The 72,089-nt window shown below is 45.7% G+C and overlaps 1 long non-coding RNA gene across 4 annotated transcripts; it reads right to left on the bottom strand.

Moving 5' to 3' along the window:
- Window positions 1-32,417: 32,417 nt before the first annotated feature.
- LOC140637693 (uncharacterized) lies at window positions 32,418-56,933 on the bottom strand. Of its 4 annotated transcripts, XR_012034758.1 has the most exons (6): window positions 56,608-56,933; window positions 40,003-40,174; window positions 38,246-38,403; window positions 36,652-36,976; window positions 35,645-35,885; window positions 32,418-32,666 (listed from the first exon to the last, which is right to left on the bottom strand). It is a non-coding gene; the product is annotated as an uncharacterized lncRNA (long non-coding RNA). The 4 variants fall into 4 exon arrangements; XR_012034757.1 differs by lacking the exon at window positions 38,246-38,403; XR_012034760.1 differs by lacking the exon at window positions 38,246-38,403 and having other exon boundaries at window positions 35,645-35,797.
- Window positions 56,934-72,089: the final 15,156 nt, after the last annotated feature.

Below are 72,089 nucleotides of genomic sequence, written 5' to 3'. Positions count from 1 at the left end.
CACCTTCCCTGTGTGTCTTCTTTGCCCTTTGGGACTAGATGGGGCAGGGAGAGAACACCTCCTGGGAGTCTCCCTGGAGCTGCAGGACTCACCTTGTTCTCCTTGTATCTTAGCCATTTGCTAAGCCCTGTGTTGAAATCTACCTTTTATGTGCCTCTCGGGCTCACCGAGCTCCTGTGCTGTCCAACAGAATTATCATGCATGCCTCATAGGTAATTTTAAATGGTCTGGTAACCACATTTTAAAAGTAAAAAGAGAGAGGTAGAATTAATTTTAATGATCTATTTTATTTAACCTGATACATCCAAATATCATCTCAACATGGCCCATTGTCCACATTTCAAGTACTCCATAGTGAGATGGGGCTAGCTGCTACCGTGTGAGACAGCTCGGCTTTAGATAGTAGATTTGCAAGGGCTTAGATGCATGCTGGTCACTTTAGTGCCCCAGATTCTAGGGATGATGTTTCTCAAATTCCCTGACTACTTGCTTCAGGATCAACCGGCTCTCCCTCAGCTCCCTGAATGATGAGACATGCTGGTGCATGGTCACAGCCCACGTCCATGAATCTAAAGCCCTAGAAATGAGGTATGGGGATCTGCATTTTAAACGAGTGACTCAAGAGAGTCTTCTCTACAATCCTTGAAAGCAGGGATTGAGAACCACAGATGAGTTTGAGAACTGTACACCATTTCAGCCGTTGGTTGATATGTTGGAGTTCTTGCATGGCTCTTTTCTATGTTTTTAAAAATTCATTTATGATAGTCACAGAGAGAGAGAGAGAGAGGCAGAGACACAGGCAGAGGGAGAAGCAGGCTCCATGCACCGGGAGCCCGACGTGGGATTCGATCCCGGGTCTCCAGGATCGCGCCCTGGGCCAAAGGCAGGCGCCAAACTGCTGCGCCACCCAGGGATCCCATGCATGGCTCTTTTCTAGATGTTGGACTTCGAGGGTCAGACATGAGGTGACTTGTCCAGTTTCCGTTAATGGAGATGATAATATTTTCCCAGCTTATCTCAAGAGAGGATTATGAGGATTATCTGAGACAGTCAGATATGAAAGCTCTTTGCATCTTAAAAGGACTCCATAGAAGTTAGTTTTTATGGGATTGCCAACTCCCAGCAGCCAATTAGAAATACACAAGTAGAGGTATGGCACTTGCTGTTTGCATACCTTAGGTGAGAGCCCTGTTGAAAGATTAAAGGAGGAGAAGGAGGGGCAGTGGGTGGCATTTTGTGTGCCAGCTCTCCCTAAAGGGTCTTTCCAGAAGTCTCTGGGAGGGTCCCATCTCTTGTACTCTTTGGCCCCCGTTGGCCCCCGTAGCCAGCGGCTGCTGCTTTGTGTCCTTTGATAATATGCCAGGTCCCCTCTGGCACCGAATGGCCTCCCTTGATCCCAGAGGCCCCGCCACCTGTGACGGTGGTCCTCACCATGGAGACAAGAGACACCGAGCTGCTGCCTGGGTGACAAGCACAGTGCCGAGCAGCGCGTAGCGGGGCTGGCAGGCTGCCAGTTCCTGGTTCTCTCTGTTTTGTGTTCCTCACTCATAACTGTTTATTGTGACAGGTAAACACTTGTTTTGAAAGCTTGCAGGCATACTATTAAAACACAAGTGTTCTTGACACAGTCAAGCTGGGCTGTAAAATGTTTATCTTTTTGAATGACAAACGCTGGCGTCTCTTCTTCCTTCTTTCTCTCCTCTCTTCTCCTTTTCCCTGCTTGACCTGTTCCCTTCCGTACTACCAAAGGAGTGGTCACCGGCCACATGTCTGGGGAGAGGGTGGAAGAGAAAGGGACAAAGTGAGAGGAGATATCCAATTACTTGTCCTGATTCCAGGTATCTGGGGTGGGTGTAAGTGTAACTCATAATTCAATCCATAGGTTGTCAAAAGCTTTTGTGAACATTCACTGAAAAATAAAGTAAAAAAATAGATTTTACTATAATAAAGTTTTCTAAAATTTTATTTTATTTTTAAAGATTTTATTTATTTATTCATGAGAGACACAGAGAGAGACAGAGACCTAGGCAGAGGGAGAAGCAGGCTCCTCACAGGGAGCCCGATGTGGGACTCCATCCCAGGATCCCAGGATCATGCCCTGAGCTGAAGGCAGACGCTCAACTGCTGAGGCGTCCCTTAAGTTTTTTTTTTTTTTTTAATAACTTACCGTTTTGAAATAATGCTAGATTCATAGGAGGTTGCAAATGATTATATAGGGAGGTTCTGTGTATCCTTCACCCAGTTTCTCCCAGTGGTGACATCTTGCTGGACAACATCACAACTAGGAACCTGACATTAGAACAATCAACAAGTTGGGACACCTGGTTGGCTCAGCGGTTGGGTGTCTGCCTTCAGCTCAGGCCGTAATCCCGGGGTCCTGGGATCGAATCCCACGTCAGGCTCCCTGCATGGAGCCTGCTTCTCCCTCTGCCTGTGTCTCTGCCTCTCTCCGTGTCTCTCATGAATAAATAAACAAAATCTTAAAAAAAAAAAAAAACAATCAACAGGCCTTACTCAGATTTCACCTATTTTATATGCACTTGGTGTGTGAGTGTGTGTGTGGGTAAAGGGGTTCTCAAGAGTGGCCCATCTTGGAAAGGAAGAGGACATGATGGAAGCCCCTTTCATCCACAAATGGATTTTTGAAGGATGAACCTTCAGTGGGTCTTTCTTATTGAATTGGTTCCTTTTCTGCAAAGTACCCCACTTTGCTGTTTCCCATAAGCTGTATATTTTAGGTGTCCTGTTCTTTTGGGGGCTTGTTTTCTGCTTTCACAGTGACAGCTGGTTTGCACAATGAACTAATCTGCACAAACGTGTGAGTAGGAGCTAATGGTTTGAGGTGGTATGTTTTTCTGATAATCATTAATGGGAACCTCCTACCTTTCTCCTGAAGGAGTGAATGGTTGGACTTCAAGTAGCACCAAAGGCCACTGGGGACATATTTGAAGCAGGTAAGTCTTAATGAGACTCTCATTCTCCTTTATATAGAGCCAAGTGGTCCATTGTCTCGCAGTCATCACTGATTTTAGCTTTAATTTCTGCAGATTGATTTAATCTTACTTCTTCACGACAGCTCTTGAAATACGAGCAGACAGTTCCAAAGCCCCATTCACATCCCTGTTTCTCGAGATTAAGTATTTCCTCACTAGTTCCTCATGGTGAGAATCTTGTCATTCTCCTTGGTTCCTGCTTCTCTTAATCAATGTCCCTCTGATACTGGTGCCCTAAATTGAAGATAATGATCCTGTGGGTGTAAAAGGTTTGGATGTAAACATTTTGGGTGTAAACAGGCCATGGCCTTTCTTGGTCTGGATGATCTTTGTTCTACACAAGCCCTGCTGGCAGCTGCCTCGTGCAGTGATTTACATTTGGCTTGCACCACTAATGCCCATGTGTATGCACTTTATGTATAACCATGTTAAATTTTATCTTGGAAGATGCCACCCCCTGCTCCAATCTTTTGAAATGATTTTCCATGATCTTTAATGGAATTGCATTATGGGAGTTCATTGTGGTAATAATTTCAGAAGTCTTCAGTAAACAGTAATGTCACAGGACAGAGTATACCAGTATTTCCCTTATGTAGTAGAGCAGTGCATCTTTGTGTGTATGTAGTTGAAAATTGAGTTTATTTTTGGCGTGGGGGCCAGAAGTAGAGAGAATCTCCAGCATGCTTGATGCCCAGCATGGAGCTGGATGTGGGCTCAATCCCACAACCTGACATCATGACTTGACCCAAAATCAGGAGTCGGATGCTCAACCAGTTAAGCCACCCAGGTGCTCCGAGTCCATTTTTTTTTTGAAACTTAAAACAGTGGAAATGTATAATCTCATAGTTCTGGAGTCTAGAAATCTGAAACGAAGATGTTAGCAAGCCAGCACTCTTTCTGAAAGGTCTAGACTTTTTTTTTTTTTTTTTTTAATCTTCCTTATCTTTCTCTTAGCTTCTGGTGTTGCCACCAGTCCTTGGTGTTCCTTGGTTTATAGATGAATTACTCCAATCTTTGTCTCCTTTGTCACATGGCCTTCCCCCTGTGTGCTTGTTTGTCTCTGAATCTCTCCTCCTCTCTTCCCTGCAAAAGATATATCTTAACCCCTTTAAATCCCACAATGTGATTACCTTATTTGGTAATTGGGTATTGTAGATGGACTTAGTTAAGATGAAGGCTTACTGCAGAGGGATGGGCCACTATTACAGGTGTTCTTATTCATAAAGACAAAGAGTTCACAATTTTGTGAAAACAAACTTAAATACCCTTCCAAAAAATAAAGCAAATTTCCAGAAATTTAGGTTCTATTGAAAGTAAATCTTAAAAAATTGATTTTGAAATAATTACAGAGTCATAGGAAGTTGCAAAACATAGTACAGAGAGGTCCTGCGTATCTGCCCTCATTTCCCTGTGGTGGTAACATCTCACCTGACTGCAGCACGACGTTGAGACCCAAATTGACATTGGAATGATCTGCAGGTCTTATTCGGATTTCACTCATTTTGCATGCACTCGTTTGCATACATGTGTGTAAAGCCAAATGCTTTGAGCACTTGAGCTCAGGCTTGATGTGGACACCTTTTAGATGTGAGCTTTGCCTGAGTTGATGGCATCAGAGCATCATGATCCAAGAATGGGACTGGCTGTGGATGCCTCCCAAGTGCTTTGCCTGTTCCCTCATCTGTAAAATGACTGTGATTACGTTGACCTGCACTTTTCACAGAGTTAAGATCATGAGCAGATGAGTACTTCATAAAATGTGAAGCTCCATATACAATTAGTCCTTATTATTAGAATATTAATCTCTTAAAAGACACAAGCTCGGAGCTCCTCAGAGGTTCAGTTGGTGAAGTGTCTGACTCTTGATTTCTGCTCAGGTCATGATCTCAGGGTCATGGGATTGAGCCCGGTGTTGGGCTCTGCACTGGGCATGGAGCCTGCTTAAGATTCTCTCTCTCTCTCTCTTAAAAAAATAAAAAAATAAAAAAATAAAAAAAGGCTCAGGCTCTATTCACATCCAACATAATCCATTATACTTGTATTTCATGTAAGTAAGCTAATCACATTTGACACTACTGAAAGCTGTGCCGTTTTCAGCCTCGTTTCCTTTCACGTGCAAAAACATTCATCTGCTAATTAAAATAAAACATCCAAAGGACCAGAAAACAAAAGTGCCCTGTTAACAGAAAAGAGTAAAACAAAGAAAATTCAAGCAAAGTGGAGTGCTGAAACTCATTGAGGTGGATGAAGCCTTTGTGGTGGAGCCGTTCTCAGAGCAATTGAACTGGAATATTAAGTCATATTCAATGGCCACTCCAGGTACGAGAAGATAGGAAGGAGTCATTCTTTCCAATATTGTGTTTTGAATTCTTTGGTATCAGCCCTTCTAGGAGAGACAGGAGAAGTAAGAAATAGGTTAGAAGTGGCTGCTGATGCAGGGCCTGCTCTCAAGAATGGAGACAAGTGGGGCACCTAGGTGACTCAGTGGTTGAACGTCTGCCTCAGGGCATGATCCCGGAGTCCTAGGATAGAGTCCCACATCAGGATCCCTGCAGGGAGCCTGCTTCTCCCTGTGCCTGTGTCTCTGCCTTCTCTCTGTGTCTCTCATGACTAAGTAAATAAAATTAAAAAAAAAAAAAAAAGAAAGAATGGAGACAAGTGTGCATGGGCCATCCTCATAATGGAGGAAAGAGGCTCCAGTCAGGGTCCAAGGCAGGCCTTTCAGAGGTTCTGACACACTGAGACATGACTGGACTCCGAGGGACATCCACAGTGGAATTACTTGAATAAGGAATTTATACAATGGTCCAGACTACATTCAAACTTGAGTATCTTCTGAGAAATGTGACAACTTCAGAGGCCGCAAATATAAAGAGCTTCAAAAAAAGGTTTAGATGAATTAGTAATAGATCTACTGTGTTTTATGAAGGAGAAGTTAGAGATGTTCACAGGACTATCTTTGAGGTTGACATCAAGAACACCCATGCCCTCCCATAGTACGTCTCTGGGGGACCCTGTCAAACAGGGAGACCTGGATGGGAGGCACAGTATGCAGATTATGGAAAAATTGGAGAGGACTTATGATGCTCTTAAGTTTTAGTATTTCAAATTGGGTCAGAGTTGAGAACAATAAAAAATCTGTTGATCTATGGATTTCTGTATGGTGGGGCATGCTTCCTTCTCCCGAGGCCTTTCCTAGTGGAGCCACACAGGACGTGCTTAATTCCTCCAGGGAGGAGTTGTGAGAACACGTGTGGAATGCTCTCCATGGGGAGCATGGAACATGAGGTTCTTCCCATGGAGAACCTCAGTAGACTAAGCATCAGGGTTTTTGCTGGAAGCTGGCCATGTGGATGCCCTCTGCGTGGAAGCTACCAAAATTCCAGGTGCCCAACAGAGCCGGGGTTTAACATAAAGCACATGATAGGAATAGTTTTGGCACAGCGAGCCATCCTCACCAGTTACAAAATGGTGAGAATCCTTCCTGATTCGAGGCTCCCAGATGCCAGTCAGCAGATGACCTTGCAAGGAGGCCTTTCTAAAGAAAGCAATCTCAAGCCCTGTATAGCCTCTCAATCTCTGTGGCACTTTGTACTAAGTCTGTGCTGTTTTTGGACACTCAGCAAACCTGCTCTTTGCCTGAGGTGATCTGAGCAGAAGGAAAACCGTGAGACCTCCCTTGGGGCCGGGGGCTAGATGTGTTGTGCAGCCTATTGTTGGCTAGGCTCCTTGCCCTCCTGAGCTCCACTGCGATGGGATGAGGCAACCCAGGACCCCCTGATCTGATTATCCAAACCAACCTGCTGATTTCATGGTTGCTCTTCTTCTGCTTCCGGGATGTGGTCAGGGGCGCAGGTTGCAGAGCTTTCTTCTGGGGATCCACCAACATCTGAGGGGGCCTCCTGTCTCTCAACCATATTCTCTTTTCTCTGGATAGAGATTTCTTCTTTTTCTTCTTCTTCTTCTTCTTCTTCTTCTTCTTCTTCTTCTTCTTCTTCTTCTTCTTTTAAAGATTTTATTTATTTATTCATGAGAGAGAGAGACAGAGACAGAGACAGAGGGAGAAGCAGGCTCCATGCAGGCAGCCTGATGCAGGACTCAATCCCAGGACTCCAGGGTCATGCCCTGGGCCAAAGGCAGGCACTAAATTGCTAAGCCACCCAGGGATCCCCATCTTCTTTTTTTAAAAACAAGGAGCATCAATGGCTGAGATGATAAGGGGAGGAGAATTAGGGAGTGTGTTCTCTTTACCGTCCTCCCTTTTCTCTCATCGCCTCTCCAACATTGGGCATCATGAGAGCTCCAGGTGGATCATGCGGGGCAGAAAGTATTTATGGAAGATGATTGGAAGGAAAAGAATATTATCCACTACCAGGGTTTCTCTTCTCTCTGTCATCCCTGGAACCTCCCCTCCCATGCCTGAGGCTTTCCAGAATACATTTTGAAACCCACTGCACTCATTCCTTTGTCTTCCTGAAGAGGATGATGGTAAGGAACACAACTTCTCTTAAAAGCTCACAGCAGGAAATCAGCAAATGGCATTGTGTGCTCAAGAAAAAAGCAAACCAAACCCCCAAATCCCTCTGTTCAGAGGGCAGACCTGGCCTCGCCCTGGGGAGGCCACCCCCAGAGTTCAGTGTCCTGTATCTTTCCATTAGGGCAGCAGAAACTTAAGTGAGTTAAAGCAGCTCCCAGACAAGGGGGCTGAATTGGCTCCTCACATCCCACATGTGACTCCCCCTGTAGCACATCTGTGACTTTGACAAGTAAAACCACTGGAATTTGGCCCCAGTTTAGTGAATACCCAGGTGCACCGTGATGCTGTTTTGACATACATAGTGGTTGGGTTTGGGAGAAACGCCTGGAACTCTAATTCGGCTTTAGAATATCGTCTGAATCCAGCTAACTGCGTGTTAGCTCTGATCATGATAAAATATGATTTGGTGTGATTGGCAGGGACCTTAGACATCTGATGAATCTTGAACTTCACAATTCAAAAGCAAATCCTCTCTCAACCTGAGGAAATACGAAGTTCCGGAAGCATGGGCGCTTGGAGTTTTTTCCCATGTTTTAGATCAAATGTTGATTCTTCATTAAATGATATTTTCCCCAGTGCTTAAGCTCAGTATCTCCATTTTTAAGGGAGCCCGCAGCAAGGGTAAATTGCATAATAGTTGCTGAGAAACCGAACAGCTGTGATTAATTCAAGTTGGTTTGTTCAGGTACAGCATATTCATCATCTGCATCAGGAGTTGGTGTATCTCTTAGAAATATTTCAGCAAGGATAAAATGAGCTCCTCTTTCCTTGGGTGGAGCCAAGATGCTGTCAGTGATTTAGAAGTGATAAGAATAAATCAAGCCTTTATAATCTAGTTTAGATAGAGTCGAGGAGCAGGATACCCTATTTGAGGTATCTGGACCTTTTGGATTTGATAAACGCCAGAGCTGGTATTTATTATACAGTCATATGGGTCAGATACTACTCGGAGCAGCCGATGAGAACATTGACACTCAAGATGTTGAGTGCCATCCCGAGGTCACAATGCGAGTGTCATTCCCGTAGGCTGTGTGCTGGACATGATCATACACTGCCTTCCTACGCCATCTCACTCCGTGTAACAGAGGTCGGGTTCCAGGGCAACCACAAGAGCTGCTAAATCAAAGTAGGACCATAATGTGAGTGGCTCTGGGCTATAACTGACCGGCTGATCCCCATGGTATTGCAACTTAGGAGCCAAATAAAGGCCATCACAGGTCCAGGGGGAGTTTGGCGGCAGCCCTCTGTGTATCTCCTCGAAGCCACCTCCCTCTCCACCCTTGGGCATAATTCTGTCTGTTTGAAAGCTGCCCTTGTCTGAGAGAGTGGGAACCACAGCTTATTGACACCAGCAAGTGGTCAGGATGCACTCATCCGTGTCCCCCTTTCTGCCCATGACAGTGCTTGGCACACCTCTGTGATCAGATTATTGGGCTTACTCTGAGCTGTTCATATGCTCGCATGATTTATGTGCATATGTATGTACGTATGCATGCACGTATGCCTGTGTGTTATCATTTGGAGAAACACCATCCTAGCAATGGGACCAAAGAATATAACAAAAAAAAGAGCAGTCTTTGTAAAAACTATTTTTAATTGAAGCACAATTAACATATAGCGTTGTATTAGTTTCAGGTGTACAACATCGAGTCACTAATTCCATGCAGTTAGGAAAGAAGAGTCTTTATGGCAATTCGTGGCATTGCAACAATGGTCCGCGGTGGTCCCAGCAATATGCTGATTCTTCCCACGCTGTGGGCAGACCTCTCCCCCCACTTGAGATTCCTGAACAATTTCAAAGAACTAATTTGAATTTCAGTATGAACTTCAGTCCCAAGGGGTACCTACAATTTCCAAAGCCATGATTACAACTCCCTCTTTTTCTTTCACTCAAGAAAGCACGTAGGATAGCTAAAAGTTTTAAATTTATTACAAATCAATGATCTGCAGCCAAACTCACAGTTCATCAGGACACACCAGCACGTTAGACAGTTCCCATGGAGATCTGCTGGTTTAGAGCACAGAGCCTAAGGGATCTGAGGTCCCAAGATCTAGTTCTCTGTTCTAGCTGTTGACTTGACATGAGTCGCTGGGCCTGAGGTTCCTTTTCCGTAAAATGAGATGGTTGGACCATTGAGCTAAAGGAGTCTAGGACTCTGATAAGGACCAGAATGACAGTATGTCATCCACATCTATGCGTGCACTGCCATTTTCCGCTTGCTGTAGAGGGTATATCTCACTGTCGAGGATCCTGTTTATTCTCCATCATTGTAGATTATCAGCCTGGCATTGATGCACTTAAGCCAGCAGGTGCCCTGGTAAGTGTTGGCCTGATGTTCAGACTGTAGGTGAATTCTTTCCCTTTTTGGGGGGATCAGTCCTACCAAGGACCTAGCACACTGGAGCCTGCCAAAGGGATGGTGAGGCCATGATTGTAGATAATCCTAATGCCTTTAAACAAAGGCAGATTCATCCTCCCTTCCCCAACTGATGGGGCAATGTCATGGCCAAAGCTACAAGGCCGTAGCAAAAGCGAATTATGCCTCAGCAATTCTGCCCACATGCTGGGTTAATTGCCTTTGCAGACCTCTGTTGGATGCAGAGCAAAAAAGAGAAAAAAAATGATTTAGACTTTTAGTAATCTCTTGGGGGTGAAGCCTTCAGCCACTTAAAGGGAATAAAAAAATTCTAGAAATTTAGGTCTCTTTTCAAATTCTTCCCAGGCTTGTTCCATCTATCATCCGGGCTGAAACTGCTCTTATGATATATTGTACGTGGAGACTACACTACATCATCGGAGTTCTGACATTGCCACGGTTCTGTAGTAGGTTATAATGCAACGTAACAAATTACAATGGTGGACATTGACAAATTCAGTTTTGGGGGAGTTTAAATTAATTTTGAGCTGCTTCAAGTTGGTTTAGAAAGTAATTTTTAAATAAATCAGAGGTAGACGGGCAGGGGCGGGGGGGGGGGGGCGGTTGCTGGGCACAGGGGGAGAGAGCTCCAAAGACTAACATATACATAGGAAGTTCAGGGCCAGATCTGGCTTTCCTCTTTGACAGGAGTGGGTTCCTCAGTTGGACCCAGACCTTGCCTTCTATCCTGAGAACAGAGCCAGCAGAGAGGGAAGGGACTGCTGACCTTACAGACAGAGGTGTGAACGCCAAGTGACTGAGTGTTCTCTAGGATCCTCTGGGCAGCATTCCCCATCCTACTTCCTGGAGACAAGATCAGGTTTCTTGAAATGCAAAAGACCAAATTATATGCAGGGTATCTGAAATAGTACATGATGCTAAAAATACATTACAGATCACAGAGGTGGTGTAATTAAGTGGAAAGAACACAGAATATGGAATCAGGAAACCCTTGTTCTATTTCCATGCCCCACACAGACTTACTGTGTGAACCCTCGGGTCTCTGTGGGCCTCGGTGTCTTCATCGTCTAAAGAGGAGGAATAAATCATGTGTCCTACATGCTTCACGAGACTCAGAAAGATGCAGAAATGCGTGTGAAGCCCTTTGCCCTTTTGAAACTATAAAGAGAGTGAGATATTAATATTGGCTTTGATGTTGTTACCATAATTTTTGGTGTATTTTAGAAGACAAAGCATTCTGGTTGGATCAGGACCATGCCAAATATGTATCTATATTCCTCAGACTTTGTTGAATGAGCAATCGTGGGGACAGCAACTGGGCATTTTGTGAGGAAAGGAGCTGAAATGGAATCCAGTGGAGCATTCTAATGGATAACTGAATGGATTCCATGGACCCTAAAAAGGGAAAGATTGTCCACCATCTTGGAGAGACTCTGCTCCTTTTACAACGACAGAGGCAAAGGGAATCCAAGTCAGTAAAGCTTTTTTTTTTTTTTTTCATCCCCACAAAGAAATGCTCATTTCTCAGTGCATGGGGGAATCAATTAGCCACAGTGCCGTGTTCAGGTAGACTTTAGATTAGCTCGAGACCACTCCACTATAGATAATTAACCTTCGTACCCAAATTAGCAGTGAAATAAGCCAGTTATTAGTTTTCATAATGAACAAAATTGAGTATTTTGGAAAGTTAAACCCCTAGAGCTTAAATTAAAATAAGCATCTGGGAGAAATCCCTAAAGTATACTTCAATTCATTAATACTACAAATTCCACACTAGATTGAACTGACAATGTGCCTTCTCTAAAGGAAATTGAGTCTCTCAAATAATCATCTGGATTGACCTCAGAGAGTGCTTCGACTCAACGCCCAGAATCTCAAAGACTGGCTGAATAAGTGAGTTGACGTCCTTTTCTTGCTAGGAGGCAAGAAGCAGGCAGAGAAGACGAGATCCTCTGTGTGGAACTAAAACAAACAAATGGTTTTATTAAAGATCTCAGAGAAAATTGTCTTGACTCCAGCCTGGAGGATTGGCTCCCATTGACTTGACTTTTACTTCGAGAGCCAGCGTGCCATGGATCATTGAGCTAAGAGTCAGAAGGACTGGTGCTCTCTCTTACTGGCCATGTGACTTGGGAAAAACCATTGAACTTCTCCACATCTCAATTTCTTCCTTGGTCAACTGGGAATGATACTGGCTGCCTTGCCATATCACAGTTTAGAGGATCAGCACGCCAGACTCTGAACGCAGAGGGGTGTTAGAAACATGAATGCATTCTTCCCTTTTAGCTGGAAATAACTTCATCTTACCCATCCCTGTCCTCCTAGGAAAATGACATGTCAAAATAATCAAGGACTTAGATATTAATAAATATTTATTAAAAGTATTTGCTGAATATTTCACATAGATTATCTCTTTTAATCCTTACAAAATCCTATCAGTTTGATGATTATGCTCATTGCCTGCCAAAGATCACTCAGCAATCAAGGGACAAGAGCGAGATCTGGGCATAGGCTGTCGCACTCTGGAGGCATGAGTCTCACCACGGTGCTGGGGATCCATGTCCTGCGAAGATGGGCCTCACCCAAATCCACAATGCCTGGAGGATTCTCAATACTGGTGAAAGTTCCATAAAATTGCCAACCACATTGGCAAACCCAGAAGGTCATCACCAGCATAGAATCCTTTGGAGAAGGGCAAATACCATAATCAAACACATCCCCTCATTTCCTTTGTAAGGCAATCCTGTTACATGACTATTATTGCCTTCATTTTATATATAAGGACATGGAGGCTTGCGAAAATTGAATAACCTGTCCCAGATGATGCAGCTAGAAGAGGTGGGGCCTTTTGCAAACACACGGCCTATGCTGTCTTCCTGGCCCATTGGCCTCCTAGGGAAGGACTGTGGTTATCATCCTAAGCTTGCCCTGGTGAGGTTTTTTTCCCTGAAACCATGTCATAAGGGAAGGCTCTTCAATTTTATGTAGGGGCAAGGACAATTTTCCTTATCCTAAGTCCCTATTTGGATTATCAAGACTGAAATTCCTCCTTCTGGTGTCTTTTGGAATGTACAGGAATGTGATCCCATGGAATGTGAATGGTGGAGCAGAGTAACATAACATCCAGCATTTCTATAGTGCTAGTATTTTCTCTTCCAAGTGCCCTAGACCACAAAATACTCAATATTATCTCTCAGATTTTTAAACAGAATAATGCTCAATGTATAAATAGGCATCCCCATCTGCCTCAGGCTTAGGAGACCCGCATTGGGATGGGAAAGTTCTAGGGTAGCCTTGGCCCAGACATGGCAGCCGGGAGCCAGAGGAGCCATTCCACCATTCTGCTCACCATTTGAAGTCACATCAGCCATTCCTGATGAGGGCAGAACTGAGCTGAACAGTTTGTGAGGTTGGGCTCGGGGTTGGTAACTACGTGTGTGGCATTGGGCTTTCAGGGAAGCCACTGGCTGAGGGTTTCTTTGCTTGGGCAGAGGCTTATTCATGCAGGAGGCAGACCAGCATAAACAAGGAAGGAACAAAGTTAGCAAACTTTTCTGGGGGCTACACAGTGCATTAATACCAGACAGTGGAAGGAACATGCAGACGGTGGAAAATAATCAAAGCGAGGTTGCAATGGAGATGAAGATAAATTCAGAGGGATTTTTCACACACATGAAGAGCCTGGAGTTGAGTAAGGGAGACATGGTGGCCTCAAAGAGGAGACAGGATAATTTATTGAGAGGGGAGGAAAACAATGCAACAGAAATTCAATGAATATTTGCCTAAGTATTCAAAAGGAAGCTGTAAGCAGATGCTTGGATTGAACACACATCCCCAAGGGAGAAAACACTATAGAAAGAAATCAAGACCAAATCGGAAAAAGATGATGAAGAAATTAGAAATTCTAAAGACAAACAGAACGTGGACGGCCATGGAATCCGTATGAGCTTCCAGGGTCCGGCAAGGAGAGAGACAAATCCTCCCCCTGGCCCCCGGGCCTGGCCCCTGGTCCTTCAGGTGGGATTGAGGCGTAGGTATCACTTAGCTCCAGTCTGAGGGTTTCAAGTCAGGGCCAGACAGGAGCCAGGGACTGGGGAGGGGAGTTAGAGCCACACCCAGGCTGGAAGTACAGCAGAACCACATAAAGAACTGGGTGTTATGCTGTATGTTGGCAAAGTGAACACCAATAAAAAATAAATTTATTATAAAAAAAAAAAAAGAACAGGGAGAGAAGCACAGGGCAAATCAGAGATCACAAAACCAAGGGCTCATCGGAGAGAGTGTGACCTTCTAGATGTTAGGGATATACCAAGATTCACTACAAAGGCCCAATCAGAACCCATGTATGATCAGAATCTGTGGCCCATTTCTGTGTTGCTGAGGAACACTTAGAGAAACTACTAGATTGAAACACACAGTCCGAGCTCAAATGGTTGGCAGGGTAGAAATGAAAGCTGAAGTCTGTACAAAGCCACTTCTCCTAGCCTCTCAAACTGTAGGAGTTTTGTTTCTGTTGCGCAGGCCCCTGAGTCCTCACTGTGACTGATTTACAAGGGTAAATCAGGGTTCTAGAATCTCATGGGGATAACTAGGTGGACAAAGTCAGTAGGGAACATTTGAAAGTCCCTATAAATATTTTCTGAAGAAAGGAAGGGGTGCCTGGGTTGCTCAGTTGTTTGGGTGTTTGACTCTTGGTTTTGGTTCAGGTCATGATCTCAGGGTCCTGGGATCAAGCCCCACATCAGACTCTGGTGCTCAGGGTGGAGTCTGCCTGTCTCTCTCCCTCTGCTTACCCCCTCTGCATAAATAAAAATAGAATCTTTTAAAAAAAAAAAGAAAAGAAAAAATGGCTTACCCAAATATAGAGAATATGAATTGAATTTTATATGCTTTCATTTAGTAATATTGCACCAATTTTCATTTATCATTCTTTCGTGCCCTGGAAACTTTTTAGAGCCCCCCTTCTTTGCAGTCTTAAATGGATTTGTTTTGCTCTGCTGCGGTTAATGTACGTGCTAAAGGCACTTACTGCAAGTGGGATCCTGCATCCAAATTCGGTGTGTTTCTGATTTTGCTGTGGTGAGTTCTCTCTGCTTGGATCTCACTTGGAGTCCCTGAGTGACCTGGATGCTTGAGGTAGTCAAAATTCCGTGTAACCTTGTTAGCCTTGCAAACCTTTATACATTTTCCTCAAAACTTTGCTTCTCATATGTGGGTTTGCATGGTAATTTGGAGCCAAAACAGAGGCTGGCAGACCTTCCACACCCATCAGCTCACTGCCCTCCACCAGACAGCACTTTTTTAAAATATTTTTTTAAAGATTTTTTATTTATTTATTCATGAGAGACACAGAGAGAGGCAGAGAGAGGCAGAGACACAGGCAGAGGGAGAAGCAGGCTCCCTGCAAGGAGCCCGTTGCAGGACTCCATCCCAGGACGCGGGGATCACACCCTGAACCAAAGGCAGACACTCAACCACTGAGCCACCCAGGTGCCCCCAGACAGCATTTCTGAACCCTGGGCTTATTTCCTCTCTGTTTTATGTGTGTCTCACTCCGAGTATTGCTTGTGCTCCACACCTTCCATACCATCTTATTCACCACAGTTTTGTTTCGACTTTCAATGCCCTCATTTTGAAAGTCCCCCCTGGTGCAAGACACGACAGCACAGTGTTCCCAAGCATGAGCCTTTGCAACAGGCAGACCTGGTTTTGGATTCTGGCTCTGTGTTTCAATGGACATTTGTCTTAGCATCCAGTATCTGATGTGCTGTATTAGTTACCAACTGTTGCTGTAACAAATTGGCACAAAGTTAATGGCTTAAAACAATGCAAATTTATTATGTCCTCATTCTGGAGTTCAGGAGTACAAACCAAGTCTCTCTCCCTGGGTGAAATATGTTTGCAGGGGCTGTGTTCCTTCCTGCAGGCCCTGGGGGAAAATATGTTTCTTGCTTTCTCCAGGTTTTAGAGGTCACCTACATACCTTGGCCTGTGACCTGTTCCTTCATGTTCAAGGCCAGCAATGGCTGGTTGAGTCTTTTTCACGCTCCATCACTCTGACACTGACCTTTCCATATGCCTCTTCCACGTATAAGGACCTTTGTGATTACACAGGATCCATTTGGATAATCCAGGGTTATCTTCTTGTTTCAAGGTCAACCTTGAACATTGATTAGCAACCTTGACTCCATATGCTTCCTTAATTTCTCTTTGCCTTGTAACCTTAACCTAATATATTCATAGTTTCTGTGGACATCTTTGGGGCAGAAGACATTCTGCTTTCCACACCTGCCTGCGTTTCAGATACCTGGTTATGGACAAAGACCCCCTCCCACTCCAAGGGCTGACAGTGCTGGACACTCAGTTTTTCAGGCTTGGGTTTGTGATGTAGGTTCAGTTGATCAGAGGTGCCCACATTGGGCTTGAACTTAGGGCACTTAAGAACAAGGGAGAAAACTTTTGAGTCAACGATGGGGAACTTTTCCTGGCTGCATCAACTCAAGACTGGTGCTTCTGCCTCTCAATATTTCTATGGGTCTCCTGATGCAACCCTCCCACCCAAAATTATTTTTTCAGTATTTAGTAATATCAGACTCATCTTTCATTAACTGTTTTTTTTATATCTTTTTAAGAAATCCCTTTCCTGCTAACCCACAGTTGCCATTTGTTGCTTATAGATATGGCCCCCAAATGACAGAAATCTGCCAGCTGTGTGTCCTTGAGCAAGACACTGAACTTCTTTGCCCTCAGGTTTTTGTTTTTGCTTTTTTAAGATTTAATTAATTTATTTGAGAGAGAGAGCACAAGAAGGGGGAGCAGCAGAAGAAGAGGGAGAAGCAGGCTCTCATGGACCTTGAGATGAAGGCAGATGCTCAACAGGTTGAGCCACCCAGGTGCCCCCCTGGCCTCAGTTTTTTTTTTCTCATGAGTTTTGGGGACCGTAAATGAGTTAAGATGTAAATATTGTGATACAGAGCTTGGCTGTACCCTGAAAAACTCAATAAATTGTAGGGAAAGGGGGAGAATGGCATAATTACTATGTCCTGTGTGGAGGAATTAAAATCTCACAATGGTGGATGGTATACAGAAGTAAATTGGCGCATGGAAGCAGGAACAAAGCATTTCATTTCTAAGTCTTCATACTTAGAAGATGTTTTGGGGAGCGCAAAGTGCCGTTCAGAGGTTATATATAAGCCCATGCTATAAAGACAATCGATTGAGACACAGTTGTAGAAAAGATAAAGCTAAGTCGGTTGAGACATAACAAAAAAGGTCAAACAAACAGGTGATTATCACGGTGACAAAGAGTCTACAGAGAACTAGCAGGACTTCTGTGTCTTTGGGGACCACAGAGCAGATAATTTGGAGAACCAGCCCCAAAGAAGCCAAGCTTTGCAAGCACCGAGTGCCATCTTGATACTAAATGCTTCACATCCTCGGAAGTGACCCAGCTATGAGTTGTTGGCTATGCCTGATGCAGAAGGTTCCAATCACATGACGTCAAGAAGTCTCCTTTGAGATGGCATCTCTTACAATTGCTGGCTGGCCATGGAAACGAGTTCCATTGGTTGATCACTTAACACCACCACCACCTCCACTCCTCTAAGCACAAAGCAGGAGTAGAAATGCAAACGGTGGCTAATATTTATTGGGTTACTTACCATGTACCGACTCTGGGCTCCAGACTCCACCCATATTGTCTTACCATGGTTCTCCCAGGTAGACCTTTTGGAAGCAGATGCTCAGAGGAAGGAAGGAATGTGGAAAGTTTACTAGGAGTAACATCTAAGAATCTAAGATGAAAGGAAGCAGGATTGGTCAGGGGGAGCTGTCGGGCTCTCTGCCAGTCCAGTGGGGAGTTCTAGAGCACAGGGTCCCATTTGGGGAATCCTTTGTGGGGTGGAAATGGCCTGGCCCAAGTCCCACTGCCTGATGCAACCACCGAGCAGCAGATTCCTTGAGAATAGTATGACCACAGCCCACTAAACTGAGGTGTACCCCCAAAGGATTAAAAACTGGAGGTGTCAGCTACACATCTGTGCTCCTCGCTGGTTCTCTGAGTCTGCCAGGTGAGGCCGAGGAAGCAGGGACCAGTTAAGGAATGTGCCTGCAGGGCCCAATGGGGAGTAACAGAACCGGAAGGCCAAACACCCCCCTCCACATCCCTAACCACCTGTCCCGCACAGAGGCCTCTCTCAAAAACCTTACAGAGGTCTCACAGAGATTAAATGAGATGAGGCATTTGAAATTTCTTTGAACAGAATAAAGGTCCATAAATGTTCAAAGGATTTGACAAATGGATATTAACGAACAATAGGCAATATCCCATTTATTAATTTTCCTCAATTTTCCCTGCCTGCTATTTGAGACATTTTGCTCCAGTTCCCAGAGAGGCATGAAGGAAGACTTTTTACGGCATATGAAGAGTATTAATAATTTGGTATGGTCTTAATTCATTTCATGATTCAGTTCTGCCAAACCTACAGAGACTGCTTCCAGCCTAGTAATTATGAAAGGTGCCTCCAAATCAGTTCTGACTTGATCTTACACTATTTGATCATTTTATTATTCCACTTTATTATTCGGTTTGATTTGGTTCTGTTAAGAAACCTAAGGCTACGTAAACCGTATATTTTATATCTTTAAAAGTTCTGTTGAGATAAATTCTTCTATAAAAAGGCTCTAATGATAAATCAATGTCATTTATTTTTAAATCTGAGGATATTGCTCCAAGAGCAGAAGTCTTCGATACTACTTACTCCTGTAGCACAGGCCGATACTACATATACAGCAGGTGTGACTCCATTTGAGTGATTTTTTTCCCCTTTTAACCAATAAATAAATTAATCACACTCTTAAAGGTTACTCTGTGCCAATGTCGAATGCACTACGATATGATTTTATTTTATAGTTTAATGATTTTGATGGAAGTGAAGAAGCCAGGAGGGAACTTAAGATTCATGGTGGTGGGGAACATTCAGGGAATAACTAGAAAGTGAGTGAATGCAAAGCTTTGGAGTCATACAGAGCCTAGGTTCGAATCCTAAGCATGTTCCTTTCTAGCTAGAACAGTGAAACACATGGGAGTTAGTTATGTGCTTCTTGGTTGACCAGTAACCTGAGATGAATAATCCTTTCTTTCAGGGCTCTGGGGAGAATTTAAGACTGTGGTGCATATGAATAGAATCTTCCTTACCCTTCTGTTGCCAAGCACAGTGCCCTGCTGTGATGGTTTGAATGTTTATGTTCCCCCCAAATTCTTTAGTTGAAATCCTAACTGCCCCCAAAATGGTGGTATTAGGTGGGCCTTTGGGGGGTGCTTAGGTGGTAAGGGTGAAGCCCTCCTGAATGGGAGGAATCCCCTTTAAAAAAAAGGTTCCAGAGAGATTCTTAGCCCCTTCCTGCATGTGAAGAGACAGCAAGAAGGCGCTGGCTGTGAACCGGGAAGAGGGCCTTCACCCAACCATACTGTGCCTTGATCCTGGACTTGTAGCCTCCAGAACTGTGAGCAATAACTTTCTGTTGTTTATAAGCCACACAGTCTGTGGTATTTTGACTAAGACTCCAGCACATGGTAGCTTTCAACAAAGGACAGTTTGCAAAATCCTCCTCACTCCATTCCACCCTCCCTTTCCCTGTTCCTATGGAATGAAATGTTTTAGCAGAATTGACAGGTTGTGATGCTGACCCTGAGTGAGTCTCCCTGGAAAATCATTTTGGTCCCTTTGGATGGGATATAAATCCTACCAATCACTTTGGTGCTTTTTCTTGATTTGATGGCTTGTGTTAGTATTATCTGGAAGCATGTCATTTGAAGTACATACACTCTTAGCGAGCATGTGCCTGGTGCTGGGCCTTACCTTAGTGCTTTCCATGTAATCCTCACAATGGTAACACACTTGTTTGCTTGAGATGTAGGTGCAATTACCATGATTTCCATTTTACAAAAGAAGGAATTGGAACACAGATAATATCTTTAATTGCTACCAGAGGTACAGATGGGATTTACGCTGGGCCACCCGGTGCTGGGACTCTCCCTGCTAACCACTATCCTCTCCAGCCTTTGATGAGCAGAGATACCACTAGAGGTATGTTGCAGAAATTAAAGTCAAACCACTGGCCTGAACGGTCAAATAATTTTTTTTTAAACAACCTCACTAAATCATCTGATTCTATTGGAGATGGGTAGTTCTTTTTATTCTAAAGCGAGTGATACCTTTGTCTTGGAGCACACAATCACACACACACACATACACACACACATCTTTATTGTCATACAGCCCTGGTTCATCTGGGGGTTGTGTGTGAACCACTTATCCTACCTGTCATGCATTCTTCCAACAAGCAGGTCCTGTGTTCATCCTGTGTACAACATATGATTCTAAGTACCATAAGGCACAGGGGTAGGTAAGAGCTATTCCTTGCTCTTCGGAAGGTTAACAACAAACTAATAAATCATTTGATCAGTTTTACATTTTGATATCTTTCTCTCAGCCTGATAAGTGTCTGTCTCATCTAGCATTTAACAAATTAAGTCTTTTCAGTTCAAAATGGCAGGAGACATGCCCCTTAGGTCAAGTCACCATTTGAGTGATGTAATTCTAGCGAATGAGTTTAAGCAAATGGCCGGCCAGTTAAACTCCAATCAGTGATCAGGTTGGGTGGTTGCAGTTGAATAGGGAGAGGGAAAGGCGGAGGGGTAGATGTTTATGAAATGTTTACAAAAGCGCTCCGACAAGCAGGCAAACTTGCTTTTTGATTTGCTCTGGGTTTGAACGAGCCTTTGTTCTGATAACAAAAGAAGTCTTGATATCATTATGGGAAGAAAGGCTCAGTGGATTGAATTCTGTATGTATTTGGCTACCTGCTCAAGCCCCTGTCCTCCCGGGAATATGCCACTGATGCTTGATAGCATCCTGACAATAAGAGTCCTTTTTTATTAATCAGCATTTTCAAAGCCTCTTTGATTCTCAGAACACCCCCACAGAGATATCATGTCCTTTATATGGTAAACAGGCAACTGACACTCAAGGCGGAAGCAAATGTCTCAAGGTAGTGCTCTTAGGGAAGTGGTGGAGTCACAGTTCAAATCCAAGCTTCCAGACTCTTGCCCTCCTCTGGCCTTTCTTTGCCCTCCTCTGATACAAGGTTAACTCATGAACCAGATCTCTGTTTTCAATCTTCATAAACTAAAAGCTATTGAATGGGGTCCAGAGCAGATAGCTCTCATCAGGAATGGCAAATACATGTTTCCATGCTGCCCTCTTAGTATGGTGGTCTGGGCAGCCACCACTAACTGGAGCTGAGTCCCTGAGCTTATTCCTGAAAGTGTTCAAGCAGAGACTGATGTCCACTAGTCACTTAATGTCATAGGAGGCCTTTTGTGCATTGAATCAGGAGCTCAGGAACAGTGGTTCTCAGGCATGGTTGTACCACAGAATCTTCTGGTGGCCTACAGAAAGGTGTTCATTTATTAATTTTTAATTGAGATTATTGAGGTCCAGCCAAGACCTGTGCAGCCCAGGAAGCCATCATTTATAAATTGTCCTGAGCTGATTTGGATGCAGTAGGTCCATAAGTCATTGCTTGGGAACTGGACCAAATGACCTCTAAGGTCACCTCTGAATTTGAAATCTGAATTTCATGACTTACCACAGCCCAGCACTGGGGATTTGATACATCATGCATATAGCATCAAGGGCATGGAGTTTCTAAATCACACTGAAGACAATTAGCCAGAACAGGTGAAAGCACCAACTAGCCTGCCATCCGCATATTAGTGGCAAATTAGACTCCCCACGTTAGCTGTGTTCTTGGCGATAGTAGTGTTACAAGCCCTAATGTATTGTATTTTATACTTTGGAGAGCTGGAAGAGAGTACTAATTACATGCAAGTTTCCCAAGATTTCAGCTGGGAGTATTTCACATGAAAGTTAATTGTTCTTTTGGGGTTTTACCACTGGTTTATCCAATTAACACAGAGTTTGCCCATATATCATGGTTTTGCTTACAGAAGGGAAACTCTTATTATTCATTTGGTTAAAATGGGGCCAGTTCTAAGGGTATTTTGAAATCAGCTTGATTGCTTCTGGAACACATGCACAACCGTGTTCACCTGCTGCCTTCTGAGCTGGAATGAGGTTTGTTCTGCAGGAGGACAGTAGAAGTTGCTGGTGAAATGCAGTGATTAAGAAAAAAAGAGGCCAAGCTTATTTGCTTCCAAGGTTTTCCCCTTCCTGTCATCTCTATAAACCTGGAAATGGCCTTAGATCAAGTGCAGGAATGGAACAAGCAAGCTTTCCATTGATATTATGCATTATTCAGTTCACAGGTCTTTGAGTACTGGTATTTTTCCCTATTGGCCCTTATGAATTTGGCCTATACTCTTGGGCGAATTCCAGACAATGGTGTATGACTTTTTTTTAATGGGCCCTGTTGTTTCCCAGAGAGAGCAGTGGGTACGGTTGGTGTGGCCTTGCCGTTAGGCTTACCAGTCTTACCATCTCTGCTTGGCCCTAGTCGAAGCTATGCATCTGCACCAGTTCTTGTCCTCTTTGGAATCTCTGGAGATTCAACATGGTTTTGGCATCGGGAAGAGTTGCAAGTCAGAAGCCCATGGGATCAGGATTTGGGATCTGTCCACTCAAGCACAGTCTGAGTACAGAATCAGGAATAATATTCAGGGTGATTGCCAGAAGGGAAAGCACAGTGACAAGGAGGGATCACCAAGAACTGTGGGTCAGGGAGGGGACAGGACCAAACATTGAGAAGTGGAGGATGAGTGCTTTTGGTGTCTCATGACACAAATATATGATTGTTGGGGCACCTGGGGGGCTCAGTCACTTGAGTGTCTGAGTCTTGATCTCAGTTCCAGGCTTGATCTCAGGGTCATGAGTTCAAGCTCAGGTCCCTCATTGGGCTCATTTTCTTAAGTGGAGCCTACTTCAAAAAAAAAAAAGAAGAATATATGGTTGTTTGTGCAGAGTCAGCTAGTTCTTGTGGGATAGAGGCTGTTTTTTTTATTGGGTGGGTATCACTCAGCACTCAGGTTCACTCTTCTGAGGAAGCGTCAACTTCATTGCCAACTTGACTCATATTTGTCTGTCTACACCTCATAGCCCTAAATATCTGCGACTCTGAAGGTTGGGGTATCAGTGAATGAGTGGAGATCCTGAATGTTGTGGTGATAATTAAGTCCTTGTTATTCAGCACCAAATCCCCTGACACCAGTACGCGGCCGTACCCTGTTCCCTTGCTGCCAGCACCATGCTGGGCTCTGCCAGCAGGGGGCGCTGTGGGGAGGGGAGCTTGGACACCTGCCCAAGAAGCCATGAGATCTGCTTGCTTCTCCTTGCTTCCCCCTTGTTCCTGTCAGTAACATGCCTTTCTAAGGAATTACTAAGGAAGTAGTACCCTCCTGGGGCTCTACTGGAGCCTGGGGGAACCCTACTGAGAGTTGACATCAATATATGAACTTTGAGAAGGAGCCTTTCTGCTCAAGAGCATAGCGCCAGCTACTGGAATTCCTCTGGTACTTTTGCCAACAAACACTTCCTTATGGGCCCCACATGCCTCTGGGATCCTGGGGTCAACCGGCAGGCGTTGGGGCTTACAGGCAGGGCCGCATAAACATGGTCCTTCGCTTGTTGGTAAGTGCTATCATTCAGCGAGGAAAGCCATTAACTTGGGGTTGGCTTTAACCCTTCTTTATCCCGCTGGCTCCATCTGTGAACCGTCCCCAAGCAATCCTTCTTTTTAAGATTTTATTTATTTATTCATGAAAGAGACAGAGAGACAGAGACAAGGGCAGATTGTGAAGCAGGTTCCCTGGGGGAAGCCCAATGTAGGACTCAATCCCAAGACCCTGAAATCATGACCTGAGCCAAAGGCAGACACTGCACTGCTAAGCCACTCTGGCATCCCCGTCACTAAGCAATCCTAACACAGACAAAAAAATATGTTCATCCCTGTCCATTAATAGCCACCTGCACCCCCACCATTCTGCTATGGTGACATTACTGCGAACGACCTTCTCAGGTTGAGCTGACCACGTTTTCTCTTGGGTCTTCAGGGTCCCTTGTACTCGGCCTCCAAATGAGCCCCCATTACACCTGGTGACATTTATGTTTCTAGTTTTGACTCCGCAGTCATGCTTCCTGGCCGTCGCTCTGCCTCTGTCCATATGATGGGAGGGAGAGTACAGCTGTCTGCATCTCTTTGTGACTTGCTTTTTGCTCAGAGCATAAACAATCTTTTGTGGTTCATTCCTCTAGGCCCTGCTCAGTGTCTGGTTCGTGGTGAGTCAGTTCCCTGAGAGATTCGATGCAATGAAGCAGAAGTTGACCTGCTCTGAGGTTGAGGGAGGGAGACATGGGGCTCGCTCAGCCTTAGATGATGATGTAGGAAAACTTCTCTTTGATACTCAGTCTCATCCAGGTTCCGTTGTGAGTCTTGATTAATGACCTTTTGGTTTAGGACTTTATAGCAGGAGTGGTAAGGAGGAGCCACCCAGAGTTCCTTGCAAAGAGGTACTGCTTAACTATTTTGAGATGAGAAAGTTCTCACCCTTCTTGGGCTTCTTGAATCTTTTAATGCTGAGCTGTGGTTGGCATCGATGATACATAAATAACACCAACATCCGTAATATCAAAAAACAGGACTAGAAAGGGAAAACCCGAAAATCACATCAGGTTAATTTTTTCTTTTGAAGAATATTCTGTCCTTAGTGAAGAAAGGATCCAAATGGCTGGTGTTTACCTACTTCTGGAGTCTGGATAACCAGGGGCTTCAAGCAGAACAGAACTGTTTGCTGTTGCTGGCTATTTGTGAAGTCCCCCACTAAGACGCCAGCTTGGTGATGGCCAACAAGGACCGACTGTTCGTTATCAGACATCATGATGCAAAGCCAACTCTCACTTTGTAACTGCCAGTGGGAGGGACAGACAAGAGAGCCAAAGAGGGACCCTCAGAAAGGGTTTTCTCCCCTGTAAGGCAGGGAATGTGCATCCAGCAGCTGGGACAGCTCTGGATACACTTTCTTTTGCTGCATGACTTACCGTTAACCTTGGAATAATTCTAAGTCCTGACTCCAGAAAATCGGCTACAGATTGAATTTGAGAAATTCTGTCCTTGCTCCAGCCACGGCAGTCTGACGAGCACTGGAGTGGAGTGCATGCTACAGATCCTCTCTTAAAACTGGTGTGCTTCAAAGGCCTCTAGTGTGCTCACTGTCCAGTGGATTGGATGCTTTGCAAGACAGGGTGGTTTCTCCAGCAGAAATTACAAAAGGAGCTCCGTGGCATCCCTCTCTTGTGCCAATAAGATACATCTCAGTGTTCTGGAGGCGCCTTCCAAGGAGGTGGGGCTGACTGTGTGGAGAAACATGAAATTTTAGAGCTGAGGGAATGTTCATCTAGTCTCTTCACTTTATAAAGGTGGTGATGAAGTACTCAGAGAGTCGAACAGCTAAGCTAGCTAATGCCGCACAGTTGTTGGTGACATTACAGAAGATCCCTCTATCTGAGATGAGAACGTGTGGTTGCGTCTAGAAATAAAAGGCAGAAAGTGCTTCCAAATGAAAGCTGTTATTCTTATTCTAAATCTGAAAATCATGGGACCTAGAATTAGCTTACATCCTAATAGCATGCCTTGTTTTTTTTTTTTTTTATTATAAAAACCTTTCTCCATTGTTTGACATTTTGAAGATAAAGGAGCAATTAAATGTCCCCTGGAATTTTATCACTGAGAGATAAACACTGTTACTACTTGAGTATACTTCTATTATCAACTCCTCACATTTTGGGAGGCAGGCTCACCATTTTACAGAGGGCTTGCGTGAGATCTAGAAGGGCAAGGACACTCAAAGAGAAAATTGTGGGACGGGGGCTAGAAATTGGGTCTTTTGGGGCCTCGTCTGGTGCATGCTGCATAGAGCCTCATGAAGACTGTCCCCTGAGGAAATAGGCCTTAGGACCTTCAGGGTGGGCCTGGAAAGGGCATTTCAATGAGGAAGCCCACAAATGCTCTGGAAGGTACAGGGCCTGCAGGGTGATAGAGCTTTGCATAAGTGCTGTGAAGCCCAGGTGTCCCCTGCCCCCTGCTTCTCCTGCATCTACGTGATGCCAGGCCCCATGCCATACCCCTGGGCTAGCAGAGCTCACAAACCAGACCCAGTTCCTCCATTTATGGAGCTAACATGGAAGAGGCAGAGCTCACATGGCTGTGTGTGTGTGTGTGTGTGTGTGTGTGTGTGTGATGACTGATTCTTCTGGCACATTCAGTTCTCTTCCCTGTGACCTACCTTTTCCCTGTGTACCTGAGAGAACACAGCAGGTACAAGATCTGTTGTGAAGGGAGCCAGGTGGAGCATTTGTGTGGACACTGGCTTTTTTTCTTCCATCCCTGGCTGTGATAAAGTGGAGCGGCCGGGGGAAGTGTGAAGTCACAAAGGTTTTTGTGATGATGATCTAGGTCAATGCTTTTGCTTCACTGGTAAGAAAACCAGAGCCCGCAGCCTCACCTCTACGTAACTTAGCTAGAGAGATGGCAGCAGGGATGGACCTAGAACCTAGTGCCTTTGACTTCTGTACAATTCTTTTAATCACAGGAAGTAACTATGTTACAAGTCTGCCATCAGCAAAAGAGGCCAGTAAGCTGCGTCCTTGGACAGTAACAGACAGTGGGTATTGAGGGGGTCCTATGTGTTAGGCACCGTTCTCAAGGTCTTACATTAAATAACTCATTTCTTCACACTATGAGGTAGTGCCACTCTCATCTTCATCTTGCAGACCTAAGACACATGCATAGAGCATTAAATCAGTCATACAGGTCAGAAGCAGAAGGGTGAGAGGTGAAACACACGGGCTCATGCTCAACTGTGACATTGGGCCTTTCTGTCATGTCAGCTCACAGCAGCAAAGAGTAGTCTTGGGACACGGCTTCTAAAGTGTATGAAGCCCAGATCCAGGGGAACTTGTCTACCCAAAGCTTTAATACATCCTCCCCTGCCAGCGGGAATGGCCAAAGTCTAGGTGCAGAGAGTGACTCTCACCCCAAGGCCACAGTGATACTGAGATAAAATTAGCACCAGGTCACACAAACTCCCACAAAATCATAAGAAAAAGGCAATTCAAAAGAAAAAGAGGCAAAGAGACCTAGCTTTGTAAAAGGAGAAATCCAAGTGGCCTACAGACAGATGAAAAGGTGCTCATGCTTATTAGTAAGCTGAGAAATGCAAATTAAAACAGTCATGTGATGTTACTACACATCAACCAGAATGGCTAAAATGTAAAGACCAAGGATTTGGAGCAACTAAAAAGTAACATGCATTGCTGGTGGGAATATAAATTGTTTTGACCAGTTTGGGTGTCTGCTTGGCAGTATCTACTAATATGATACCGGATGTATGCACACTTCATCATTCAGACCCTCCATGTCTAGACTTACACCCAATAGAAATGTATACATATGTTACGTACACCAGAAAAGCAGAGCAACATCCAAAAGTCAGGCAGACAGAGAGGTGAGTTTTTTGCTCTGAATGGAGTCCCACTGGGCACTTGAAAACAGCAGGGGGAAAGCCAGATGTGAATATGTTATATCAGAATTGAGTGACAGGGAGCAGAGTCCAAAGATGAAGGCTTTGAGCAGTGGCTGAGCAAGTCAGCAGGAGGCAAGTCCTGGCTAATCCAGGGGCAGGACTGTGAGCTCCAGTTTCTGTTTCTGTGTTATTTCTGGATGGTGCCTGAAACCCAGTACGGATCATGGGCACCTGCCATAAGAGCCAGAGAAGGAGACGGGGCAGGAGGAGGTGAGAGCTATACCTTTGGGTGGGTCATGGTGCAGGTATCAGGAAGAAAGAAATGTGATTAGATGAAGAGCAGGCTCATGATTTTCTCTTTGCAGATACCCAGTACCTTAAGGATATGTCCTAGGGCATGAAATTGAAATATGCCCAGTAAAGATAGGCTGAAGCTTTTGAAGAAAGGGAGGAAGATAGAAGTTGCTAAGGGATGGGGTGGAGGAAATGAGGAAGCCTTGCAGGTGATATGGTGACATTGCTCGTGACTGTATCAGGCCGTAAGGAAGGAATCAACTCAGGTTCTCAGTATTAGACTTCAGCCCTGGGGACCATTTAAAGGAGGGATAGTAACACAAACAAAGCACCCCCAGAATCTTTGGATGTAACATTTACATATGCTTCCCCCCCAATTGGATTGAACCCATATTGTTGAAAAGTAGAGCTTGTCCTGTCAAACATTTAATTTCTACTTTCTACCAAGCAAAATATAGCAGTGTTCTCTCTCCTTGGTTATCTGTCACCAGTAAGACTTTGTGGTGTATCCAGGTACTGAGAGATCCGTGTGGTCTCAGTCTCTAGCCATGAGTGGAATTTAGAAGGACATAATTAGCTCCTATTCTAAGACCACAGAAAAAGGATAAGATGGCTGTTATTGCCATCATGGGCTAAACAGTTAATATTTAATCATAAAAGGAATAACTTCAATGTGCTTGTCAGGCATCTTAGAATACTGGAAAATGCAGGGATTGCTAGAAGTAGGCTAAAATCTAAGAATTCGATGGAAAGTCTAAGAAAGGCTTTTCTGTTTTTTCCATGACTGTTCTCCCAGTACCTCTCAACCAGGAGCCCTCCCACCCGTAGTGGGCTTTGGCAACACTCGTCTGTGCAGGTGTGTGTGTGTGTGTGTGTGAGTTTGTGTGACAGAGAGAGAGAGAGAGAGAGAGAGACTCACAATGACTAGGGAGCATTACTGACATTTCTTAGGTGAGGCCACAAATTCTAAGTAGTTTGCGATTCTCTGTATAATCCAGGAAAACGAAGAATTGTTTTGTTTAAAATGCTATCCTATTGAGAACACCAGACCCAATTCCAAGTTGCAGGTATAGCACTGGCATAAAGTACATCGCCCAGCCATGCTTGTCGGATGAACCTATAAAGTTGTGGACAGATATTCCGAAGGCGGCACTCCTAATTTTTTGCAGTTTCTCTTCTGAAATCTACTGGAGGGCTGAGCCCATGCCTTATGTAACTTTGTATATCCACAGGGCTCGGTGGAGTGTCTGGCATTCAGGAGGTACTCTGTAAGTATTCCCCAAAGTGTTGAATAGATAAATACTTTCATCAAGGCATCTCCTGTTTGTTCAGTCGATTGGGCCACTACTGTAGTACTAGAATATTTTTCCCATTTTATTTATTTTTATTTATTTTTTAAAGGTTTTATTTGAGAGAGAGAGAGAGAGAATAGAGGGAGGGAGAGAGAGAGAATCCTCAAGTAGACTTGTCACTGAGTGTGGAGCCCCCTGTGGGGCTCGATCCCACCATCCATAATACTAGAAGAGTTTTTAAAGATCAGATGCATCTGAACCCACAGAGGAGAAATAACAATAGTGAATAAGGTACAAATGGTTGAAAGGGGCTTTGCAGTGTCTCCCTCATAATCTTCAGAATTTACCTTGTGGGATGCCTGGGTGGCTCAGTGGTTGAGCGTCTGCCTTTGGCTCAGGGCATGATCCCGAAGGTCTGAGAATCAAGTCCCACATTGGGGTGCCCAGAGGGACCCTCCTCCCTCTGCCTCTCTCTGTGTGTCTCTCATGTGTGTCAAATTCTTAAAAAAGAATTTACCTTGTGTTAGGCAAAACGACGGTTAGTAACCTAGAATGTGCACATCCTAATCCCTGGAACCTCTGAATATGTTTCTTTTATAAAAGATTTTATTTATTTATTTATTCATGAGAGACACAGAGAGAGAGGGAGAGAGAAGCAGAGACACAGGCAGAGGGAGAAGCAGGCTCCATGCAAGGAGCCTGATGTGGGACTCGATCCCGGGACTCCAGGGTCACGCCCTGGGCTGAAGGCAGGCGCTAAACCGCTGAGCCACCCAGGGATCCTCAGAATATGTTTCTTTACATGGCAAAAAGAATTTTGCCAGTATGAGTAAGTTAGTAATTTTGAGATGGGAGATTGTCCTGGCTTACTTGGGAGGCTCTGATGTAATCACGAGGATCCTTATAAGAGGGAGGCAGAGAGTCCGAATCCGAGAGCGATGTAAAGATGCTGTGCTGTTGTCTTTGAAGACGGAGGAAGGGACCATGGGCCAAGGAATGCAGGCAGCCTCCGGAAACTAGAAAGGGAAGGAAACAGATTGTCTCCAAGAGAAACGCTGCCTTACCGATCCACCCTATCTCTCTAAGAGAACACCTTTGTATTGTTTAAGCCAGTATGTTCATGATAACTTGTTACAGTGGCAACGGAGTGCTTATACACACTTGAAAACCATGAGTTCAAGAATAGTTGGGTTGCTGAACATCAAACAATGGGTTAATGCCAACATCAGCAAAAAACCCAAGTTTGCTGCTGATGCCTATAATCCTATCAGGTATTTTATGCTCAGTATGCATGGCCTGCAGGTGCAGAGAGATTTTTCAGAGGATAGAAGTGAAAGTGTCCTTAGTATGACTGATCTGAACCTTTTCTGTTTCCCTATCCCTGTGCATCCGAAGCTTCATTGGGCAAATCCAGTAGAGACTGGGAGTTACAATGGCTTAATAACAAAGAAATTTGTTTTGTTTTGTTTGGTTTGGTTATTCTTTTGTTTGTTTTTTCCCAAGAAAAATGAATATGGAAGTAGATAGTCCTGGGGTGGCTGGCAGCTTACCTCATCTTTAGGGAGCTAGGTTCCTTCTAGTTTCTCTTCCTATCATCTTTAGCACATGGTTTCCATCTTCAAAATCATGTCGTGATCCAGCGGAGCAGCTGGGAGAGCCAGACACCCCTAGGCCGAGGCAGGCATTAAAGCAGATGAACAAACGTGTGCCCCAGCTGCCCATCCTGACCTAAGGAACACTCCTGGATGTTCTGCTCGGTAATTTCTAGGTACTTCTCAGGATCAGAGCTTAGTCACAGAGCTGCATCTCGCTGCAAGCAAAGCTGGAATATTGGGGTTCTGTCACTGAGCAGAAGAGAAGACTCCATATGGGCTAGGCCACCAAGAGTGTCACACCTTTGGTGCCTGCATCCGTCCCCTGTGGTTTTGAGCCCAAACTCCCTGAGAATAGGGATCCTAACCCTTTTCCACTACAAGGCCTCAGGGTTTAACAGCCACCTCATATCATGCCAGCACCCCAGGGATGAGTAGGGTGGAGAAAGTTAGTCAGATTTTGTTGGTGCTGGATTAATGTAGCCGTGACTGGCCCTGACAATGTCAAATTGTACCCAATTCCTGCTCTCCTGGAAAAGAGCGAAGGTTAAAGGCATTCTCTTCACTCTTTTGTGTTCTGGAAAATGGCTTACTGCAAAGAACCACCCTTGTCCATAGGCCTTAGAGAAGACTCACAGATGCTCCCATTGTTTACCCATGACAGAGCCAGACACAGACCCTCCAAACTCCCATTCTTTACCTCGTAAATGATTAACTGAACTATTTAGTTCCCACAGGTCAATTGAGACAAAATGCTTGTTACCCAAACTTTGGTAAAGTTTCTCTTTTCTCCCCCAGGGCCCTGACCTTTGGCCCACCCTCCACCAGAGCCAGCAGACAGGCCCTCCTGAGAATAGGCTCACCTCCAGGTACAACATTCTTGGATTCACTACCCAATCAGGCCACCTCTTCATCCCACTTCCCCACATCTGCTTCTTTCTTGCCTTGCTTATCCCTCTCTCCTCTCTTGCTGTGCCTACTGTGTAAATTAAACTTTATCACAGGTATGTATGCTTAGGAGGAACCACAGTATAGATAGGGTTCACCTTGGGGAGTCACTGATGTCACCTGCTGGGGTCTTTAGCGGCTCCACCCGCCAGGGGCTCCTCCAGCAGGTGCATGACTGCGCCCGGCGAAGGGTGGAGGAGGGATCCCCAAGCCAGAGAGCAGCTCCCCTTGCCCATGTTGACTACTATCCCTCTCTAAGAAGAAAACCCCTTTTTGCCTAACTCTGAGTGGCTTCCAGATTTTGTGATCAAAGTGCCCCCCCCCCCCATTGCAATAGTCTCTCTTTAACCCCCACGCTTTGCAATAATCCTTGTGAATGACAGTCTCTCTTTACTAAGTCCGGATTTGATTTTATCTGACAGCCTAAGTATTGGGATACTGGACAGGTGACCAGGACATTTGTGAATGAGAAGACTGGGGGCTATCGCCAAGTCAAGCTGAATCCCTGCTCTCCCATGCAGCTTGTGTTCTGTGCATCTGTTGTCCTTTGTGGGAGACTCATAGAAGGAGGAGGGGAAGTCAGCTCGAGGACCTGGAAAGAGCCTCTATAGTTACCAGTGGCTCTAACTGTACTGCTGGAAGTTCCACAGAGCTGCCACTCTATGGCATAAAGGGTGCAAAAGGATTTGTTGTTGCAACGCCTGGGAACTCCTGGGTGAAATCCTGGGAACTCCAGGATAAACAGTTCTCATCCTTGCGGGGTTTTTCTGCAGGTACGTTGCAAGCTTCTCAAGAATAGGATACAGTAGACACAGCCTCCCCCAATTATTTGACCATGGAATATTTTATTAACCAAACATCCAGGAACATCATGTGGAACGGTTTGGGAAATGCATTTCAAAGCTTCTCGTATCTTCTTCTGCAGTTGCCTAATGTACCGTGCAGAAGACAAGCTTTTCTTTGAGCGATTGTGAGGAGAGGGGATTGATGCGTCGGAGCCGGTGGCCAACGCTGCCTGTTGGTTGGCACCGGATATGTTGGAGCGTCAGGCGTTCTCTCTCTTGAAGCAGGAGGTGTGCTAAGTAGCTTTTTCCTGGAGAAAACACACTAAATGGGTCAGATTTCCCAACAGGAAGATGCTGTGTTTGAAACACATTTGATTTACGACAGCTTCTGCTGTGACCTTGGCTTCCCAGTTTGCGAGTAATGTCACCAGGGTATCTGACTAATGCACGGTTGTGAATTTTTCATGGCAAGGCACGTATTTGTGCTATTGGCCTCTTGGGCAAGGAAAAAAGCATGGCGTGTCAAGAGCAACATAAATTGTTAGGTAAATCTTTATTCCCCCCAGACCTCCCTGCAAAGACCCATTATTCGTGTCCCACTCAACCGTTCATTCATTTACAAACATTTATCGAGCAACTTCCATTTCTAAATACTGTGGGGGATACAAAGATGTATAAAGCCAAGTGGGGACCTAAGTGTTTGGGCAGCAGGTGTGAACGTGGACACGCACAAGAGGGTTTCAAGTGGGGGTCCCTCTTTGGAGTGAGTATGTGGGGTCTCGAGAGCCTGTGATCAACATGCTTATCTTGTAAAAATACGTCTTCCAGGTCCTCTAGGGGCACCTTGAGGGATCAGATTCTATGTGTCTTGTTGGGTTCAAATCCCAGCTATGTGACCTTAAGCAAGTTTCCTAAGGCTTTGGACTTAATCCCCTTATTTGTAAAAGAGGGTGATGGACACAGATAGTTCCTAAAGTTTTTTTTTCAGCTCAAAACAATATAGAGATAAAAATACACCCCAGACACATGTTCAAGACAGAAGGTACACATATGATAGAATGTGCACATTTGCATACACATATATACAAATACATATTTTTCAATTTATTTTATTTTATTTTTGAGATCTATTTATTTATTCCAGAAAGAGAGAGAGAAAGAGAGAGCTCATGAGCCAGGGAAGGGGCAGAAGGAGAGGGAAACAAGCTAACTCCCCACTGAGCAGGGAACCCCAAACAGGACTCCATCCCAGGACCCTGAGATCTTAACCTGAGCCAAAACCAGGAGTCAGACACCCAGCCCATGGAGCCAACCAGGCTCTCCAGAAATATACGCACATTTAAAACGGACATAGTAGGGGCGCCTGGGTGGCTCAGTGGTTGAGTGTCTGCCTTTGGCTCAGGGCATGATCCCAGGGTCCTGGGATCGAGTCCCGCATCGGGCTCCCTGCAGGGAGCCTGCTTCTCCCTCTGCCTGTGTCTCTGCCTGCCTCTCTCTGTGTCTCTCATGAATAAATAAATAAAATCTTTAAAAAATAAAATAAAATGGACATAGTAGAGGCTAGATTACTTTCAGCTAGATGTGCAGATAAGACTTGAGGTCTTTCTCTATCACGTGGGCTTTGAAAGAGGCCTGAGTGTTGGATTTGGAGACGTAGGAGCCTGGGATGATGCCTGCAGGGTGAAGCAGGGTTCCTGGCCAGGAGCAGGGAGGAGCCCAGCATAGAGGATCTCAGGGCGCCTGGGGGCTGGAGGGCAGGCCCAGCAGGAGTGGGGGCCCTGGATGTTACAGGGCCTGGATCTGATGGCAGGGGAGCCATTCCCCTGTGCTCACCTGGCTCTGGCCCCACCCGTCTCTCCCACGTGATGGCCGTTAGCACCTGCTCCTCTTGCTCTTCCTCACCTTCTGCGGGCACCCATCTGCAGCTTCAGGTCTCCTCCCTGCTCCTGCCGAGCTCCTCAGAGCCTGCCCAGTCTCTCCCTGCTCACCCTGTTTGTCACTATGCGGTTTATTTCCTGCAAAGCACTTAGCACTATTCGCAGGGACATATCCACCCCACCAGGCTTGTCCATCAGCTGTTTGTCGTCTCTGTCCCTGGGGGTGGAAGCACCGAGAGGCAGGGGCAGGGCCGGCCTGGGCTGCTGAGCACAGGGCTTGCGTACTCTCAATAAACATTATTTGCATGAATGAATGAATGGATGAATGAGGTGGAATTTACAGCTATGAAGCAGGAGAGAAAACTACACTGTATATTTCTCAAGTGCACCGAGCCTGTGTCGTATTATTTAACTTACTCTTGTCCACACACCTACCCGGTGTCCAGCATAGACACATAAACCACATCCTCATGAAGATTTTTTAATGATATAAAGATATTTGGTCCCCTTGCTTTTCCAGTTTTGGTGATGAGGTCCCTTCCCTTGAGGCCCAGGAGTGGGGTGAGGGCAAAGCTGTGCAAACACCAGGCTCTCAATTCTACCAGACATATCTTTGCCTCTGGATGAGTAGGATCTCAGTGCCCATCTTGGCACTGTCCCTCCTGACACCACCTCCTTGGCACTGACCTCATCAACACTGCCTCCCTGACACTGCCTCCCCAACACCATTCCTCCCTCAACTGCCCTCTTTGGCCCTCTCTCCCCAAACCCTCCCCTGCCCCCAACACTGCCCTGCACACACCCCCATCCTCACTCCCTATATCCCTGCCCCACTCTCCCTGAGGCTGCTTCTCTAGGAGTCCCGCTCCCAAAGTTTAATACCACCTCTGGGTCTTGCCAAGGCCCTGTGGTCGTCTGGGAAGTGCTAACTGAGATTTCTTGCCCAGAGCTGCTCATCCTGTGTGGCTCATGCCCCCATTCCCTGCCTGTCTCCCTTTTTCTTCCTTCATCCCTATACCTGGTCACCTGGTAGCTGCCCTCAGGCCCTGCCCAGATCTGAGCTCAAACAGCCTTTTCCTCAACAGGAGCTGCCAGGGCATCTGATTCTCACTTTGTGCAAAAGCTTTGGGATTGTTTCCCAGAGAGAGCAAAGGCCCAGGTGATAATCTGCACAAATATTACCCAAATATCCCAAACTATGATGATCAGACCAAGTCAGAAATATCTGGCTTTATTTGAGGATGAATGTTGGTCTCTTAAGGTTGTGGCAAAACAAACAAACACAACAAAAAACGAGTAGCGTGAATTTGAGTACTTGGATTAAAAGTAATGATTGGCAAAGGATGATTCCATGCTAATAATAATAAAATTATAATAATAGAGTTGAATGATACAATACTTCTCTTTACCTGAACTCATTTAAGTCACTCCTGAATCCTGAGAGTGGTGTTTCATCATCCCAAGAAAACCGTGGCCTACAGAGTTGCTGGGCTGATGTCATTGAGCTGGGGAGCAGCAGAGGGTGGAATCCAGCCCATGGCCTCCTCAAGATGCTCCTGCACCTAAAAATAGCTTAGTGGGTTCCTTTTCCATGGAGCTGAGGCCTTGTGTGGACAACCCGGCATGATAACCACGAAGGGTTTAGAAGACCTGAGAAAAGTCATCAGGTAAGACCTCTTACTGGGTTTTCTAAAGAAGAAAAAGAGGGAGGTACCTGGAGGGAGGAAATAGAACCCTACTTCTGTTGAGAGCAAGAGTGGACTAATTATGGCCCCTATTTTTTTTAAAATATTTCATTTGTTTATTCATGAGTGACATAGAGAGAGAAGCAGAGACACAGGCAGAGGGAGAAACAGGCTCCCTGTGGGGAGCTCGATGTGGTTTTCAATCCCAGGACCCCGAGATCACGACCTGAGCTGAAGGCAGATGCTCAACCACTGAGCCACCCAGGTGTCCCAATTATGGCCCTTATTTATCATCATTTAATTTCATCATTGAGAGAATGATGCCAAATTCTGCCAATAATTTTCATTCTACACGGGAATATATCTGGACCCAAAGTAGTGATAAGGCTTGTGGCAGATTATGTGCAATTAATTCTATCTCACAATGTTTTTTGCAATGTTACTTTGCCTCTTTCCATGAAGAGGTAGAGTCTAGGGGCACCTTGGTAGCTCAGTTGATTGGGCATCTGACTCTCGATTTCAGCTCAGGTTGTGATCTCAGGGTCATGGGATGGAGCCCTATGTCAGGCTCTGCATTCTGTGGGGAGTCTGCTTGGGATTCTCTTTCTCTGCCCCTCTCCCTGCTCGTACTCTTTGTCTCCCTAAAATAAATAAATAAATCTTTTAAAAAAAGAAAAGAGAAGTGGACTCTATTTCTTTCCCCTTGAATCTGGGCTGGCCCTTTGACTTACATTGACCATAGGATGGAAATGGCATTGGGTGACATCAATGGCCAGATCTTAATAGGGCTTTGAAGCTTCTACTTTCATGCTTTGGAATCCCGAGATCGCCATGCTCTGAGAAAGACCAAGGCCTACTGGAGGGTGAGAAACCAGGAGGAGACGAACAGAAGAAGCCCAGCTAACAGCCAGCAGTAACTGCCAGATGTGTGAGTGAGGTCATCTTGGATTTTCCAGCCAGCCAACCCTCCGCTGAATGCAGATGTAGGAGTGAGTGACTCTGGGAGAAAACAGCCAACGGACAGCACCATCAAACTTGCTGTGATTCTGTGAAGTTCTGAGAAAGAATATATTGGTTGGTGTCTTAAGCCGCTAAATTTGGGAAATCAGAACTGAAACAGAGATGGAACGTGGCCATAACAGGAACCCAAAATATGTGGGATTGACCTGGGGACCAGCTGGTGTCTGAAAGCTGGAGTGTGCGGAGGAGGCTGTTAGGCTGGAGAGAGGGCAATCCCCGGCACCCAGCAAGATTGAACTCTGAGGGATTTAGGGAGACAGAAATTGCACCTCATGAACCTGAGATCCTGGTGAAGGAAATTTCCAACAGCAATATGGAAGGGGTCATATTACTTTCATAAAGTAGTTTATTTGATCTGGATCTAATAAGAGATAGGAAGAGAGAGGAATTACAGAAGGAACTGTTTTATTTTTATTTTATATTTTTTGCAAAGAATTCAGAGAAAATCTAGAAGACCCAGAATGTGCTGGGTTGAAAAAGAAAATTATTTTCATCTCCAGTGTGTTACAGCAAAAGATTCTCCAAATAAGAAATGTCCAAGGGAGGGACACCTGGGTGGCTCAGTGGTTGAAGCATCTGCCTTCTGCTCAGGTTGTGATCCTGGGGTCTTGGGATTGAGTCCCGCATCAAGCTCCCTGTGGGACCCCCTGCTTCTCCCTCTGTCTATGTCTCTGCTTCTCTCTCTGTGTGTCTCTTATGAACAAATAAAATATTAAAAAAAAAAAAAGAAATTTCCAATGGAGTGGCTGTAAGAGCCTCAATTAAGAGTTCAGATTTAAGGTGGTTCCTACAAGAACCTTTTGGTCTGAAAGGGGGGCTTCCGGGCCTCTTAAGGGCATGTCCTTAAAGCAGCCCCACCTGTCGCCTGAAGGTGAGCAAGCTGTAATGCCAAATAAGTATGGATGTAGCTTGTGTCGCTTGGAGTCAACTGGACTCGGATTCATGGGAAGGATGGAGTTTCCAAGATCATTGTATTGGTAGCTCACAGTGAAGGGGTGAGAATCAAGTTTTCTTCTATGAAACATATATATATATATATAAGCTAATACATACTAAGTGCTTTCCATATGCCAGGGCCTAGGCTAAGGATTAGATACATATCCCTGAACTTCACTGCCACACCACTGCGTTGCTGGGAGCCAGGGGCCCCTGCTCCTTCTGCTTTATACTCGGAGGAATGGGGGCTTGGAGAGGTTATCTGCCCAATAACACAGCCTGGTAGCTCACTATGATCTTCTCCACCCAGTGGCCTATTCGACTCCAGTGATACTTGTTTGGTTCACACCGCAATTCCACTTCACTAACCACAAGTGGGGAAAAGTTAAGATGCACCACATCCATCCGCCAGGAGAGTGATGATTTCCTCCTGGTCCCCTGTGTGCAGTTGTCCCTGTCACCGTTGGGTGCCCTCCAACTCCTGATATGAATTTCAGGCAGATTTCTTTTCTGGCTTCTATGAGCATCTGGAAAAGAAGACTCTTGGCTGGTTTTCAGCAAGCACCCGGTGCAGACCCGTTAGCTGTCTTCTAGCCCTAACTGGCCTCTGCCAATAATAGTTGTAAGGGATTCAAATGGTGTGAAAGACCTGGTTGTTGGAGAGGATAATCTGTTTCCAGGGAAATTGCACTTTCTCTCGCCCTCAGGGTTTCTGCCTCAAATGGTGTCTCTCAAAACAAAAAAAAATTTTTCTCTCTCTCCATACTGAAGTGGTGGTGCCTTTTGCTTGTTTTGTTTTCCCCTCTTCCCTCAGGAATAGAAACTTGAATTGCTTTGTACAGAAAACCAAATTATTGAATTACAGAAAAAAAAAGAGAGAGAGATCTATTACTCCTTCAGAATGAAGACAGATGTACAGCTCGTGGTATAATGCATCAATTTGAGTAGTAAATACAGAAAATAGAAATGATATTTATACAGAGAAAAGGAATAAAGATGTCACATGACCACAGAAAACCACAATCATGAAGAAGGCGGGCTGGGTTATAGAACTGACAAAGTTACACCGGGGGGTAAGGCCAGTCCCACTAGCGGATGTGGTGGTGGGGATTTCTACATGGTAGACGCAGAGATTGGAGATTGCCCAGTCCCATCAGCTACTCGTTGCTTCAGTACATGGAATTCAGCTCTGGAAAACTTCCTTCCATGAATAAGTGTTGCCACTTAAAAACAAAAACAAATAGTAATACCTAAATTTATCTGACACATATGGCAGAAGAATCTCACATATATTCAATCTAATCTTTACAGCAAACTTCTGAGATGGGTACTCATTATCATTACTATTTTACTGATGGGAAAAAAATGCACAGAGAAGTAAAGTAACTTGTGCAAAGTCACACAGCAAATAATGCCATAACCACAGTGCCGTACTACCTCTCGTCATTCCTGGGAGGGTCAGTTGGGTCTATCTCTTGCTCTTTATAGGCACGTGCTTAAGCAGAGACATGAAGGACATCTCCATGTGTGTCGGGCTGGGGCAGAGTCCCTGAGTCCCATAGGAAAGTGATTATGAGGGCCACCATGAGCTAATTTCCCCAAGTTTACCATATTGGCTAGGGTTGCCTGGGTTTGGAGGCCAGGTCCAGATAGAAATTGATTTTGGAAGACATGTGGGAGGCCCTACAGCTGATCTACTAAATCGTGGCTGCCAAGTACTCCACTCTGACCTCTGTGTGTTGGGGGCTGAAGACATCTGAGTAAGCAGGACATGTGATTTTCTTTTAAAGTTGGGTATTGCTTGGTGTCTGTGAAAGGAAGGGAACAGCATTGTGGGGATTTCTGTGGGAATCCTTGCCCTTGGGTCTCAGGTCCCGAGAAGGAAGGACTGTAAGGCTCTGTTGGCTGCAGGAATGTGTCATCACACTTAGAGGGAACTAGCCCCAGCAGGAAGCCCCAGAAGGCAGAGGGTGGGCTCTGCCTGCAGATGAGTGGGCTTCTCCCTATGCCCATGTGCTGACTGTCACCAGCTACTCCACTTAGGACCCTGCTGCCTTGACCTTCAAATACCAGATTGCTCAAGGCCAGGCCAGTTTATGAAATGGGTAGGGAGGAGTGGAACTTACCTCAATCTTTGCCTTGTTCCTTTCCTGGATGGTGCCTTGTAGAGCTCCTCTAGCCACCTGCTTCTGGATGTCATGTTCCATCTTCTTGACCCTTCTCTCTCCATAGGGATGGAACCATTCTGTACCACGCCTCCTTGGGAAAATGCACCTGTGCCTTCCAAGTGGACAATTTCTAAAGAAAGACAAAAACTGTCTTTGCTGATAGAATAGACCTCAGGATGATTCTACGGTGGCCTTGGGGACACCCTGTAGATTTGTGTCCAGCGTCTCATTAAGTTGATTAGTAGGAGTTTCAGGCCTCATAGGAGGGGTGTCCTCTATCTGTGCATGCATTGTTCATATATCTACAGATGTTGATTTCAAGGTTAGCTGCTGAGTTTGGTCATCACATTATAAGCCTCTTGAAGGGAAGGCTATTGCTTTAGGCCTCTGCTAGGTAAAGATAGCATGGTATCTTGTCCTTAGCGGATGTTCATATAAACAATTTCATGTCCCAGCCAGGAACGAAAGGGAAGCATGTCCATGGCTGGCGCCAGGGCGGCATGTGGCAACATCTTCTGGAAGAAAGGGAGAGACCCAAGCATGTCCCTGAAGGAGGAGGAGAAGCCAGGAAGGACAAGGTCATCCCAGGAGGAGGAGGAGGCCCATGTGCCAAGTGTGAAGGATGATGAGCTCTGAGCAGATTAGCTTTTCATGGGGATCTCTGGAAATATATTTGAATAGATAGTTTAGGGCTGTTTCTAAGGTCCCTAAATTTGAGCTTATCTTATGGATGGTAAGACACTAAACATTTTAAGTACAGAAGTGATAAAAGTAGTATTTTTTAGGAAGTCTGAAGGAAAGATGGATAAATACTTGGATAGCCTCTATTTTTTTTTTTTTTCCAGACCAAAGCCTTTTCTTGAAAAATTGCCAGCCCATCATTGTTCTCTGTGCCCAAGTCTTTCTGTCTCTCTCTGGAAAGGAAACTGGTGCTTGTAGCCCATGCGGGTATACTGAACAAAACCAAGTGACAGAGCTGAAGGCAGAATGGGGAAGAGCTTCTGCTAGTGACAGCTCTTGGAAGAATCTGAGCCTCCTGCTGTCTTTCAGGGAGCCCTGTGAGGATGCTTCTGAACCTGATCCTTCATGGGACATGTGATGATGATGGCCATCTGGGGCAATAACCCTGCAATTGAGGAAGATAGTCTGATCCTGACCCTTTGGGAGATACAGACTTCCCATTTCTTTCTGGGAAAGGCAATCAGAGTCTGGGAAGTGGCACCTGCTGGGCATATTGTTCTGGTAGCATTGGCCTAGGGAGACACCCTAGCCTGGTGGTGTTTTCCCTTGGCATTGGAGGTATTGGGACAGCCAGCCATTCCTGCACATTGCATATCTATTATTTGAAGTAAAAATCAGGATGGATACTCTGAAAGCCTCTTTGCCTTCAGAAATGAGCTATTTCATGTTGGGCCAGCCCAGGTTGGAGGCAACAAGTTCTATTGAGGAAACCCTCTGCTTCTCTTTTCTGAAATTCACCTAAAAATCAAACCCACCTAATGAGGTGAACCAGTGAACATATCTGAAGCTCTTATAGCACATAGTAAGAGCTCAACAAACCTCAGTTGCTACCATAGTTGTTGTCTCTACTGGGGGCACCTGGGTGGCTCAGTTGGTTGAACATCTGACTCTTGATTTTGGCTCAGGTCGTAATGACAGGGGTGTGAGATCGAGCCTGCATTGGGCTCTGTGTTGAGTGTGGAGCCTGCTTGAGTGTTCTCTCTCTGTCCCTTCCCATCCACCCCCACTCTCTCTCTCGCTCTAAAAAAAAATCGTTGCTTCTATGGAGTTGACCACCAAGAGGGTGCATTATTTTAGTAATATTATTCTTTAAAATTATAATTTTATTTGTCACTGAAAAGGAAATCTAATTTGAACACATCTGAACCTCTAGTTTATTCTAGAGGCCTGGTGTTGGCTCAGAATTTCCTGATGGGATGACAAGCAGTGCTCAGAGAATATCCCATGCATTTCTAGCCTGGGGGATATTTTGTTACATTATTACGTGCTACTGTGTCATGTTTTATTATTGTATCATTATACGGGGTTATTGTGGCTCACATTTAGCGAGTGCATGCAACGTGCTATGCTTGCATTGTCTCATTCAAGGCCTACAGCACCATCAGTACTTAACCTCATCTTGTACTCTAGAAAACTGGCCCAAGAGGTTAAATAATTTGCCTGGGGTTACACAGCTGGCAAGGGACATGGCCAAGATTTACACACCAGGGCCTTCTCTGCTACACCGCAAGTATTAAGTCCCCACACTTATAATGGTGAAACGTAAGAACTCATATGGTACAAGGAAGCCCTGGGCTCCCTTGCTCCTTCTCCACCCCCTCCCAGGGTTGGGGGGCAGCGGGCAGACACAGTGCAGAGTGTGAATCATTTCCTTACTGCCTTGGACCTATCCTGAGATGTCTAACTTCCTGTCGGTACTCATGCTATTTGTCGGCCTGGATGCCCTACCCCAACATCTGCAGGGTAACTGTGACTTGCCTTTGGATGTCATCACCTCCGTAAAGTGCTCTGTGATACCCTCCAGAGTGAAAGCACCTGCTGCCTCTTCTAAACCTTGGTTATGGGCTCTTCACCTTCCCCTTGATATTTTCCCATTATCTCCAATCATGCACATTTACTGTCCCCAGCCTTGTGAGGGCACAGATGGCATTTATATAAAGGAAGGCTTTGCTGTAGGTGATTTGCTGTAGCTGTCTTGGCCTGTATGGCTCTTCTCATCGCTCTTAGTAATTGGGCCTAGACATCCCCAGTAAGAGTGACATTTCTAAATCTCACACATCCCTGATGATTATCACTGCTTTATTTCAAATGGGCACTTACTTTGCTCTAAGCACTAGCCTAAGCACCCGATGTATAGTATCTCATTTATTGCTCCTGATCTTACACTGGGCCTTTAACTACATTTATAGAAGGGAAGCTGGGCTCAAGGACACAAGGTCAGTAAGTGGCAGTCTAGACTTGAACTCAGATCTCACCATGAAGCTGGGCCATAACTCCATCTCTCGCTTACCACCACCACCACCACCACCACCACCCTCGATTGTCCCTGTTCTTGACTCCCACCTGACCCTCGTCCTTCTCTGTGACCCCACCATATCTCAGTGTCTGGCACAGCCCTGGGTGGGGTTGCTGGTAAGATCGATAAAGCTGGGATAGAATCGAGGCATACAGCCAGAGAGACTGACATACACAGAACACAGGAACAAAATGAATCATAAAAACCCCGCAGTGTAAGGGACTTCTTGTTCCAACTGCATCAAAGAGTCACCAGGACACAATGGAGAATCACAGTAGTGCCTCCATAGTAACTGAGGCTCTCAGGGCAGATGCAGCCTGACTTATATGTGGAAGATGCTCATAAATATGTGCCAATGAATGACTGCTGTTTTTTTTTTTTTTCATCGTGAAGTGAATTGATCCCTCTGTGCCCAAAAAGCTGTGACTTTGTTGTCAATAAAGCATCAATTAAAATAGAACGTGGGACTTGGAAGGGCCTTTAGAACCCAGCTAGTTCACCCTTATGTCATGGTTGAGGCTCAGAGAGTGTGCCCCCACACCTGCTGGGAGCAAGCAGCAGTGTGTCACCTCTCATCCCCTTGACTCTCTTGGCTTGGACAGCCCGGACAGAGGAGCCAATGATGGAGCCGGTCCTATGTGTTTGGAAATGGGTGCCAGCTGGGGGGAGGCAGTTGCCAATAGACTCCTTTCCTCCTACTGGTTTTCAGTACTGTAGCTACCCATGCAAATTGTCCCTTGGAATGGCATAGTTTTGCACGTGGCGACTTGTGTGTCCATACCAAGTTGTCTCTGTCATGCTAGGTGCCAGGGAAATTGACTCTGTCATCAGTAATGTGTTCGGAACCTGGCTCTGGTGCCAGAAAACCCTTTTTATATGTGGGCTCACCATTTAGCTGTCTAAATACAGGATGATTAATCTGGGCTGCCAGGGAGAAGAAAAAGGGTTTGAAGCATGGGACGTGACAACAGTCAGCAGGACTGTTATCTTAACCATGCCAGTAATCACCCCCCAAGATTCAGATGTGAATGAAGCCGTGCGCAGGCTTCACTGACGGGGGCACGATTATGCCCAGCTGGCCTCGGAATTCTGCAGCGATCTTGATCCAAAGCCCTTTCCTAGGGAAATCGCAGCTTAGTTTCTAAGCAGAAGGGCTATGTGGGGCCTTCCTGAAAAATTTCCCTGCGGCCCAGAATTTAAAGGCTCACTGGTACCGAACATAACATTAGACTCTGAAGTTATGAGAAGCGCTCCTACGCCACAGGCAGAAATCAGTCTGCTTTCATTCCTCTTGTTGGTCCTTGGGGTCTAAAGTGAGTCATTGCTTAAAAACTGAGAAATGAGAGAAATAAGGATGCCTTCTGAGTGTTAAACTTTAATAGGGATACATAATAGATCAGAGCAGAACGCTGCAGAGTCACCTTAAAGAAACAGGAAGAAGAGACAGCCACCTTATTACAGCTGTTCGTGTATTCAGAGAAAGACCTTGGCAATCAGGAGTGCCCCGGCGGGAAACGTAAGGTGCCAGCTGGGAGAGGGACCCTTAGCAAAGGTCTCTAAGTGTTTCTGGGGCTGGAGGCACCTGCAACCAACTGCTGGGGGTGGTCGTGGAGTTTGTGGCTAACCAGCTCCAATCACGCTGATCCCATGGCTGAGGTCAACTTTGCTTGCTTTTCAGGCTCTCAAACGTCAGTCCAGCTAACACGTTCTCATTCTGATGATGTGCTTCTCCGACACTCTTTTCTTTTACGTGGCGACTATACATTTTCTCACTGTAAATTGGGAAACTGTGACATCTGGTTTTAGACATCAGGCCTGGTTAACGTGAGCCTCACCGCGGGAGAGGAATCTGCTTTATGTGAGTTGGTAATATCGCATTTCTGGGCAGCAGCGAGGGACGGCAAAGGCAAAGTCATGGGTGGTGGTATGTTACTTAAGGGCAGGATGGGGCCCCATCCTGAGAACACATCGAGGAGAACCATCCTGGCTTCTATAGGGTGGAATGTATTCCAACTTTGCTCCATCGAGGCCAAGAGCAAAACATTGTTTTCCTTTCTAAAATATGGCCTGATAGAAATAGGCCCATAGATCCTCGAAGGGTCAGCTTGAGGCTAAAGAACGAGGACCCTGGGTCCTGACCCTGGGTGGCTCAGTCAGATGAGCATCTGACTCTTGATTTTGGCTCAGGTGGTGATCTCAGGGTCCTGGGAAGGGGCCCCATGTAGGGGGTGTCTATGTTCAGCGAGGAGTCTGCTTGAAGACTCTCTTTCTCTCTCTCTCTCACTCTCTTTCTCCCTCTTTCTTTCATCCTCCTTACTCTCTGTAAAATAAATAAAATCTTTTTAAAAAAAATACTAAAGAACACAAATCAATGTGTAGACATGAGTTAAGCCTGCTCGGTGCAGTCTGGGGGTAGATGAGGGCAGACCCTGGACACAAGGTCTAGGCTGCAACCACAGAAAGAATTTTCATCCTGGACTGACGGGTCAGTTACTAGAGGCAGTTCTACATCATTTAACTTCCCCCCAACAGACAAGAGAAATTGAAAAGTGAAAACTGCCAAACCTTAAATTCTATGATTCTGCGGTTCTATTCTGTGTCAAATGGTGAAAAGCCAAACAAAAACAATAATAAATACTAATACACATTGCTGTACACTAGACCAGAATAAAATGGTTCTTTCTGTTACGGAAATTATACTGTTAGCTTTTCCCACAGCCATCTTCTTGTTCAGCAGCCACATCCTCTGTCCCAGGCTGGCACCATGGTTGCTTGGGATTGTCAAGAACCAAGTATTTTTGCTTAGCTATCTTTCATATGTGATTCCCTCTATGGTGTGCTACAGCCCCTGCATGTCCCCTCCTGACCTACTTTCCTGACCATGTTCCATGCAGGAAGAAGAAAGAAGGGTGAGATGAGATGCTGTGTTCCAACTGAGTGAACACCTGTAAGGAGCTTTCGAGAGAGTTCTACTCAGCAGTTATATCTTGTTAGCCAGAATGGTGTCACATGGTTACTTTTATCTGCAAGAGAGTCTGGGAAGTGTGTTTTTTAAAAATACATTAAAAAATTAAAAAAAAAAAAAACCATCAGCATGAGCGGGAAAAGGGGCAGAGGGAGAGGGAGAGAGAGAATCCCAAGCATGCTCCAAGCTCAGTGCGGAGCCTGATGCAGGGCTCAAATTCATGGCACTGAGGTCATGACCTGAGCCAAAATCAAGAGTCAGACGCTCAACCAGCTGAGCCACCCTGGTGCCCCAAAAGGTGAGCACAAAGTAGCTGGGTTTCTGAAGCACATGAAGAAGGGCCGGTGGATTGGTAATAGGCAGTCTTCACCAGGGTTACCACGTCAGGGACCAGGGACTCCATCTGGACTCCTCCCTCAACCTTGTCACCCAAGAATTCCCACCAACATGCCAACATGTCACTCATGGGTGTCCCTCCCCTGCTATACCTTCCTGCTCTCCTTCCCTTAGCTCAGGCCCCACTATGTTTCCACTGTAGGATGTGAGAATCAGACTCCTGTTCAGGTAAGCCCTCCCTTGCTCTTAGCTCTTCAGTGGCTCCCCATGGCCCTCAGAGTGAAAAACCGATTTTGCACGTGCAGGTTTCTTCCTGTTCCATACTCTGTGTCTCCAGCCTCACATCCTTTTTCTCTCCTTGCTCAATGGGCATCCACAGCAGTGAACAAGACCGTGTGCTCCTGATCCTCTGTGACTTCTCTTTCTCCCACACCCCATATCTGATCCCTCCATCTATTCACCACCTTCAAAAGGTACGCAGAATGGGACCCCGTCTTGATAATGATTGTGAATGATTGTGAATGAGTGGGTGAACACTCAGCGTAATGTTTTGATGGACTGGTTCACGTCCTTTTCTCCTATGATTTGATATTTTCTCTAGAGACAGTGAAAGCGTTGGTGAATACCAGAAGTTTAAGACTTGGAAAAGAGAAGGGCACCTGGGTGGGTCAGCAGTTAAGCATCTGCCTTTGGCCCAGGTGGTGATCCTGGGGTCCTGGGATCACGTCCCACATCAGGGTCCTGGCAGGGAGCCTGCTTCTCCCTCAGCCTGTGCCTCTGCCTCTCTCTCTGTCTCTCTTGAATAAATACATAAAACCTTAAAAAAAAAAAAGACTTGGAAAGGAGACAAGAATAGTAGTGATAATTGTCTTCAATAACAATAACACCTGGATGTTTCTTTTCAAGTCATTGTTTTGTTCTGGTGCCTGAAGGAGACAGGACAGGGCAATACTTATGACAGGGAGACATGGGAGACTGGAGTTGGACTCTCTGGTTTATTTTCTTTCTTTTTTTAAAATTGTTTTTGACTCTCTGGTTTCAAATCCTGGTTCTCTTTTGTGGCCTTGGATAAGTCCCTTACCTTCTCTGTGGCTCAGTTTCCTCAAATGCAAGGGTTGTTGTGAGGACAAAGTTGTAAGTGTTTATAACAGCACCAGGTGTACAGAAGGCCATCCGGAAATGCCAACCAGGAGTAGTGATGGTGGCACTCGTGGTAGCGGGTGCAGCCACGGTTGTTTTTGTGGTAATAACAGCATTGACGATGTGATATTTCTAATTCCGCCTGCTTCGGCCTCAACTAGTAGCTTTGTGGTTCATACTGAGATTAAAATGAATTCTTGTCATTTTGACCACTTGCCAACATCAGAGGGAGAACTTTGGGCATCTGCAGTATTTGCTCTTCATTTCAGGAGCATGAGTGCTTCCTTGAAGATTTGTTTATTTATTTGAGAGAGAGAGAGAGAGAGAGAGAGAGAGAATGGTGGGGAGGGGCAGAGAGGGAGAGAGAATCTCAAGCAGATTTTGAACACTGAGCATGAAGCCTGACGCAGGGTTTGATCTCATGACCCTGAAATCACGACCTGAGCCAAAACCAAGAGTCGGACCCTTAAATGACTGCGCCCCCGTGCGCCCCAATGAGTGATTCCCTGAAATGGGTCAGGAACTGTATCAAGGAGGTGAATAGTTAGTTGCTATTTGCCCCTGATAATCCAATCTTTTATTTTCTTTTGGCAAGAGTAGTCAGAATTTTCTTTGGGAACTTGTTAAAAATGCTAATTTTCAGACCCCACCATAGCTCCATTGTGTCAGAAATCCTGGGGCTAGGGCCCTGCAATCTCCATGTTCTGACAAAGTTTTCTAGGTAATTCTGATGCACGTTGCTGTCTTACAACCACTGAACTGAGGCCGTGTTACTCCCACTGTGGTGGCTCCTCCATCATGACCTAGAAACTTGTTAAAAATGCAAAATCCCAGGCTCTTTCCCAGACTGACCAAAAAAGTCTGCATTTTAATTCCAAGTGATTCATGGGGACATTAACATTGGAAGACACTGATCTTGGGCACTGGTTTTCAAACTTGGCTGAACCTTGGAATTACCCCTAGAGCTGGAAAATCCAGCTGGGACTCCCTCCCAGAGTCTGGTGCACTGATCTGAGAAACAGCCTAGGTAATGGGATGTTTTTAAGCACCTTCCACCACCCCTTCCCTCATCCCCTACCCCTCCTCCAGGGAACTCTAATATATAGCAAAGTTTGAGAATCAATGACCTAGAGCAGGGTTCTCTAAGTGTGGTCCCTGGGCCAGGAGCACAGGTGTCTCTGGGGAACTTGTTAGAAATGTAAATTCCTGAGCCCCACCCCAGACCTGCTGAATCAGAAACAGAAGCAATCTGTGATTTAATAATCCCAGCAGGTGATGCAGGCTGAAGTCTGAGAACCACGGCCTAGGGCCCCAAAACTCTGTCTATAGCTGGCAGACAGCCATGGGGTCACTAGGATGATTAACCATTCCAGTTTGTCGGAGACTGAAAGATTCCCCAGGACACAGTGCTAAAACCAGGGCTGTCCTGGCCAAATTGGGGTGGCTGGTCCACCCAGATCAAGGAAGATTCCATTTTTTTTGTAAAGTGGCACGGCACACGGTCCATGCCATTGGCTAAAACTTAGCCCTTGGCCACACCTTACTCCAACGGAAGCTGACAAATGTGGTCTAGCTCTGTGCCCAAAGGAGAGAGAAACGTGTTTGGTGAGGAGCTAGCTCATCTCTGCCACAGCTCCTGACCAGTCAGTGATGGTCTCACCCTTCAAATATGCATGGAGGGGTGCCAAAGTCTAAAGATGCCTCTAAAAAGGGCTCATTAAGAAAGGGTAAGTCCTTCCTCTCTGGGGATGCTCTGCTTGCTGTTGACTTTTCACTGCCAGTTCTTGGATTGTGACATCAGCATCTGGTATTAGCAGTTCAACAGGAAGGGAAAAAAACCCCAACCCCAAAGCTTCCCCAGCAAGTCTACTCCCCGATTGTAGGAGGCTGCAGCTGGGATGTGATGGAGTGAGCATATGGCTTTAGGGAGGCCCATTTGGTTCACTTAGCAGAGTTCTGTGGCCTGTGAATGTTCAACACATTTTAACATTAAAGTCTTCAGGCAGCTGGCCCAATTCCTGCCTCCCCGCGCTGCCTCTGAGTCTGGCTGTGCGGAAACAGAGGCGTGGGGCAGATGATCTCCAGCGAGGCTGATGGACGGGAACAGAGCAAGGGGCTTTCTGAATGCATCACCTGCTCCAGAGCATCTCAATTCAGGCTTTATGCAAATGTCATGTCATTTGCTGAGGCAGGGAGGTTGTACTCCTCTGAATAGGAGAACCAGCCCCCTTCGGTCAAGGGGCTTCTTTGAGGCAGAGAAAAATTAGGACACATGCCAGGCAAGCCTTGGCCAGCAATGAGGAGAAAAGACATGCTCTGGAATACATTTTGAGTGAGATTTGCAGATGGAAATACAGTGGGGTCTCTCTGGTAGGCAAGGTGTTAGTAAGGGTCATCGTTTTTGATCCCTAGATAGAGCCCAAGACATCCTGATCTTTCTAACCCGTAGATAGGGAGGCATCATGTGTGGTGGACAGGGCACTGGACAAAGGCCCAGAAGATGCAGACCCTGGCTCTGCCCCACCTGCCACTCTAACTAGCAGCTCAGGCATCACAGCCTGCTTAAGCCCTTTGCATTACCAGGAGTCGTTGGGGGTACAGATGGGAGTCTGGGGAGGGTCCTTTGCCTGGGTGCAGAGAGGCCCCCGAAGCAGAGTAAGCTGCGATTCCAGGTATGATAGAGCAGGGGAGCCTGCCCTGAAAAGTATAAGTGCCGGAGGGTGGGGGGTGGGTGGGGGTCCTTGATAGAATAATGAAACCAAGCAGGCACACTACATTCTCATGTACAGAGGCCCTTTTCCAAGGACAGTGATCCTTACCCGGCCAGACGAGATTTTGACTGATCTGCATGACCTTTTCTCCCAGGTATTTTTAAGTTAGGTATTTCTTACCTTTTCCCAAATGTTCAACGAAGACAGCAATTTTGGTCTTTCCCTTCCTCTGTCTTCTTCCCACCTGCATTAGTTTCCCATGGCCGCCCTAACAAACTCATCGGCTGAAAACAATGCAGATTCAGTATCCTACAGTTGTAGAGGCCAGAAGTCCAAAACCTACCACACAGGGCTGACGTCAAGGTTCATTCTGCAGTCTGTAGGGGAGGATCTGTGTCCTTGGCCTCTTCTGCTGCTGGATGCTGACTGCATCCCATGGCTCCTGACTCCTTCCTGGAACCACTCCAGTCTCCTACTTCTATCCTCCTACCTCCTACTTTGTCCTTTGACCTCCTTGCCTGCTCCTTTTATAAGGACCATGATCACATTGGACTCACCTGGGTAATCCAGGAGAATCCCCTCATCTCAAGATCCTTAGCTTATCCCATTTGCAAGTCCCCTTTGCCATGTAAGGTAGCATTCACAAGTTCTGAAGATGTGGATAATATGGGGTGGGGGACATCATCTACCTCACTACAGTGTCCTTCTTTCATTTCATTCACAAATGCTTACTGAGGACTTTCAGTGGGTGGGGTCCTGGGCCTGATGTTGGGGCTCTGGTGACCACGAACAGGCATGCCCCCTGGCATATGAGTTTACACTCTACAGGGAAGACGGACTTCAATCAGAGTTGCACACATACATGTAAAATTATGCGACCATCGTCATGGTACATGGGGCTATGAGACTGTGTCATAGAGGGATTTGCTTGATCTAATCTGAAGCGGGGAAGTAAGGGACTGTTAAGTGGTTTCCAAAGTATCTATGGAAGGCCACGGAGACCATGTTAGGAATTTTGGTCTTTGTCCCAAGAACAAAGGGGGGCCAGTGGAATGTTTTAACTAGGAGAGTGTTAGAATCAGATTTGCATCCCAAAGCTCTCAGCAGAGACTGTGTGGAGAATAGGTTGGAGGCAAGCCATTGCAGTGGTCTGCTGGGAGTTCAGGACGGTGTAGACGAGCTCTTGGTCCCAACTGTGCAGGCAGCTGGGTGCCTAAAAGATACTAGTCTCTCTCTTTCACTCACTCTCTCTCTCTCAGTGATGGATTGTCTGAAGCTTGCATTGTAGAAGAACATTATGAGATTGAACACGTTTATATCATTGCGCTTTGAATTTTAACCAAGACCTCTGTGGCAAGTGAGAGGGTGGCCAGGCATGGACAGCTCAGTCTCCAACAGAGGGGCTCTCACATCTGTAGCTCGAGCCCAGGAAGGCGATGATGTAGAGGTGGTCCACAAGGAAGTAGTCTGGGGGCCTACCTTGTTCTGAAGAGCTGAAAACTTCAAGTGGGTGTGGGGGTCATGGGAAAATGAAGATATCTAAAGTGCTTTATAAGAGCACATGACAACAGTTGGACATTAACCACTACCTAGGAATCATGTTCAGTATCAGGCATGATTTGAATGGAAAATCCAGGAGACATGGAAGGGTAGATTTTTGCCATGGACACTCCATGAACGGCATGATGGGTGTTACAGACAGCCCAACATGTAGAAGGAATGACCTTGTGAAAAGGAGATGCAGACCCAATCTAATACCTCTATTCAAATATCTGAAGGGTTGCCATGTAGAAGAAGGGATATAATTATTCTGTGTGACTTGAAAGAAAGCCCTAAGACAATTGGATGAAATGATAAGATTTTGAGTCAAAAGAAAGAAGAACTCTATAAAACTTAAAGCTACCTAACAATAGGATGATGTAGGGGAAAGTATACGGGCTCCTACTGTATACCAAGTGCTGTTGGGGCTAGAGGTCAGGGAACCATGGTTCTTGTCCTTTATTATGTAATGTTGGAAGTCAAGCAAGACTTAAATCCATGATGAAAGTATTTTACACACAAAAAAGGAATCAAACAAGATGCTCTGTGGTCTTGGAGGAGGGGCAATTGTGTGAGCTTGAGTTGTGGATGGTGACAGACCCATGAAAGATGGGCACCAATTTGACTCTTGAGCACCAGAGGGAGTGTGGGAGTGGGCATTTTTTGTTGAGGGAGTTCAGGATGTGGTCAGCACACTGCAAGCCATCTCCTACCGCCAAGGACCAGAGAAACCCCAGAAGGCAGTATGGAGCGAGCCTGCACGTGGCGCGTGGGGATAGAGTGAGGTGGGGTGACCCTCACTCTATCCCCACGTCCTGCCAGGCCAGCCTTCTGTAAATGGCTGCCTCTGGCAGCTGAGTCATCATGGCAACATGTCTTCTCGAAGAAGCAGACTGTCTCACAGGCCAGATTAAGATGTGATGGATTGTGTTAGCCTATCTAAAGAGTTTCCCATTAGCCAGCTATGAAAGCATGACGGATAAAGTCACTGAGGAAACGCCTGCTGCAATCCCGCAGGTACAGTCCCGTGGAGAGGGGCCTTGACCCAAAGGTGAGGTGGATCTGTTTCTGAAGGCATGCACAGCCTTGCGAGAGACCGCATGGGAACCTGATGCCCGAAAAACATACTGAGCCTAAGACAAGTATCCCCTGGCTCTGCCTCCCTGCTCCAAAGAGTGCAGATGATTCAGGTTTCCTTGCAGTTTTCCTACAGGAAAATCATGTTCGGGCCTCTCGAATGTCTCATCAGCTAGACAGTTAATCTGTTTTTTACTGCATCACTCTTTCTTTCTTTCTTTCTTTCTTTCTTTCTTTCTTTCTTTCTTTCTTTCTTCTTTCTTTTAAAGATTTTGTTTATTTATTAATAGAGATGCAGAGAGAGAGAGAGAGAGAGAGAGAGAGAGAGAGAGGCAGAGACACAGGCAGAGGGAGAAGCAGGCTCCATGCAAGGAGCCTGACATGGGACTTGATCCCCGGTCTCCAGGATCACACCCTGGGCTGCAGGCGGTGCTAAACCACTGCACCACTGGGGCTGCCCTGCATCACCTTTCTTGATGCATTTCGTCCATGTAAATGTTTCCACGAGTCAATAATTTGTAGTCAGGCAATGACTCTGGGTCATAACCCTGAGGACCAGATCCTGCACTCTAATGCATTCACTAAGGCACTGTCGGTCTCTTTGGCCTTTCGGTGGCCACCTAGATGGACTAGATGGACTCTTTCTAGTGGCAGCCACATTCCGTCATGGCCATCTGTGCCAGTCATGTGCTTATTTGCCCTCAGACCCATCACCAGGTCTTACTCTGTAAATGCACAACAAAACTACAGTTCCCAGGCTCCTTTGCCACCTGGCTTATGGCAGTGCTCTGCCAGTAGGGGGTGCCAGTGGGAGACTGGAGGGCAGAGGACCGAGAAGCTGCAGCTGCTCCCTCATCAGCCCAGTTCATCCATCCGCCTCACAGGCCCACTGTGCTTCCAGTTTCTGGGGAATGGACCTCAGCACCTGGTTCCAGCAACCCTGCCTCTTCCTTTGTCTGCAGCCTTGGGAGGCGTTGATGGGGAGGGTGGCAGCTTTCTGCTGTTCCCTCTTTGATGTTTTAGTTCTTCTGTTGTCTTTGTAATTGGCCCCCTCTATAAAATTCACTTTTTAATTTTTTTTTATTTTTTAAAAGATTTTATTTAGTTATTCGTGAGAGACACACACACAGAGAGGCAGAGACACAGGCAGAGGGAGAAGCAGGCTCCCTGTGGGGAGCCCAATGCAAGAACCCAGGATCACAACCTGAGCTGAAGGCAGATGCTCAACCACTGAGCCACCCAGGTGCCCCTAAAATTCCCTCTTTTTAGATTATCAGGAGTGGCTTCTGTTTCCCTGTGCATTTAGCTTCCAGGTCATTGCCACCGCGGACCCTTAGATGGTAGCCTGAGAAGTTTGGAACTGAACCTGGGAGTCTGTCCTTCTCATTTTGTAACACAAAATAATCACTGTACGTTTTCTTGGGTCATTAATTTTATCTGTAGATGCAGGACAAACAAAATAGCTGTGATGTTGTAATAATACACAACGGATACATGGTAGTGGAAAAGTGACGTGATTTTAAGATTAAACCAGAAAAATTCAGTCTTTTTGCACTTGTAAGAAGACCATGGATCCCTTTTTCTTTTCAAAGCGCTTTAGAGAAAAGTCATTAAAAGCACTGTCATAGGGATGCCTGGGTGGCTCAGTGGTTGAGCGTCTGCCTTCAGCTCCAGGCTTGATCCCGAAGTTCCAGGATTGAGTCCTGCATTGGGGTCCCCGTGTGGAGTGGAGCCTGCTTCTGCCTCTCATTCTCTCTCTCTCTCTCTCTCTCTCTGCATGTGTCTCATGAATAAATAAATAAAATCTTAAAAACAAAAACAAAAACGGGCAGCAGGCTCAACATCCCCCAACCCTTATGAAAGGTAATGGCAGTGGTGGTGGTTGGGGTGGTGGTGGTGGTGGTGTCAGGGGGCTTTAGAGACTCCCAACAGATAATTACCTGATTGAAAGTATACTTGCTATAGGGAGATCCATAGCCATGAGCACATTTATTTGGAGAAGGGAAAGGCCAGGGGAAGTCAGCTGAACAACTGTCCTCACATGCAGATCAAGAGGTCTGGCCAACCTAGACCAGGTGTAGGCAGTCACGTTGGGAGAGCCATTGACTTGGTTTCTCATCACGTGCATCATTCACTCCCATGGAGATGGTTCCAATTTCCCCTCCTTGCTATAAATTGTGGGAGCCCCCAGGCCATCATTACTCTGTTCTTTCCTCCTTGGTTTCTGCAACCTTTGCCAGAGCCACCTCTGTTGACTCATTGTGTTCTCTGGGACACTGCCTAGAAAAAAGCGGGGCTCTGAGCCACCGACCACCCGCCCCCGGGCCCCTTGGATCGCAAGAGTGACTCGGGGCCTCTCTCCCTGGTTGCAATGCCTGCCACCCTCCGCACAAGGCATCCCCGAACGCATCCAACTAATTAGTGTTTGCAAAGTGATTCCCGTGGCTGAGGTGAGAGCCACCCAGAAGGGCCAGGTATAATCACTGTTATATCCGCGGCTTACATAATTCCTGGTCCACCCTGGAATGATTTTTGAAGCCTTGGTAATTGGCGAATTACAGTGTAAGTGCTGAGAACCAGCTGCGGTTGTAAGTGCCTCGTGCGTTTCTGTAGGTGGTGGGGAGCTGGGCGTGAATGTTGACGGATGGGTTAGGGAAATTACAGCTCAGGTTCCTGTGCAGCTGCTTTGAAAGAATATTGGACAAAGGACACTTCTAAGCAGATGCGCCGTTAGCAATTAGATGATTTAAAAAGCCGCCCGATCAATATTTATGGCTGGATAAAGAAAAGATACTTATTGCACTTGGGTGACCTGAGTGAGGGCTGAGCACCGATCCGGGCTGCCCGTGATCAGCTCCGGGGCTGCAAGCGAAAGGGCCCGAAAGGAACACACCAGAAGTCCTAGGACTCGCACCTGGGAGGTGATCAACAGGGTTTGTGAATGAATGCGTGAGTGATGCAGCTGAGCCCGTCTCTATTCCCAAGATCTCTCATTCCAGAAAGAAAAAATTTTCACTGAGGATTATTAGACACCAGTGAGGCTCCTTCACTGACCAGAGGCTCCCCGATTTCCTTCTTCAACAGCTCAATGCCTTCGTAAAAGGTTATTTTACTGAGACTCATTTTCCACCTCTGACCTACCTGTCGGGCCCTGAAGGCGTCTGAGCTTGCATCTCCCACGGAAAAAGGCACGGAGCCGCCTCATTTTCCCTGGCCTAGTCGCACACCTCCTGTGCCACCTTCGAAGGACTCTGTCCTCTATCTGTGCCCTTCTCACGCTTCTCTCTCAGGGGCCCCACTGGCCAACAGCGCCACGAGCAGTGGGCAGGAACCCTACCCATCTCCACTCCAGATCTGCAAGAGGAAAATGACTCCCCCCTCGGGTTCTGCGGGGTGGCGCTCAGCCCCGCGTGTGACAGGGGCTGCAGTGCCAAGACATCCATCCATGCGAGACAGAAAACCTTTGTTGGAGGAAGGCAGGCCAATCCGGGGGTGGGCTGGGGTGGGGGGACGTGGGGGCCAGGAACCTGACAGGGTGAAAAAGGGGTGTTGATGGATGTGATGTGAAAAGAGAGGAGAGGCAATGAGCCTGAGCGTCCAGCTGGGCCGTGCCAGACAGCTGGGCCGCTGACAGCACACCCGCTGGCTGCCCTCTCCCCCCAGCCCTCCACCGGGGCAGGGAGATTGGTGTCCGGAGCTCAGACAGGTGCAGGGGACGGTTAAGCGACGGCTGGAGCCGAAGGAGGGAGAGTGCGTACCTTTGATTCGGCTTGCTGGCCTTCAGCACGTGCTAATTCTCGAGCTCCGTGAAGAAGGCAGGCTGACACTTCTCAGGTCACCAAAGGCCATTCATGGGCTTCCTCTTTGTGAAGGGAACCGTCCAGAAGAGGGCACGGGTGGACGACGCAATCAGAGGCCCTCGTGGCTTCCAGTCCTGGGGTGTTTCTTGCCACAGAGAAGTGAGGCCCGGCCCTGCCGTGTTTACCTGCATTAGCAACGTGCCCAGAATACAGCCATTGTCGAGGCAATCCGCTTTGTTCTCTATGCAGACATTCTGGCTGAGTGCTGACTGTGGGCTAATGCCCATGGCAGGATGGAACAATGGTGACATTCATGAGTCAGCATTAGGTCAGTCCTGCTCCTGTCAAGGCTCATTATTTGTTGCTTTTAAGAGGGAGGCTTTTTGCCTGCAGCTAAGCCACCAACACCCACGGGGAAAGGGAAACGCATGTGGATCTGCCCTGGTGTGTTTGAATTGTACATGTTGCGTTTCTTGGCAGTCCGGGCCATCAGACCGCGAGGACTCCACCACAAAGCAGCCATCTGCTGGCAGGGCAGGTGCCGGGCCTGCCTTCCCGCTTTCTCTCAGGCACGCCCAGGGCCCGCTCAGAACTGGGGCAGAGAAGAGACTAGGCCTGGAGTCCGCAGAGCTTGGGGTGCCAAGGGGAGCCGCTAAGGAACCAGCCCGCAGCACCCACGGGGAGAACCTTTCGTGACGGTGTACAGGAGTTTTTATTGGTGCGGTCTTTCCAAGATCGCTTTTGCAAGAGCTATCAGATGCGCTTACAAGCGTCAGGACACCTGGATCCTTAAATCTTATGTCCGGGAGGTGGGATAAAGACAGAGCTCCCTTGAAGGTGTGGTCGGGGGGCGGGCAGAGGCCGGAGGAGCCTCAGGGTCCTTCTTGGCAAATCTGTACTCTTGCATCTCACAACTGGCAGCTGCTGGCAGCTCCGCCCAGCGCTCGATATGGGCACTGCGCAAAGACTTCCCTTTGCAAAAAAGAAAAACAATTGCTCACGGTGGGCTTCACAGAGGACTCTAACAATTCAATTTTATAACTGTCCTGTCCTGCTTAGGGACACTCGCTGGTGTGAAACTCACACATTCAACAGATGAAATAAGATAAGTATTCATCAAAACTGCCTCTCCCCCCCCCCCCAGATTCTGTTGGAGCTCGAAAAACAAACCTAACAAGCAAAAATCAATATGGCTCGTTCCGATTCGATACATGACCCCAAACAGCGCGTCCATCAGCGTGTGCGCACACAGTCGGCTTTGTGCTCGGACCTCTCCCTTTTGCAGAGTGAAATACTGAGGCACGAGGATGTCAGCCTATTCCCTGGGGCCCCGGGCGAGGCAGAGAACATCGGGCAAGATTGAAGTCAAGGCCTCTTCTGCTCCATCTCCCAGCAAACAGCTGCTTGTCAGGTGTTTACATTCTGCAGGGCGAGGAGAAACAGGAGCAATTAAAAACAAAAGCCTTCTATCCATCCGTAGCGTTACCCGAGCCTAGCTGGGTCTGCAGCTTGTAATGTGTTATTTATTTTTGGTTTTAATTGCTGGCAGTCCCAGAAACATTAGTGTTATATATAGTGCTAGGCTCAGCAGGAGTAATTAAAAGGCGGGGGCCCTCGTGGTTGGTAGTAAAATACCAAGTGCTGGCTGTTTAAGAAAAATGTGCCATTGATTTGCCATCAGCAGAACACGGGGTGGTTAGGGAGGAGCAGAAGAGAGACTCCAGGCAGAAAAATCTCACCGATCAGAGAAGGTTGATACACAGGCCGACGTGTGCTGAATTTTAGAAAAAATACGACTGATTTGGATCAAGCTTTTAAGCAGTGCCATGGCTAGGAAGAAGAACCAATGCTTATTCAATGCAGTGCCAGGTACTTAAATCTGCATAATCTCATTTAAAACTCATGAGACCCTTTCCAGGCTGGTGTTGACGTTCTTCTCAGTATCTGTTACACGGGGGACAAAAACAGAGTCCAGACGGCTCTACTTTGCTCAACCAGAAGATTTTTTCCGGCCCTCTCTGGGAGGCAGATCATGGTGAATTTTTCTCTTGTTCTGCTTTGGTTCTGATGCTCTGGAGAGGGATGGGCAGAGGGAAGGGAAGTAAGATGGTGAAGGGGACCGAACAACGGGAGTTTGTGTAAAGACGTAGAAAGGTGGAAGAAATGGTGGACTCACGAAATGATCGTCGCCTGTAATTATTACTCATTGTACAAATACTGAGCATCAGTCTCAAAGAGCTTGAAAGAAGCTTTCCAGAGCATGGGAAATATGGTGCCATGTATGTGCTCACAATACGCATGGATGACAGGGTCTAGTTTATGCATGGCTTTGCTCCCAAGTGGAAAGGGCTGACCCTTATCCCTCACTAGAATTATTCTGTGGTTTCCCAAAACCTTATTTTGAACGATTTCCAACCACACAGGAATATTGAGGGCATGTTGCAGAACACAGCCAGTGTTGAATATTACATGGAACAGGTACCACCATAAGGGCTTTTCATGCGCTACCTCAATTAATCCTCCCCCAGATGCCGTGATGTTATCATTATTACTGCTACTATCACCATCCTCACTTTTTAGGGGAGGACACTGAGGCACAAAATGCTTAAGAAACCGGTTCAAATCACCATGTTTGTATCCTTTGGATAAATCCCCAGGAGTGCAATTGCTGGGTCTCAGGGTAACTCTATTTTTAACTTTCTGAGGAATCTCCAAACGGTTTTCCAGAGTGGCTGCACCAGTTTGCATTCCTATCAACAGTGCAAGAGGGTTCCCCTTTCCACATCCTCACCAGCATCTGTTATTTCCTGACTTGTTTATTTTATTTTATTTTATTTTTAATTTTTTTAATTTTTATTTATTTATGATAGTCACAGAGAGAGAGAGAGAGAGAGAGAGAGAGAGGCAGAGACATAGGCAGAGGGAGAAGCAGGCTCCATGCACCGGGAGCCCGACGTGGGATTCAATCCCGGGTCTCCAGGATCGCGCCCTGGGCCAAAGGCAGGCGCCAAACCGCTGCGCCACCCAGGGATCCCCTGACTTGTTAATTTTAGCCATTCTCACTGGTGTGAGGTGGTATCTCATTGTGGTTTTGATTTGCATTTCCCTGATGTCCAGTGATGTTGAGCGTTTTTTCATGTGTCTGTTGGCCATTTGTATGCCTTCTTTGGAGAAATGTCTATTCATGTCTTCTGCTCATTTCTTGACTAGATTATTTGTTTTATGGGTGTTGAGTTTGATAAATTCTTTACAGATCTTGGATATTAGCCCTTTATCTGAGAAGACATTGGCAAATATTTTCTCCCATTCTGTAGGTTGCTGTTTAGCATAGTGATTTGAAGGGGCCCATGCACCTCAATGTTTACAGCAGCAATGTCCACAAAAGCCAAACTATCAAAAGAGTCTAGATGTTCATCAACAGATGAATGGATAAAGAAGATGTTTATATTGGAATATTAGATGTAATGTTGGAATATTACACAGCCATCAAAAAGAATGAAATCTACCATTTGCAATGATGTGGATGGAACTAGAAGTATTATGCTAAGTGAAATAAGTCAATCAGAAAGACAAATATATGATTTCATTCATATGTGGAATTTAAGAAACAGATAAACACTAGGGAAGGGAGGGGAAAAATAAAATAAGATGAAATCAGAGAGGGAGACAACCTGTAGAGACTCTTAACTCCAGCAAACAAACAGGGTTGCTGGAGGGGAGATGGGTGGGGAACGGAGTAGCTGGGTGATGGGCATTAAGGAGGGCATAGGATGTAATGAGCACTGGATGTTATATTCAATTGATGAATCACTAAACTCTACCTCCGAAACTAAAATAAGAAAAAAGAAAAAAAAAAAAAAAAAAAGGAACTGACCCAAGTTTATGCAACTAAGAAAGGAAGGGGCTTGTATTGCAATGTAGACAGCCTGGTTGCAGAGCAAGGTTCTTGACCACTGCACTGTTTTGGTTCTGAACAACTATTAACATTCTTTTCAGGAGCCTGAATATTGGCTCAGGAGACTGGAAGCAAGGCAGTGTGGTAGGCTTGCTCCTGGGTAATGATGTTCTCAGGGAAGTCCAGATAGGCATACCACAGGGAAGGCAATGGGCAATCAGTAGAGGCCCAGGTCATTTTGGAGGCCATAGGCATCTAGTCAGTGGACTTCGCAGGGGAAAGCCCGAAGAAAGGATTTTTAGGAAGGAGCCAAGAAGGGTAGCCATTCCCTGAAACAGGACCACAGTTTATAGCTGAAGAGGTTGTGACCCATACAAAGACATTTAACTGAGGGGTGAGTGAGGCTGGAGTCAGTCCAGGCTCTGCTTTCCAAGATGTGTTCTTGTGGGTCTATTCTAAGGAAGTCCAAAGAACCAGAGGTGCCCAAACTGTGGACCTTTGGAGCTCTGTGTGCCCCAAGAGGCACTGATCCAATTTATATAGTGGAATTTTCCAGGCTAGCCCTCAGCCCAGATGTACCAACAGAGTGAAGGTGTTCCCCTGGAACCTACTAAGATGTCCAAGACCTAGGAATTCTCTTTCGTTGATCTCAGCTCTTTGGCTCAGCCCACCTCTATTGGTGGCTTAAGTGGCTGGTCTGGGACTCCTAACTACAGTTGTTGAAATAATGGGAGAAGTAAAGGAAAAGAGACTTTAACTTTGCCTGGAATTTTAAAATCTCTCTAGCATATGTTGAGCCTCTCTAAATTTCGATGACCTGCAGAAAAGCCCACATAGCAAGCTTAGAGTCTACTATGCCCAGGTTCAGTTGATGCCAAGATGTGGAAGGAGGTAACCATGAAGACACTAGCACCAACTTTGGACATCAGCAAAATATGAATCACATGTATGGGCTGTCACACGTCAAGGAACAGGTGTCCCTGAGAAGCTCTGGAAATACTTAGGGTACCTACTGCTAGTCAGGGCATCTGCGGGGGTATAGGAAGGAGAACAAGGCTTCCAAGGTCAGAGTCCTGCTTGTCAAAGGTCAAGCCTCCAAAGAACTTGGGAGAATGGAAACCCAGGTTTTAGAAGGCTAGGGGTACTACCCACTCCTGGCCTGTGAGTTCTGGATCGCTTTCATTTCTTTCTTTCTTTCTTTCTTTCTTTCTTTCTTTCTTTCTTTCTTTCTTTCTTTCTTTCTTTCTTTCTTTCTTTCAGAGAGAGAGAATGAGAAGGGAGAGGGGGCAGAGGAGAGAGAATCCCAAGCAGACTCCCTGCTGAGTCCAGAGCCCAACACAGGGCTCGATCCCGGGACCCAGAGATCATGACCTGAGCTGAAACTTAGAGTTGGATGCTCAACCAACTGAGCCACCCGGGTGCCCCTCTTCTATTTCTGTGTCCTTTTCTCCTCTTCTTTCTCCAGCCAGTGGTTAGCATGCTGCCTGGCACAGATAGGCACAGGCCTCTTTCGCTCTTTGCCACCCGGGCCGTCTGTGCATTGCTGGTCTGTAGCAGTTCTGAAGGACCCCACTGTGCCTGGGCCTTCCTAGTGCCAGCCCCAGCAAATGAAAGAATTGAACACAAAGGGCATTGCCCACAATTGAGTGTTTGAGGCTTGTCTATCTGGGGCCCTTAACAACCCAGTGGGGAAAAGTAAATGTAATTTCTCTCCTTGGTTTTGCCTCAAATGCATCACAAATTGGAATCACTTCATGTCCGAAGGATCATTAGAAATGTTCCTGAAAGGCAATGCAGCCCATTAAGACTCATTCTGAAGAGTGATTTTTATGTGCTTCACATTTGTGTCTATATTTGTTAAAGATCAAGTTCAATTTTTGAAATCTCCAGATGTCTTGGCTCAGCTACAGATCTGAGTCAGAGCTCTTAGGGGATACCCCATTTGGTAATGATAAAGTTCCCCTCCCCTTTGAAAGGCTCAAGATTTTAGCCAAGGGGATCATTATTGCCACTTCAAACCCAGAATTGCAGATTGAATTCACTTCATCAAAATCATTTTCTGTAAAAATGACTGATCTTGGATTTTAGTGAATATAGCCGATCTTAGCTACCTCATTTGGTACCCATGGCAAAGAGTAACTTTCTGGACGTGCTAATTCTGGAATCCTCACCTTGCTTCCTCTTCTTCATCACTCTGAATTACTGGCATTTGAGTCCTAAGTTGTAAATCTTAGAGATTTAATCATGAAACCAAACAAACATGGTGTATTGTAACCTCTGCTTTTTTTAATGTAGGGATGGAAGCAAAGTTACCAAATGAGACAAAGCCTCTTGATGTCAAGTAATTCCACACATGTCTTCTAACGGGCCAGGTCAGATGCCACTTGGCATCTTGGGGGGTAAGTGGGTGGCTCCATGGAGTGGCCGGAAGCAAATGAAACCAAGAGGAAAAAGTAGAACTATAGAACGTAACATATGCTCAGGATCAATGGCAAGGAAGGACCTGGTGGGGGATTACTGAGCCAGGATGTTCCAGTCGACAGAAACAGTCCAGGAAGGAGAAGGATTACAAGGAGCAAGGGAAGAATGTTGCTGTCTGGAGGCAGATGTTGGGTAGACTTATGGGAGAGTGTGAGTCCTGGCCCTATTGATGGGGCTGCCTGTTTTAAATGCTTTTTACTAGATGGGGTGGCATCACCATTATATGGCATTTATGATAGATCTGCAGGATCTTCATGCAGGCCTTATGCAGATCTGCAGGATCTGCAGGCCCTTCGAGTTTAGGAGCAGTCATGGAATACATTAGACATTGCTGTTCTCCAGTATTTCATTTGGTTGATGTTTACAATTGCTCTTAGAAGTTGATCATAGAAATGTCCCAGGAAGGTAAGCCCAGAAGCCTTTGGATCCAACCAACCAAGGAAATGAACAAACAAACCCACAGAGAAAGGAACAAGTAATATTGCAAGTTTTGTGAGACTTCTTTAAGTAATAGAAATTCTAAGGATTGTAGAGCTTAATTAGGCCTTCAGAAATTACTTCCTCCAATTAAGCTCATTTCAACCCATGCGCATAACAAGCCCCAGAGACCCAGTGACACAAGCCAATCGGTGATACTTCCTGGACCCAAGACCAACTCTCCTACCTAATGTGGATTTCTTTATTGTCGTCTCTCTTAACAAAGTGTTGTGTTTTTAAAAAATTTTATCATATTTAAATTCAATTAAGTAACATATATTATTAGTTTCAGGGTAGAACTTAGTGATTCATCAGTTGCATATAATGCCCAGTGCTCATCACAGCAGGTGCCCTCCTCAATGCCCATCACCCCGTTACCTCATTCCCCTACCCACCTCCCCTCCAGTAACCCTCAGTTTGTTATCTATGGTCAAGAGTCTCTTATGGCTTGTCTCCTTCTCTGATTTCATCTTATTTTATTTTTTCCTCCCTTCCTCTCTGATTCTCTGTTTTGTTTCTTAAATTCTTAAAGAATTCTTAATTTTTTTTCTTAAAATACAAGTGAAATGTGATAATTGTCTTTCTCAGATTGGCTTATTTCATTTAGCATGATACCCTCTAGTTCCATCTAGGTCGTTGTAAATAGCAAGATTTCATTCTTTTTTATGGCTGAGTAATATTCCATTGCCTATATATACCACATCTTCTTTATCCATTCATCTGTTAATGGATATCTGCGCCCTTCCCATAGTTTGGCTATTGTGCACAAAGCTGCTCTCTTAACAAAGTTTAACCCTTCCCATCTCTACATTTTAATAATGTCTGTTTTAAAAGCAATTCAAACTCTCATTGGGAATACCGATTAGAAGCTCTGTACATGGGCAGCCCTGGTGGCTCAGCAGTTTAGCACCGCTTTCAGCCCAGGGTGCATCCTGGAGACCCAGGATCAAGTCCCACACCAGGCTCCCTGCATGGAGCCTGCTTCTCCCTCTGCCTGTGTCTCTGCCTCTCTCTCTCTCTTTCTCTCTCTGTGTGTGTCTCATGAATAAATAAATAAAATCTTAAAAAAAAGAAGCTCTGTATGTGTGCAGGACTATATTTAGTAACTCTTGTGTTGTAAGCAGAAGAACTTGGCATACCTTTTAGAGGCATGGTGTTAAAGAAGGCTCCTCTGCATCTCCACGTACCTTCTTTCAAGTCTTTATCTGGTGCTGGAAATGTTTGCTTCATGGTTAAGAAAGTAGGAGAGCAGAGTGGTTAGTGATCGTGGAGACAGCTATTTCTGGATTTGAAATGTGTCCAGCCCTTTGCTAGATATGCGTGGGTGGTTCTCCTCTGGTCTGGTCCAGGACACACTGTCTTTTGGGAGAGGGCCACAGAAAACATTGCTGTCCCGTTACTGAATGAATTTGGCCATGAAACTTGGGTAGAAGGGGTTGGCGGAATGTGTAACACATGCAATTTCACAGAGCCTAGAAAGGGCTCCTCCTTGGTTTAATGCCCTGCTGATGTGGTCTTGAAATTCATAACAATTTTTAACTTGTATTAAATTCTTAATAGCTTTCAAACAAGGGGTCCTACATTTTCATCATGCACAAGGCCGATCCTGAGGGAAGGTGTGATGAAGCTGAATTTACTGATCACTCCCTGGCTGAATGACCTACGCATGGGGGAGGGATTGTTGACACAGGTGCCCAGCATTGAGAGCAAGGATGCTTTGGAACCCATCGGAGAGAGTGCCCCTTGGTAGCCATAGTCTGGAGCACTAACGTAGAGCAGAGACTCATGAGATCAGAATTCCTTTTGGAAAGGCTTGTGGAAAACAGGGAAGGAGGCAGATTCCTCGACCACCAGGACAGCCAGGTCTTCACAACACCCAATCCTGTGTTCTTTGGAGCAGCCTGAAAGATCTCCCTTGGGAAGACTTGAGTGAGGTCAGTTCAGCCACAGAGAGCTTCTTGAGTTAGGGTGCACAGTTTGTTGAGTGGACAGGTTGCAGAGCTAACGCTTATCATAGAAGCCAAGGGAACTTGGCCATTTGAATAGGAGGTAGACTCACTGATGCTCATGGGGCCCTAGGAGTCTCAGCACGCTGTGTCCCTTCATACTCTACATTACCATTGCACATGGGTCTCTGTGAGCTTGGGAGGACTGCCTGAGCCCTTTGGGCCCATCAAGGACCAGCAAGTCATCTCTGAGGATTCCGAGAGCCTGACTTCATTGAGTACTCCCTATTGGAATGGTCTAAGGAGACCACGGGCTCCTGCCTTACTCAACAAGACAGCTACTGGGAAGCAGTTCCTTCTTCAAAGTGATTTGTACATCATTGATCTCACTCCTGCAGTAACTGTCTGCAGTCAAACTATCCATCTTTTCCTCCAGTTCAGGATTCTTAGGCTCTGGAACAAGATGATGATACAAGAGAGGTATTGTAGAGATACATCTACATGTCTGAAAGCATGGTGTACTTAAGTGCAATCAGCTATGCCAAGCAGATGGATCTCTCAAATCAGATTTGTTGGGGGTGTGTGCATGCAGGATGACATTCACTTGACATGTGGCTTCTGTGAAATTTCTTTATTGAGTTATTTTACCTGGCATATTTAAAATGTAGTTTCATTTGCAAGAAAGATGAATTTATGTTCCCTTCCTTGAGAAAGCTTTTGTTACTGCATGGGATAAAAGCTGTGTACAGCAAAATGCAATGACAAAAGCAGTTTTTACCAATGTTTCTTAACAACTGGGCTTCAAAATGAGGTAAGGATAAAAAATAATAGGGGCACCTGGGTGGATCAGTTGACTGAGCACTTGACTCTTGGTTTTGGCTCAGCTCATGATTTCCTGGGATCAAGCCTCACATAGGGCTCTGTGCTCAGTGTGGAGTCTGCTTGTCCCTCTCCCCCCACACTCATGCATTCTCTCTCTCTCTCAAAATAAATAAATAAAATCTTTAAAAAATAGTACTCATACAAGTATGCCACAGATAGATTTCTGTGAAAAATAGTCAAAATACACAGAACTCGCATAGTGAAGCAGTCTGGACTCTATTTTCTTAGAGCATTGATATGCATTTTCCTGTCTTTTGAGCATAAATCTAGCCACACAAATTCAGATGTTCAAGAAACCTCATGTTTTTCATTTTCCACAACTCAGTATGCTATCTGATTGCAACCCCTCACGCTGTCAAGCTGGCAGAAAACTTAATTGCAGACATTTTGGAGATCCGCCATTGCATTGGGCCCAGTGGCGGGTCTTTAGCAGGGCTAAAGCATGGCAGGTTCCCGTGGGGTTTTGATCATTGGTCCTCGAGGTTATTCATCAGATGTCCCTTGTCCCCATCCTTATGGTCTTCCTAAATTAAGGCTCTCTGCTTCCCCGAGCTCTGCTCAGGGCAGGAAGTTTCCCCCACAGTCTGCAGACCTGTCCCCTGCTGCTTCTCTAAGTTTCTGCTGCTTCCCAGCAGGACAAGAGTGGCACCTGATTCCAATCTGGAGACTTCAGAATGCTCCCTTCCTGCTCAGGGGGAAGGTGTCCTTTCTCCAGCTCTTTATCCTCAAGTGACTTTTCTTGTGCCCCTGCTCAAAGATCCCACCTCATTCCCTCAGTGAGGTTTGATGAGTCTTTTATACTGTAAGAATTCTTGGGCTTGCAGGTTGCTTCTGCTTCTGCCCTACTCAAATCCCTGGCTCTGGGAACAACAGAGTTTAGCTACCAGTTTGGTAAAAGGTGAAAGATTTATGTGATCTGAAGAGAAACCAGAGTATAGCTACCAGTTTGGGATGTGAAGGGAAGAGATGAGGGCATATAGGGGAAATGCATCTGAATTATCCACACACTTATGTTCTCATTGTATATACCTGTATTCTCCCCTAAGCCTTTTCCTCCCATAGTTCTCCCCATCTCTGTTAATGGCCTCTTCATTATTTCATTTGCTTTGGAAAAAAGAAAACAACTTCTTTTGTCATGTTGCATGTTCACTCCATTGCTTAATAAATCCTGTTAGCTCCACCTTCAGAATGCAATGGGAACTCACTCTACCAGTTCCCCATTGTCATCCTGGTCCTAGTCACTAGTGTTTCCTCCTCTTATTAGCCTCCTAAATGTCCTCCCTGCCTCCACTTCTGGCCCCCAGCAACACAGCAGCCAGGGTGACCCAGGCGAAATAGCACTTAGATCATGTCAGGTCTCTGCCCAAGACACCAGTGACCTGTTGTCTCATTCAGGGTTAAAGCTGGAGCCTTTAGGATGGGCTTGGAGCTCTCTATAAAGTATCCCTCACTACTTCTCTGTCTGGTAATCCCTTCTTTTGTCACCCCACCCCTCTTCCTTTATTCATTCTGCTCCATCCTGGGTACAGGACTCTCACACTGGCTAATCCCTTTGCCTGGAATGCTCTGTCCCCAGATGTTCACGCCACACTTACTTCCTTCAGATCTTTGCTCTCCCTGTTACCTATACCCAGATAGCAATGCCCCCTCCTTAGGCCTTCCTTGTCTTACGCTGCCTTATTTTCCTCCCTGCCACTCACTGTCATCTGATACATGCCATAGTATACTTGCTTACTTGCTTCATGTCTGTCTTGTCCCACCATAATGGAAACTTCCAAAAACACGAGGAATTTTGCTGTTTTTTTCATCATGGATTCTTTAACTGTCAGAACATTGCCTGGCACATAATAGAAGCCCAAAAGATCATTGTTGAATGAATGAATGAATGAATGAATGAATGAATATAGAGGGAAATGATATTTTCTGCCTCCATATTTTATGTAAACTCATTCATATTATAGCGATGTTTCTACACTTGGCTATTGTTTTCCATTTAATAATAGACCGTGTTGGTCTTTCCATGACAGTACATAAAGAAAAAACACACCATTCTCTCTTAATGGCTGCGATAGGAGGACGGCTACAACAAAACGTGCTCAACCAGTTTCCTACTGATGGACTTGTTTTCAATTTTTCTCCATTATAACAACGCCGCCTCTTTATGCATTCAGAATATTTCTCCAGGACAAACACCCACAAGTGGAATTGCTTGGTGAAAGAGGGGAAGCCAATTTTGACAATGTCGTTTGCATTTCGACTCTGTTTCCCCTCCTAGGTGAGCATGTTTATAATCCAGTACTTTCTTCTGCCTCCCTGCTTTTCTTCTCCCTTACCCTTGCTGGGGAGAAAATTTCAATAATTTGCTGGTGACAGTACAATTGGTGAGAGCGTACTATTTTCAGCTGCTAAGTACATGTGAGCCATGAGTTGGAGTGTTTGCAGATTCAGCTGTGCTGGATTTTCTCCTTCTCTCAACTCCTTTGGCATTTAAAATCTGTACTGCCCAAATTGGGGCTTGATTGTACATTCTCTCATATTGTTTCATGGAATTAATCTTACTCCTCAACTCAACGATTAACTCCTTGATGTCTGCTAGTCCTGTGGATTTTTGCATTCCCCTCTGGATGAAACTCAGTGTCCATCACTTTGGCAGTGTTCACTGGACTCTTGGACAATTGTGTCCTGAGTGCAAGTAAATCTATGGTTGATAGCATAAAGGGGGGTTTCAGTGTGATCACAGAGTTTGGGCAAAGCCTCGAGGGAACAGTTGGAGGCTTCCAAATGGGTACATCAGGGGAGAACATTCCAGACAGAGGAAAAAAGAATGTACAAACATGTGGAGTTGTGAATAGGCTAAGTGAGGTTGGTAGACCCACAGTGCTTCTCCATGATGAGAGTCTAGGTGGCAGGTGAGCTCTGGTCTGAAATGAGTTGGGAAGACTAGATCGAGGCCAGTTTCTGAAGAATCATGCCACCAGGGCATATGAATGAGGATACCTCCGATCACATGTGCTAGAAGCACAGTTCACCTGGCTAAATCTCCCAGCTTTATTATCACTTAGATTAAAGCACTGGTTCTTCTCAAACTCAGGTACATGAATCCAAATTACCTTGGACTACTCTGTTTGGCCATCACCAGGGGACTGGGGCCATGGAACTTTTATCTGAGCACTGCATTTCGTTGGAGGAAGAAGTTCCTTAAATCCAAATGGACAAAGAATGCACCCTATATAGCACCCTGATCTTGCATTTGCTACAATTGGTTAAAAGATTTGTCTTTCCTCTCAATGTTTGGAAATGAAGATGCAGAAGGTCTTGAGTCCTTATGGCTCCCTGGTGGGCCCCAAACAGCTCTAGATGTCAGTCTTTGGCAGTGATGAAGCAATTCATTAAAGGGAAGCTCTTCACTTTCCAAATCACTGAAATTAAAACCCAGTCCATGATGCTATAGAATTATGAAGAATTTTGCCTCCAGAGTATAGCTGTGGTCTTTTCTTTTTTAACCAGGTCCCAGAGCAACTCTCCTGTATGCCCCCTCCCTGCCTCCATGCATGCTATTTCTTATGTAATAACCTGGCATCTTTGTCTTCTTAGCAAGATGAGTGAAGGGTAGTTTCTTTACTTCTTTGGTCTCCTCTGTCTGGCATCTAGTTTTGTAAATGCAAGGATGACTGAGTGCCTGTCTTGAGAAAAACATGGAAGATGGAGGGGGGCATAATTCTTGATTACTTGATCTTGAGCTATAAAAAAAAATAGTATGCCGATGAGGAGGTGCTGAAACCACCCTTCAATATCTAATATGACCTTTGGGTTTGGAAAGAACATCATAGTGCTTGGAGATCTTTGAAAGCCATAATCTCATTTGGTCCTAGAACCGCCTGAGGTAGGAAGTGGAGGAGCTTGTGTCCACATTCTGTAGATAAGGTGGTATCAGGATTGTTTGTCACCTTGGAGATCATTGGTTCCATCACTTCCATTTTTTCATTTGACTCAAAATTAGCTCAAAAGCTAACTGAATGCTCCCAAATGTCACAGGTACTGACTGGCAAAATCAGTGCAGGAACCAGATTCCTGCTCCCCCCCACCCCCAATGATGGCATTGCATCACAGAGCACCACCTCCTTGCCAACGTCTTGAGAATTGGAAGTCAGTAAAAGACCCCCGGCTCCAGTAGCACAGAGGGGCTGCAGGAGCTGGGAGGCGGGAAGATGGCAACACAGCTGCCAGCCGCTGAATTAGAATAAGACTCAAAAATGAAATAGGAGAAGTGACAGCAGAGAACATAATGAAATACATAAACCTGGGTAAAGCAGTGCAATGGGTAATAAAAAGTGAAATCGGACGGAGGGGGTGAGTTGATTGCAGCCACATCTGTCACTGGTGCGTTGAGTGGAGGAGACAGTGAGGAATAAGCGGGACCGTCTTGCAGAATTCATGAAAGGAACTTCCAAGTGCCCTTGGTGGGAAACAACCAAACTCTGGTTCGAGGCTTGGTATGGGGGCCTTCCTGCTGTTCTCACATAGCTCGTCCTGCCCTCAGACCCAGAACCACTAACACCCGATTCCATAATGAGGGTTATGTAGACACTCGATGTCAAGAGTCCTGCTAATGAGTCTGCTGGGCTCGCTGCACCTCCCAGGCAGGTAGACCTGGTGGTGCCACCTGCCCTGGGGCCTGCCTGGAACCCCAGGCATTTCCTGTGACATTTAGAAGCACCAGCAACACTGGCCTTGCTCCTCTTGAATGCCTCAAATTGGGTGCCCCACGGAGTTCAACCCAAGGGCCATTTTTCAATAGTTATTTTTAATGGTTTTTTTGGGGGGAAATAATCTTTAACCGGGAGACAAAGAGCTGGCACATAAATCTTCCTAAGCAAACCCGTGTAAAGTACTGATGCACTTTATAAGCTGTAAACTAGGCTTTTATTAGCCATTTATGAGCCATTTTTTATGATGCAAGTTTAATATTAAACTATAAAGTTCACAATGCACTTATAAAGACAGATAGACTCATTCACTTTATAATTCTTGACTTGGATGCCTGGCAAAAGCCGACCGTATCATGTCATTTCAGCAAACTGGCCCAGTTGGGACTCTGGAAACTGGTGTAGGATTAGGTCTGGGAATTGATAGGCACTGGGGTATGTTGTAGGCTGGAGTGGGAGGGAACAATCAACTGCAACCATAAAAATAAATGCACAAGCTGGGAGGTAATTTTTCTTCTGACTTTTCTGGAGCGTGGGGTCTTTATAGCCATTTAGGAAAGGAGTATTCTCTAGAGTAGCAATTCTTTTTTAGAGCAGCAGCAATATATTGCCGTTTGATTTTGTGCACCCTACCTTCTTCCTAATAGATCAAGCATGGCTGGCACTTTTTTATTCGATGTGATGAAAATTAAGTTTGTTTGGAGAGCTCAAGGCCATGTAACTAAACTGATAGGAGATAACTGGGAGTGGGATCAATTTAGGCTTGCAAATTCTATTTTTCCTAGAAAAGAAATACTTGGCATGTGGAAAGCGGATGGCCCTTTGTGGACCTTATGCTGAATAGATGAATTATCAATGGAGGATTATTCTAATTGCAAGCCGCATGATGTATTGAAATCTCAAGCTTTCTGTCTTTGGGCCACACTTTGGAATGCTGGAAGTGCTTTGGGTTTTGTTTTTGAAAGGGTCGAAGACTCAAAATAACACACAATGAATCAACAGTAATTCCAACACTTTCACTGCTAGAGAACCACGCTAGCCCCTCAGGCTGGA

Source organism: Canis lupus, chromosome 8 (genome assembly GCF_048164855.1).
Source record: "Canis lupus baileyi chromosome 8, mCanLup2.hap1, whole genome shotgun sequence".
Classification (NCBI taxonomy): domain Eukaryota; kingdom Metazoa; phylum Chordata; class Mammalia; order Carnivora; family Canidae; genus Canis; species Canis lupus.
The sequence above is the reverse complement of the archived record's forward strand: the minus strand, read 5'-3'. Positions and strand labels throughout refer to the sequence as shown.